The 65937-nt window shown below is 38.1% G+C and overlaps 5 protein-coding genes across 5 annotated transcripts; 4 read left to right on the top strand and 1 right to left on the bottom strand.

Annotated features, from left to right (window-relative positions):
- The first annotated feature begins 6447 nt into the window (after positions 1-6447).
- On the top strand, positions 6448-7731 carry LOC131842431 (lipase member K-like). The gene has a single exon (XM_059190962.1). It carries the CDS (start codon positions 6448-6450, stop codon positions 7729-7731), a length of 1284 nt encoding a protein of 427 aa, XP_059046945.1.
- A 2043-nt stretch (positions 7732-9774) lies between these two features.
- On the top strand, positions 9775-26276 carry LOC131842415 (sulfite oxidase). Its single transcript, XM_059190948.1, has 12 exons — positions 9775-9947; positions 10452-10621; positions 11139-11179; positions 12331-12419; positions 13431-13609; positions 14687-14840; positions 17282-17474; positions 18172-18303; positions 20797-20989; positions 21739-21939; positions 24016-24203; positions 24665-26276. The coding sequence occupies exons 1-12, from the start codon at positions 9913-9915 to the stop codon at positions 24791-24793; spliced, it is 1704 nt and encodes a 567-aa protein (XP_059046931.1). The 5' UTR covers positions 9775-9912; the 3' UTR covers positions 24794-26276.
- A 1186-nt stretch (positions 26277-27462) lies between these two features.
- On the top strand, positions 27463-28832 carry LOC131842423 (gamma-butyrobetaine dioxygenase-like). Its single transcript, XM_059190953.1, has one exon. It carries the CDS (start codon positions 27509-27511, stop codon positions 28748-28750), a length of 1242 nt encoding a protein of 413 aa, XP_059046936.1. The 5' UTR covers positions 27463-27508; the 3' UTR covers positions 28751-28832.
- An 11-nt stretch (positions 28833-28843) lies between these two features.
- Positions 28844-29661, bottom strand: LOC131842424 (mitotic spindle assembly checkpoint protein MAD2B). Its single transcript, XM_059190954.1, has one exon. The coding sequence runs from the start codon at positions 29570-29572 to the stop codon at positions 28979-28981; it is 594 nt and encodes a 197-aa protein (XP_059046937.1). The 5' UTR covers positions 29573-29661; the 3' UTR covers positions 28844-28978.
- A 3451-nt stretch (positions 29662-33112) lies between these two features.
- On the top strand, positions 33113-61480 carry LOC131842416 (tripeptidyl-peptidase 2). The gene is made up of 25 exons (XM_059190949.1): positions 33113-33289; positions 33372-33503; positions 34839-35025; positions 36417-36567; positions 37220-37383; positions 38453-38696; positions 39204-39334; positions 39708-39870; positions 40115-40185; positions 41048-41187; positions 41882-42059; positions 42554-42719; positions 43796-43950; positions 44397-44575; positions 48260-48477; positions 48828-48939; positions 49102-49224; positions 49525-49680; positions 52175-52263; positions 52740-52957; positions 54721-54832; positions 56338-56410; positions 57474-57559; positions 59064-60348; positions 60999-61480. Exons 1-25 carry the CDS (start codon positions 33125-33127, stop codon positions 61206-61208), a joined length of 4908 nt encoding a protein of 1635 aa, XP_059046932.1. The 5' UTR covers positions 33113-33124; the 3' UTR covers positions 61209-61480.
- The last annotated feature ends 4457 nt before the right edge of the window (positions 61481-65937 follow it).

Raw genomic sequence — 65937 nt, 5'->3', positions numbered from 1 at the left:
GCAATTCTTCGATGGTTAAACGATAAATCCCTTTTTCTCACACAATCATAAAACAAGTAGGATTACAGTGCGACTAAAGTTAGTTTAAGAAACAATTTTATTAGATAAAAATGTCTGTGATGTTGTTATTGTGAAGTAACTTTATTAAAAATACAGTTGTTTTTCCCTGTTGAGCTGTTATTAATTTTGTCTCTTGACAAATTGTTGTACCTTAAGACATTATTATTATATTATATATATTATTTATAGATGATACCTGATATTATAATATCAGAATGAATAAAAATGTAGATATGTTTATACTTAAAAAACCAAATTTATATTTAACATGTGTCGCAATATAGGTGTAGACTCAGTAACGGTCGGAATTTGCCATTCACCATTAGCGAAAGGCGTAACGGTAGTCAAGTTTTCGCACTGAATATTTAGTCTCACACATGCTAATTGTAGAGGAATTAAACAAAATAATATAAATGCATTAAGTAGTGAAATGGACTTACGCAAAATTGTTATTTTGCGTACGTAAGTAAGTAATAAATATTACAATAAACATAAAGCAAAATATAGATTTTTTTATCAAATTAGGAACACCTAAATTGATAAAAAAATCTATATTTTCGCTAATGGTGATCAAATTGCAATCGTTACTGAGTCTACCCATAATGCAACATATTGCTATTACAGATTTTTTTATCAAATTAGGAACAACTAAATTGATAAAAAAAATCTATATTTTGCCTTATGTTTATTGTAATATTTATGCAGTGAGATTAATTTAAATCACTTTCCTGTAGAATAATTATCATATCATTAATGATAATACTTTTTAAGGAATATGATTACAGACTAATGCAGTCGATGTGCACAAAATAAAATCTTAATCCTTTCTAATATAAATGCGAAAATAACTCTGTCTGTCTGTCGCGCTTTCACGCGAAAACTACTTAACCGATTTAAATAATATTTAGTACACAGACAATCTAGAACTCTCGACCCTAATGAAGGACATAGGCTAACTTTCAATGCGAAAAAGGGTTGTAAGGGAATTGAACTGGTAAATTAATGGTTGTATCGTAAGTATAAGACTGTTGATAAAATATAAATAAACATAACATTCAAAGGTTGTGTAAATTTTACCCTAAAGAGGGTAAAATACAATAAATAATTAGGGGAAGAAAGTTTGCATGAACATTCGTCATTTTTTTTTTGGACATTTCACACATCGCCATCTAGACCCAAGTTAAGCTAGCTAAAGCTTGTGTTATGCGTACTAGACAACTGATACAAATACAGATATTTTTTTTTCGTGAATACATACATATTATACATAGAAAATACCTAGACCGATACAAACAATCATACTCATGACTACAAATGTTTGTGCCGTGCGAGGAATCGAACCCAAAATTTTTGAAGCTAGAACGTTGAGACATTGACATCTTTGGTTAGATTATTAATTTTTTCTTTATTTAGTCTAGGTGAGATATTCCACGCGAACAAACTCGCGGGCACATGTAGTTCTCTTTATATTACAAAAATATGTTATTTATTCGAATTGTTATTGTAAAGAAAGTAATTGAAGGAATCATATTCAGACTGTGGCTTCCCAATAGGTATAAAGTAAACATACAGCACCTAAACAAATATTTTCAATACTCAAACATTAAGTAAAGACGTAATTTTATTTGTAATAAACAGTTCCATTGTAACAATCCTTTAGTGTCATAGAAACACAAACTGGCTACTCCTTTTCAACCTACTTCAAAAAATAGAGTAGTATCTAAATTTGATGGTATTTATTTTATGAGTATTAATTACTTCAATACTTTTTTCTGCATGAACTCTTTTAATAGTCCTTTTTCATTTGAAAGCTGGTACTTGTCATGTGGACACGTATTTTTTTATTCATGAGTATTGGTTTATATTAGTCTAAGTATTATCTATGTACTCGTATATTATATATTTAAAAAAATGTGTTTAAATATTTCTATGATTTGTCTAGTACCCACAGCACAAGCTCTGCTTAGTTTAGGACTATGTGGAACTATGTGAATTGTCCAGGTTTATTATTATTAATAAGTGATTACGTCCATCCATTTTTATTTAAATATACTAAAAGAAATGTGAGTATGTAAAGTATTACATATACCACGATATCGACAGTTGGCGACGTCTCTTATTACTTCATCTGCCATAAGAGTCGTGAAGGTAAATAAATATATAAGATATTTTATTTTCGGACTACTCAAACCTGTTGACCGCAGGTGCGTGCTGGCCAGCTGGCCTTTACAGATTCACCGGACGATAGGCGAATGCAGATGGCACTCCAAACCCGCGGAAGGCCTTATGATGCGGCATGTATTATACATATAAACCTTCTTCTAGAATCACTCTATCTATTAAGAAAACGCATCTAAATCTGTTGCGTAGTTTTATAGATTCAAGCCTACATAAGGACGGATACACAGCGACAGCGACTTTGTTTTATACTACGTAGATTACAAGACATAAATATATAACACATCAAAACATGTTACGTCTTTATCGAAATCGGTTGAAATTGGATCAGTATTAAAATAGCTTATCTACGTACGAAAGTAAATGACGTAAATGTATGTATGTGTATGTTGTAAAAATTTGGTATCCAATTCAATATGCCGTTGGAACATTGAGGTATTAGGTATTATAGCAAATAGAGAAATAGAGAAAAGGTAACAATATAAGCAGTTAGAATAACTTTTCATTTTTTCACGATATATAACGAGATTTATTGTAAAATCGACACTAGTTATTATGTCTGTCAATCTAAAAATATATAACTCAAAGGTGACTGACATAGTGATCTATCAACGCACAGCCAAAACCACTGGACGGATCGGGCTGAAATTTGGCATGCAGGTAGATGTTATGACGTAGGCATCCGCTAAGAAAGGATTTTGATCAATTCTACCCCCAAGGGGATGAAAGTTTGTATGAAACTTTGTCAATTTTAAACCGATCGGGCTAAGATTTTGCATGCATAAAGCACTACTATGACGTAGGCATCTCCTAAGAAAGGATTTTGCGAGCGAAGCCGCGGTCAAAAGCTAGTTATTATATGTACGGCCAAGACTACGGCCGCCCTCCGCAACATCTGCTGGTTGTAGTCGTATTGATGATTATTAAATTATTACGAATAATAATTCAAATCCAATAATCATTTATTCATGTAGGTCATTTTAGCCTCTTATGAACGTCAAATTTTTTACATTATAATTTTAATTTTTTCCCTACCGTCCAGTTCAGTAAATAGATCCAATTGAGAAGAACTGGCAAGAAACTCAATTGAATTACTTATTTTTTTAAAAAGACAAATTATTTTTATAATGTATATTTATGTAGGTGTCTATGTCTAACATTATCTAACATTAATAATAAAACTAATAGTATTGCAATGTAGAAAGAAGCGCCGCTCATCACGCGATAAAATTTTAAAGGAAAAAGGAAAGGTGGATACTCTACCTCTTTGAAGTTTTCAAACATAATATATAGTTGTTGTAATAAGTGCCTCATAATAATAGGTCATATTATTGTCTTTTGATTTTATACACTCTTCCTTCAGACAAAGAAAAATTTTAACAAGAACTATATTATATAAGTCAGGGGTGAGCAACCTTTTTCATTAACGGGCCGATTTAAATTGTAATTTTATTGGCGGGCCGCACATAATAAAAATAATAATAATAATAATTCTTTTATTGGAACTAAAAATATATAATATTTTACAAAGTAATGTAATTTTTATTAGTAATTTAGATAACTTTATTTATAATAAATAGTAGACTTTTTTATTTATTTCAAAAAAATAAAAAGAAGGTATAAAGTAAATCTTTTATATATATACAAATTTTAATGGTAAATAATAATAATAATCTCAGGACAATTCACACAGCGCCATCTAGACCCAAGTTAAGCTAACTAAAGCTTGTATTATAGATACTAGATAACTGATACAAATACATAGATATATATTTTTTCGTAAATACATACATATTATACATAGAACACACCCAGACCGATACAAACAATCATATTCATGAATACAAATGTTTGTACCGTGCGAGGAATCGAACCCGTGACCACTGGATAGTAAAGTAGACCACCGAGGCCGTCAAATAAAAACTCGCGCAGACACAGGGACGTGTTGCATGGTGTGAACAAATCGCCGAGAAGTGAGTGACTAGTAAAAAAAATGTTTCCATTTAGTATGTAGTACCATTTTAATAAAATAGTATTGAATTTACGAAAAAATAAACTCAATTTTAGAAATGCTTGGCGGCGAGCATGACCAGGATTCACGGGCTGCGTGTTGCTCATCCACTCATCTGCTTCTTCCTTATCCCATTTATTTGTGGTCGGCGTAATATGTTTTTCGTTTCCATTCATCCCTGTTCGCAGTCATCGCGTTATTTACTTCCTTTCTCACCATATCATCTCTCACACAGTCCATCCATCTCTTTTTCGGCCTTCCTCTGCCCTTATAACCATCCACATTCATTTGTAACATCTTTCTCAAAATATTATCCTCGTTCCTACGCATTACATGTCCATACCATGATAGACGATTACTCTTCAACCTCTCTGACACCGGTGCCACTTTCATACTTCCTCTAATGTATTCATTCTTTTTCTCATCCATTCTTGTCACACCACACATCCACCTCAACATTCTCATTTCAGTTGCATGCAGTCGTCTTTCATCCGTCGCCTTTACGGTTGTCATCCACTGATATAACTAAAACTGTCCTAGACAAGGAAAAACTTCTAAAAATTCCCATAGAAACGGTAAACGTATAACTACTGGATTCAGTATTAAGTTAGTTCAGTATAAAGACAGGATAATTGGTATAACTACAGGCTGTGGAAATGTGGCTAGTGCGCGGGATTGACCAATAGTCACGAAATTCGTGCTGGCGCGGCGACCTACACTTTTAGAAGTACGGATATAGATTGTAATATTGTTTGTATAAGATATAACAATGCTCTATATTGTTATATGAGTGTGTATATACATATGCGTCTACTAAACAAACAGGCCTCCAAATTATAGAGCCTTATATCTGTCATTTAGATTAATTAACAGTTGGAGATTGGACTAAAATTTAAATATTAATTACATTTTAAATATTGTACATATATTGGTAAGTCTATAGCACATCATCATCATTACATAGTATAAAACAAAGTCGCTGTCGCTCTGTCCCTATGTATGCTTAAATCTTTAAAACTACGCAACGGATTATGAAGCGGTTTTTTTAATAGATAGAGTGATTCTAGAGGAAGGTTTATATATATATAATACAGGTACACCCGTGCGAAGCCGGGGTATGTAGCTAGTCATTACATAGTATAAAATAAAGTCGCTGTCGCTGTCTGTCTCTATGTATGCTTAAATCTTTAAAACTACGCAACGGATTATGAAGCGGTTTTTTTAATAGATAGTGTGATTCAAGAGGTAGGTTTATATGTATATTATTATATATCTATGTGTACATACACCCGTGAGAAGCTGGGGTGAGAAGCTAGTTAATACATAAAGATGATAGTGTCTTAGTCTAGTGGTTTAGTACCCCAATTTATAGATGACATAAGATCAAATCTGAGAGCAAAAATATTTTGTATCAATTTAAATTTCGGACTAATTCGATTTCTAGATCGGCCACAACGATCTAAATAAATCAAAGACTCGATGCCGAGCTCACCCTCTACGAAGTCATTATCAGCCCGTCAGAGCTTGTGTTATGATTACTAGGTATATAAATACTTAGACACATTGTTTTGCTGATGAGCTATGCAACACAAAATATTTTTTTCAATTCAAACCAAGCATTTCCAGAGTTGAGCGCTTTCTTCCAAACTCATAACCTCAGACAACGACGTCCTCCTTACGAGTAGATATGTTAATTGTTTCTTGCTATACGTTGTATCAATTAGACAAGCCATTAAAAATTCATTCATTTTATCTGTATAGCCTTGAACGTTACAATATAAATTAATTTCCTGATTCTAATCCATCAGCTTTATTTAGAAAGTGGTTCGTAATAAACATTTCATATTTAGTGTTAGCTCCTTCATAGTTTATTGCCCATGTCTACAATATCTCTAATAATACAATAATAATAATAATCTCAGGACAATTCACACAGAGCCATCTAGACCCAAGTTAAGCTAGCTAGAGCTTGTGTTATGGGTACTAGATAACTGATACATATACATAGATATTTTTTTTTTGTAAATACATACATATTATACATAGAAAACACCCAGAACGATACAAACAATCATACTCATGTATACAAATGTTTGTGCCGTGCGAGGAATCGAACCCGCGACCATCGGTCGTAAAGCGGTGTGCTTGACCGCTAAACCACCGATCTCTATAATATTGAATTTCAGATAATAAACGAAATGTTCACTTACAGATTCAAGACTATAAAGATATTAATACCAATTTTATTAGCGTGCGCTTGCTTTAAATATGCACATTCGAGTGAACCGACTATTCTTGATGATGTAACTAATTTGGGAGATGAGACTATATCGGAAAGAAGAGATAGAAACTTCACCGAATTAGTGGATTACGATGGATATACTAGCGAGAGTTATACAGTTACTACTGTGGATGGCTACATACTCTCCATATTCCGCATACCAGTAAAGGAATCGTGCAAGGATAACACCGACCAGGAACCTATTATCTTCATGCACGGTCTATATTTAAGTGGAGATGACTGCATCATACCAGGTCCTGGTAAAGCGCACTGTTACATATATTCTGATGCTTGTTACGACGTATGGGTACCCAACAATAGAGGCAACAGGTACAGCAGACAACATACATCATTAGATCCCGATAAGGATTCTGAATACTGGAACTTTTCCATTGACGAAATGGCTGCCTATGATTTGCCAGCCATTATAGATTTTGTATTGCAAAAGACAAATAAGAAACAAGTATATTATGTGTCTCACAGCCAAGGTGCAGGTATACTGCTAATGCTGTGTGCTAGAAAGCCAGAATATAACAGCAAAATTAAAATAGGTTTCGGTATGTCACCCACAGCGTGGTTAGAACATTCTAGATTCATCGCTATCAAAGTGCAATCTGCAGCTAATACAATTCTTAAAACAGCAAATAATGAAACTAATATCGAAATTCTGCGTTATGGCGGCGTAATTCAAACGGCTGGCAAATTGCTATGTGGAAGTAAAGTATCGTACGCGGCCTGTTCAGCTCTCCTCTTTTCGGTTCTAGGCTTTAATAATTTCCAAATCACAATCGATGTCCTACCTGTTCTTACGGGGCATTTTCCAGCTGGAACTTCGTTGAAAGTCTTCACGCGGTGGGGCCAAATGGTGACAAATGGTTTTGCCGAATATGACTACGGTACTAAAGAGAATTTGAAATTGTATGGCCAAGAAAAACCTCCCTTGATTGATCTGAGTCCAGTGACGATGAGATGGGTATTCATTGTGAGTGAAAACGATTATGTATCAGATGTGAAAGATGTTGAGACGCTAGTTTCAGCTTTAACTCACTCTGACGCGAAGATGTGTATCCTAGCAGATAAGTCGTTTGGTCATTTAGACTACATCTATGCAGACAACCTCGCTAAATATGTCACACCGCAGATCTTGGCCACTATCAGGACTGGCAAATATGCATGCAATTCAAATATACCACTTTTGTAAATTGTAATCTTATAGTAAAAGATATATTAAACCCACTTCAACCAACCCCAAAAGTAGGAAGTCCACAATTCTGTAATTTTATTATTTGTTATTTTTCTAGCTAATAATCTACATCTTGACCTGGCAACCGCCGCTGAATACCAATACGACATGTATAAAGATTTCAATATTCTTAGTTTCCTTCGTATTAGGGTGATACTCAGAAAGCTAAGCTAGAGTATGTTTTTTATTGAGGGATTTGGACTACTCAGTGTTTTATTTTTTTTATTGATTTATGATAATGGTATGGTGCACCCGCCTGCGCTAACGGTTTACGCTGGCGGGGTACCAGTGGAGGATGATCAGATGAGGTCAGGTCAGTTTGTCCATCGTGACATATTTACCAGAAATTTATCACGATGGTTTCCAGGGGGAACCGCGTGGAGGTCAACCTGACATAGTACATTTAGTAATGGGGTCATGATTCCACATTACTAACAATCCCTTCCCCCCACTACTGGGTGTTTCAGACCTGTAGCACTGCAATCTACAAAGATCTATTGTGCTTGACCTTTTTTTCAGAGTTCGCTTCATAGGCAGGTCAGGGTCAAGAATTTAAGGATATTCTTAGAAGCGATGGTTTTTATCTCCTCAGGATGTAGTACGTTCCAAAGGAGATATTTCGTTTATATATGAGTGGGTTACAACCACACTGTTGTGGTGGGGTTCTTTTTTGTTGAGATGATATGTTTACTAATAAATAATATATATGTTTGAAGCAGAATAATTCTATTGTCTCCTTTTATAATATATTTACAATAATGTCAATCAGTATTTGACAACAACTATTATAAAATCGTAATCGATGAGGAGGCCGTATATACTTGTAACATACATAGCATATGTTGTGGCGTTACCTCAAAAACAAAATTTACAAATAGTAGAGAAAATAATGCATTCAAAGATAATATGCAACCCGAACAATGTACCTAATGCATGACGTCTTTAGAAACTCATTAGTTACAAAACGAGCAGGCACTTAACGATGTGCATAAGTGAGCAGTTCAGTTAAGTATAAAGCAAACTAACTACCCGTTGTTATTAGTAGGTATATGGTCTAAATTAATATTTAAAAAATTAAAGAATAAAGATTAGATAATTATAATCTCCATGGTAATTCACACATGGGTACTAGACAACTGATATAAATACATATACATTTTATAAATACATACATAATATACATAGAAAACACCCTTTTTCTATGTATATTATGTATGTATTTACGTATTTACATCTGTTAGTACCGATATGGTATTTGTGTAACACTTATGATTACAATAAAGCAGGTAAAGCAAAAATGACAAATTATTAAAATATTGTGTCCAATAATCTATATTTATACAATTTGAATCTACGGAATCCAACTGACTGACTGGTCATACGCATCACCCTAGGTACGTGAAGGTTGGGGCCTCGGGGCAAACTCCTTTACCCCGGCATCGACTGTGGAGGCAACAATCTCTGGGTGACTGGATTAAAGCCTTTTAGGGCGAGTATAAAATTAACAACTTACCTTACTGTCAATGTCAATATTTTCTTTTATGTCAAACTTATTGACAGCTGACAAATCGTGCTCGGGCACAGAATTTCAGTTCTGCTTCTGACAATTCTGTCACTTCTAATTTCACTACAACACTGATGGGAACAATTGTAAGTATGTAAAACAAATATTAGGGAGATATTTTAGGTTAAGATAATTTAAATTGAGATGAATTCGATTGTTTTAATATCCGTAGAGGATTAGGTTTACAGACTAAAAACACAAGAGCACAGACACTAGCATCCTAAAAGAAACTGGATCACTCGAAAGTAGCAAGCTTGCGAACTAAAAAATAACAAATAAAACATTAAAATTTTGGTAAAATGTGATCACCTTATACGAGACATGCTAATAGTACTTAGTGAATTTTAAACGAATTTAGAGCAATTAGAGGAAAGCATGACGGTCATCTGGCAACATTGGTTTTGACATTTATGTTATTAATCTGTGTTTTATTTTCATTTGAATTGTTTTCGTTGTATTGTTATTAGAATATTTAATAAAAGTTTATTACGGTCAAAAAGGTCATATAAAGAAATTGTAGTTGTATATTATATGAGCGATCTTATTTATACCAATGAGAAAATATTATAATAAACATGGCCAGTATCTATAGAGGGAATATAATAATAAAGTAAGTAAACAGTGACTTAGTTGACCAAATTTTTAACTTCTTGCACGTCAGCCTTTTAGTTTTTATTACATAGTGAATCAATCTTACCGTGAGAAATAATTTTATAAATTATATTTCAATAAGATGCCATATATATAATAAATAACTTTTATCTGTTTATTATTTACGGATTCAACATCAAGTTCTACATGCATTAAAATTACGACATGCAAAAATTGGCTACTTCTTGATAAATAATACTTGTTTATTATTGTGTGTATTCACTACTATGTACACAAAATATAGTGATCCAATAAAACTGCAATAAAGTATTTTTTTTTATTGGGTTGTTTGGGCTATTGTCAGAATCAGATGTTTGTAGCACCTGTAGCACTGCGACCTACATAGATCTATTGTGCTCGCCCTCTTAAAAGCAATAAAGTAGCTTAAATACTTTCTTTCTACAAATATCGACCATAATTATTTCATTTTTATTTCAATTTATTTTTCACTATTACTTTGCAGGTGTATAAAAAATACTAAATATGCGAACTTCACACCAATTGCCTTAAGAAATTTTAGCAAGCAACATGTTGATAAAAAACATATTACTGAAGAAAAAGGCAAAGGGACTTATGGCAAACATGCTACCATTGCATTAATCAGTTCGGTGCTAATAGGATCAGCTGTTAAAGGTTTGTTAATAAATAACATTTAATATATACAAAATTTTTGTTATCTGTGTAATGATCACACAGTTTACACTATGACTTAGACCTAAGCAAATACTGTGATATTGTAATGCATTACAGCACGTAGTATAATAGATTGTGCCAGTGTATGTTGGATAAGTAACTTTATCTGACGTTACAATCATGAACATGTGTGCCGAAACACATAAAATTAACTCCCCTTACAAGTTGACCAGTATCATTATGAAGCTGTAAACTCTGGCTTCTTATGATGCATTTGCTAAAACAATAGTGTTTTAGCAAATGCAAATTAAAAAACATAAAATATATTATATATAAAGATATAAAAATATAACATATACCTATGTATATATAAATATAAACTATTCCATATATAAATAATGTAAATATGTATGTGTGTCATCTATATAAATATATAATAAACACCTAGTGAAACACAACTAGCCCTATGAAAACTTCTGCTATATCAAATTGCAGCTGAAGTCAATATGTTAATAAGAAAGAATGTCAGTGAAACATATAAAATTAAAAAAATCTGACGTCACATAGTCATGTAATGTTCAATATAAATAATTTTAATAACTGGACTAGAATTAGAGTAAATAAAGATGTAACAGTTAAACACAAGTTCCACCCTATTCTGTGTATATTTACTCTCACCACTGATTCCTGTCATCACAATAAGAATAGTCTATTTCACAACACAAGAGACAATACACAAAATGCATGTGACTTATTCTATCAAGTTAAAAAAGGTATAATAGGCAAAATGTGTGAGCATTATACTTTTAAATTTTTTGTTTATGGATGATAATGTTATGTTGCATATGTGTGCACTAACGGTTTACATTGGCGGAGCACCAGTGAGGTCAGGTCAGTTGGTCTCTCAAGACAAATTCACTAGGAATTTCTCAGGACAGTTCCCAGAGCAATGTACTATACATTGCTATCAAGATCCTATTAGTCAACATCAAGGTTGTCTGTAAAACAAATAAATAAAAAAAAGATTGCTTTAAGGTCCCCTTTTGTTTAACATATTTGTGATGTTTGATGATGATGGTTTCCGGGGGGAAACCATGTAGAGGTCAACCTGACATGGTACATTGCTAGCAGTAGGGTCATCAGTCTACATTACTACCAATCTTCCCCCTCCCAGAGTGTATTCATCACATGGATTTCACCATGAATTCAACATTAGTATATTTAGTTGGCACTATAAAAAACTTGTGCTATCCTTACTCCTTACTAATATTATAAATGCAAAATGCTCTGTCTGTCTGTCTCGGTTTCACGCCAAAACTAGTGAACCGATTTAAATGAAATTTGTTACACAGATAGTGTAGACCCTGAGAAAGGACATAGGCTACTTTTTAATGCGAAAAAGGGTTGTAAGGGGTTGATAGATGCAAGGTTGTATGGAAGAATCGTCATTTTTACAATTAGAAGCTTTTAATTTATTTTTAGGCTATTGATTGAGTTTGATGGAATTATATATGGAAATTCATACTTTTGGATGCTAGAATGATGATTTTGTTATTTAGCTTTTATTGTGTTAGATTATTAATTCATTATTTAGTCACTATTTTATGTGGACGATGTCGCGGGTACAGCTAGTAATTTATATTTCTGACTGTGGTGATTTATTATTGTTCATATATAGTTTTTTTTCAGAACACATCAATAATAAAGAGAAAGACTCCACTATCAAATTCGTAGCAGGCGAAAAACGACCCGACTTGCCAGTGTACAGAGCTGAAGAAGTTAGTAAACATGACAGCAAGTTAGTTCTGTTTATTGTGTCAACTCATCTCTTATAGAAGGGAGGAGATTATTAATAATAGAGATAGGGGAGGGATCGGATTACATTTGACTTTTTTTTTTAAACTGCGTTTCTGCGCGTGCGAAAAGAATGTACATGTAAATATAGATAAAGAAAACGAGAAATATCTCGTGCGCCGCGAGCTGGCGCATTTCTACGTCCTTTAATCGTGCGTGCGAGAGAGTACACACAAAAAGCAATGAAACGCAAGCACTCACGTTTGTGTGAGCTGGTTGTTCTGTGCATACTTACCGTCTCTCGATTGCGCGTCAAAAAAAGCGTCCAGATATGTGGCGGCGTGGTGGGCCGAGTCAATGGGCTCCCTAAAATATGGTCGAGCGCAGTGATGGCTGGCTCATCCGTCATACTCGTGAACGAGTGCTGCTTGTAGGGACTAGTCTACTCTTATCACTACGACTGATTTAATCTCATTGTGTTTTTATATTTGAATCTAAATAAAGTGCTGGTTGGTAGTTTGTATTCACACGTTTCGACTTGAATGTGAACTTACAAGGATTGTTTAAAAGAGCAACACACAAGTTTCTTGCTTATTCTTCTTGTGATGAGACAGCTTTCCGAATAAGCGGTAGATTTAAAAAAAAATTGTTGACTATTCAAAAGTGCTTAAATTAAGTTTATTTGAATAAATTATTTTCTGTTCTATTCAATAGAATAGAACAGAAAATAATTTATTATATTATACGCAGAATACTGCGTCGCGTAAATGTAGCTTTTGAAATTGTCATAATCATAATTTTAATTCTTATAGACACTCATATATTATCTTTTATATAAAATTCTCGTGTCACAGTTTTCGTTCCCATACTCCTCCGAAACGGCTTGACCGATTCTCATGAAATTTTGTGAGCGTATTGAGTAGGTATGAGAATCGGCCAACAACTATTTTTCATCCCCCTAAATGTTAGGGGTAGTCCACCCCAAATTTTTTTTTTTATAATATTAATTTTACAGGAAAAGTTTCTGGGTAATATACAGAAATGGAGTGTATGACGTGACGAAATTCCTTGCATCGCATCCTGGTGGAGACCAAATATTAAACGCAGCCGGACTGAGTATAGAACCATTTTGGAATGTGTATGGCATGCATAAAACACAGGAGATTTATAAACTCCTGGAGCAATATAGGATAGGTAAGCGACAAATAATAATGATTGAAGTTTATTTCTTTCAAAAACAAATATCTTTATTATTTCAGGACAATTCACACAGTGCTATCTAGTCCCAAACTAAGCAGAGCTTGTGTTATGGGTACTAGATAACTGATACAAATACATAGACGATTTTTTTAAAGACACGGCCTCTGTCAGCTGGCTGTTTAGCACACCATATCTTTATTATTTCAGGACAATTCACACAGTGCCATCTAGTCCCATGCTAAGTACAGCTTGTGTTATGGGTACTAGATAACTGATACAAATACATAGACGATTTTTTTTAAAGACACGGCCTCTGTCAGCTGGCGGTTTAGCACACCGATATACTTCTGATAGTCGCGAGTTAGATTCCTCTATTCAATCAGGACAATTCATACAGCGCTATCTAGTTCCAAACTAAGCAGAACTTGTGTTATGAATACTAGACAACTGATACAAATATGTAGATAATTCTTTTTGTAAATATATATGGCTTCTGTGAGCTAGCGGTCTAGCACACCGCTTTACTTCCAATGGTCACGAGTTAGATTCCTCGCACAGTACAAACATTTGCATTCATTAGTATGATTGTTAGTTTCAATCTGAGTGTATCTATGTATATTATGTATGTATTTACAAAAAATGTATATATAAGTATTTATATCAGTTGTCTAGTACCTATAACACAATCTCTGCTTAGCTTAGGACTAGATGGCGTTGTTTGATTTGTCGAGGGATTGTGCTATCATTACTCCTTACTAATATTATAAATGAGAAAGTAGGAATGTTTGTTATGCTTTCACGCAGAAACTACTGAACTGATCGTCATGAAATTTTGTACACATGTTTTTGGAGGTATTAGAATGAACATAGGACATTTTATTAAAGAAAAAAAACAAATATTTTTATAAAAAATAAAAACATAAAATAGCAACATATTGCTACTTCAGCGCCATCTACTATAACAGCCAGTAATGAAGTTATAATAAATTATGAATCAGCGCCATCTAGTTGCGAATATCAGCGAAGCCGCGGGTAGAAGCTATTATATAATTTTATTTTATCTTTACAAAGGTAATCTACATGATGACGACATTGTTGATCACTCTGATGATGAGCTTTGGGTCAAAGAGCCGTACAGAGACAAGCGGCTGATAGTGAAGACTTCAAAGCCATTCAATGCGGAAATACCTCCAAAGCTCCAGATCGAACACTTTGACACTCCCAAGTATGTCACTCTTTTTATTATTGAGAAACTAGCTACTAGCCCCGGCTTCGCCCGGGTATACATGTATATATATATATATATATAAACCTTCCTTTAGAATAATTCTATTAAAAAAACCCAAAAATCGCTACATCAAAATTCGTTACATAGTTTTAAAGATTTAAGCTGAGATACAGTATAATTTTATACTAGTTCAGATGGCAGAATTACACTTGTATGTTAAAATTATTGACTCTTATGTACAACTTAATTATGTAACGCAACCTTTAACTGCAATAAATATTATTATTATTATTATAAAAAAAAAAAAAAGATTTAAGCATACATAGGGACGGACAGATAGCGACAGAGACTTTGTTTTATACTATGTAATGATTAACATTAGCTACATTTACACGTTCTTTCACGCGTGAATCGGCTTTCGGAGCTAAATCACGCAGCTCTATTAGTGGTGTTTAGGCAGTGGCGTATTTAGGTAACCAAGGGCCCTGGGGCAAATCAAAAAATGGGCCCCCACTACTCACCAGTGGGGCCCTACATTATAGTTTTATTAAAACGCACATATCGCTAACCGTCAAATTGATAACACTGCCAACCCACAGAAGGAATTTAGGGGAATAGGAGAAATCCGAAGGTATAACTTTCGAATTTCTCTCAACTGAGTTGCCATGTTATAAGTTGGGTTGCAACCTGTCATATTTGTTTTGTAAATGGGAGAAATTTTCAAAAGTTCAGCTCGATCGAGATTTTCTGGTAAGGTTTCGAGGGCCCCTGAACTTGAGGGCCCCGGGGCACTGGCCCGTCTAGCTCCTAGGTAGGTACGCCACTATGGTTAGGTTTTTTTATATGGTAATGACATGGTCCACCCGCCTGAGCTAATGGGCTAACTGACCTGACCTCATGCTCATCCTATCATCCTCCACTGGTGCCCCGCCAGCGTAAACCGTTAGCGCAGGCAGGTGCACCATTCCATTATCATCCATAAAAAACGGTCTACGCTGGCGGGGCACCAGTGGAGGATGATAAGATGTGCATGAAGTCAGGTCAGTCAGCCCATCCTGACAAATTCACCAGGAATTTAACACTATGGTTTCCAGGGGGAACCGCGCGGAGGTCGACCTGACATGGTACATTGCTAGCAATGGGGTTATCAATCCGCATTACTAACAATCCCCTTTCCCCCACTATGGTTAGGTTAGGTTACCACAAATATTCAGTGCGGAAACCCTATTAGGTTAGGTTTCCCCACTGAATATTTATTCATTTATTCATTTATTTATTGCTATTACATGTTGTAACAAAATTGGTCTTAATTTACTAAAAGTATAGAATCAAACATGAACCCTGAAAGGGCACAGCAATCACATTAATAAATCTTATATAAACTACATAATTACATAATTAGATTTTTACATTATATATATGTATCGTCGATTAGTATAAAAAATCATCACTAAATTAAAAACAAACAGGCACAAACACAACTAACCTTTTTCCTTGAAAAATTCCTGTAGCGCATAATAACTCTTTGCGATTAAATATTTTTTTAGAGCTATTTTAAACTTTTTAGAATCATCCTCACCTTTTAAGTTAATTGGTATTTTATTGTAAATTTTTATTGACATTGCGTAAGGGCCAGAATGGAATAACTGTAGCTTCGAGAATGGTCTTGCTAATCTTTGTGGTCTCACACACGTTAGTAGTAGCTAAATGTAGCTGGACTTCCGCAAAATAACATCTAAATAGTAAACATAAATATTAACATAGTAAAACAAACATTATCGGGGTACAATGTAAAGTCAACTGCGGCCAAAAACAGAGTAGTCCGAAAAAAAACATGGGATACTTGCTGGTATTTTTGATACCCTCAGGCACTGCCATTCCCTATAGAAAAGAATAGTGTTAATACTCATAGTATTAATATCGCGCATACTGCCATAATGCGCTCATCGTCCTACTGCGGCTGCGCGCCGTCCCTATATTTTGGATCTGTGGCGCGTTGCATTTTGCGCGGGAAACACAATCTACAATTTAACTTCTAGAGACATTCTTCAAATATTGTACTTCTGATCACTAATTTAAGTATACTGTTCTTCATTACTATATATAGCTGTAAATTACTATTATTAGAATAAACTGCTTATATACAACCAAAACTGGCATATAAATAAAGCCCTTAATCATACCGCTAACAATAGAAAATACTTAATTCTAAAATAAATTTAAGTACTTTTGAATAGTCATATCGACTTTTTTTTTAATCTACCGCTCATTCGGAAGGATCTCTCATTACAAGAAGAACGAGCAAGAAATTTGCGTGTTGCTAAAATGTCTATGACGCGAGAAGACTGATCGTTGAGAAATCTATATCGTCCCAAGAGGAACGAGCAAGAAACTTGGGTGTTGCTAGAACGATTATGACGCGGGAACTTTGTCCACAGTGAATTATTTTACGTGCGGCAACACATGCCGGTTCCGGAAACGGATGCGGCCACGCACCGTCTGCGGGTGGTGGTCCGGGACAGGAGTACGAGGAGCTTCGAGTTCTCTCTGGCAGACTTGAAGCAGTTCACGCCTGTTAAATTACGGGCTGCTCTCATGTGTGCAGGGAATAGACGCAGTGAGATGGACAAGGTTAGGTTAGGTTAGAACATCCGATGGTCGGTGATTGCCTATGGTCGCGGGTTCAATTCTTCGCACAGTGCAAACATTTCTATTAGTTTCTGTTTGTAATATTGAAATAACCGTTTTTTACTACATGCATATGAATATAAATACGCCACATTCACCAAAATAACATTTTTTACATTGTTTGTCTGTCTGTCTGTTGTTCCGGCTAATCCATGAAATGGCTGGACTGATTTTGACGGGACTTTTATTGGCAGGTAACTGATGTAATAAGGAGTAACTTACCCTAAGTTACTCCTTATTACTACTTACTTTTATTTTAGATAAATATAACTTTATTTTTCTAAATTAGCTACAGCTAGTATACAAATACAAATAGTTTATTTCACAACTCAATATACAATACACAAAGTACATGAGCCTTATCCTTTTAAGTTTAACAACTTAAGCATCTCAAACGAGAACCTCTGGCGCATCAAATGTGTCCCTTATTGCCCTATCGCGAGTACCTCTCGCTGTTTATAAATATTATGTTTATTTTTATCTGGGGCGATACCTTCTCGCCCATTTGTATTTCATAAAGCTTATTAAATATACACCTTATTTATTGTATGCGTGTTCGAATTTAGTCCGTGCGCTTAAGAAGATTTTTCCACACCTTTTGTTGTTAAAAACGAAACATGTATAATGTATATAAATGCAGGTGAAACCTGTGAAAGGCATCAGCTGGGCGGGCGGCGCCATCAGTAACGCGGTGTGGGGCGGTGTCGCCCTGAGAGACGTACTCATCCACTGCGGGGTCGACGAACGCAGCCTCCAGGGGAAACATGTTGTGGTGAGATATATTTTTTAAGATGATTATGGAATAGTACACCCCTCTGCACTAACGGTCTACACTAACACAACTAACTACAGTGGAAGATGACAAGATGAACATGAGGTCAGGTCAGTCAGCCCATCTTGCCCAATCACCAACCAAATTCAACTGGAATTTATCACGGATATTTCCAGGAGGCACACCCCCATCCCCCGATGCCATAAATAAATAAATTGATGCCATAAATTCCATTACCAAGTTAGGTTGACCTCTACGTAGATACGTAGAGGTCATTGGCACATTGGAACATTGCTGACAATGGGGTTAATAGTACACATTACTTAGAATTCTCTTCACCACGTGAGTTACGTCTTTTTTGTGGATGATAATGGAATGATACACCCGTCTGTGCTAACGGTCTACACTGGCGGGGCAGCAGTGAAAAATGATAAGACGAACATTAGGTCAGATCTGTGAACCCATCATGACAAATTCACCAAGAAGTTATCATTATGGTTTCTAGATGGAAGGGCCTGGAGGTCAACCTGAAACATTACTGGTAATGGAGTTATTAGTACGCTTAATTTGAATTTAAAAATGAATCTGTATTCTTGTAAATATGTACAACAATTATTTGACAAGATTTGACATATCATAAGTCTGTAACAGACCTGATTAAAGATATTCTGTTTTCTAATCACTTCTCCCCATGAGATACGTTTTTTATGGATGATAATGACATGATGCGCTGGTGCCCCGCCAGCGTATACCGTTAGCCCAGGCGGGGCACCAGTGGAAGATGATAAGACGAACATGAGGTCAAGTCAGTTAGCTCATCGTGGAAATTCACCAGTCATTTATCAGGATGGTTCAAATTTAAATTCAAAAATCATTTATTCATGTAGGACATTTTAGCCGCTTATGAACGCCAAATTCTTTATATCATAATTTTTGTCTATTTTGTCCCTATCGTCCAGTTCAATAAAGATCCAATTGAGAACTGGCAAGAAACTCAATTGAATTACTTTACCTTTTGGTTACTAGAGAGAAACGACCTGTAAGTGTAAAAATTACAGGATACTGAAATATCACATTATAATCTAACAATAATACCAACGTGTATGTCAAAATACATCTCCCATGCATATACGAAGGATTTGTATGTTGTTCAAAGAATGCTATCAATTAAAATTACAACAATTTTGACATTTTAAAAACATTAAATTTCATGTAAACTTAATTAAAATTATGCATATCATATTCAGAGCTGTCTATCTCGGGAATGATGGATGAGTGACAGCGTATTAGGGGATGCTACCCTAGCTGTCATTTACTTAGGTGATTATGTTGATTATTCATAGGAAATAATTGTGTTGCGTTAGAATAGAAATAATCTTTATTCAAATAAACTTAATATAAGCACTTTTGAATAGTTACATTTTTTTATTCTACCGCTCATTCGGAATGCAGACTCATCTCAAAAATAATGAGCAAAAAGCTTGAGTGTTGGTCTTTTCAATAAATATTGTATTAATTAGATTTACATTAACAAGGATTAGGCATGCGACAATCAACATAGAAACCGCTACGCACTTAATCTCTGTTCAATCAGATAACATTGAAATCAGTAGTACGTTTTAATAACTTAGGATAACCGATACAAACAATCATACTCATGAATACAAATGTTTGTACCCTGCAGAGTATCGAACTAGTCACCATCAAATTCAAAACCATAGGAACATAGCATGTAGGACATTTTATGAGTGCAGTGTATGTGTGTATGAGTTATTATTATTATTTTCAATATTTCTATGTATTCATATCAATTATATACTGTTTTAAACTTGACGCGGTCATTATTTATACGTATAATTAGTAAAAATCACGGGATCTTACCACGTTTTATATTTATTTGCTGAGTTCCCGATATTTCGGTAGTGTTTCAACCACCATGATCACGGGTAAACTGGAACACGGGTAGATGGAAAATGAAATCTTTTTATGGGCAGACATATGCGTCTACCTTCACACGTCTTCGTTTGTTGTTACTACTGGAACTCGCTCGATATTCATCTCGGCAAACTGTACTCACAGTATCTTTACGTACATTTAATACACTTTTTGATCGCGTTTTTTGTTTTTGTTTAATTCAACCAATCACTGGATTCCAGGCATTAGAGAGCCTATAGCCGTCTTCTCGATTGAAATTTTTATATTTCTGTATTTCAGTGGCCTCTCTAACCATTCTTGGGATATAATGCCGTTCTGATGTTAATACTTTTTGTTGGTGTAGTTCATATCAATTGTCTAGTACCTCTAATACTAACTTTGCTTAGCTTGGGACTTATTATTTATATTGAGATATTATTACAATTGAGAAGAACTGGCAAGAAACTTAACTGAATTTGTATTTTTTATAAGCCAGTTAGTTTACATCCGAAGTAAAACAGTGTGTTAAACTGCTACACCACTGATGCCCTCAAATCATTCACATACCACGAATCGTAGTTCACAGGTAGTGACGTGGACGCGACTGGCGTGAACTTCAGCACGTCCATACCGCTGCGTATGGCGATGGATCCGGCCAGCCGGATAGTACTGGCGACTCACATGAACGGACAGCCGCTGCCGCCCGACCACGGCCGCCCACTGCGGGTGGTGGTGCCCGGAGCACCCGCCGTCCGTAGCGTCAAGTGGCTCGGTAACTGCACATTTTGTTTAGCACACCACTTCATATCCTGAGGTTACAGGCTCGATTCCTCGCACACGCCATTCTATGCGCAGCCGTCAAGTGACTAGGTAATTGCACATTTTGTTCAGCACACCGCTTTACTTCCCAAGGTAGCAGGTTCGATTCCTCAAACACTCCACCCTTATCCGCAGCCCCAAGTGGCTCAGTAACTACATATTTTGTACTTTTTTTTATTAATGGGTGTTGGTTAGTCATGGGTGTAAGAGCAGAGGAAGGCCGAAAAAGAGATAGATGGACTGTGTGAAAGATGATATGGTAAGAAAGGAAGTAAATAAAATGAAATTACAAACAGATATTTCAATTTTATTTATATATAACTTAACCTACCGTGGAAACAGAAAGTAGACGCATATGCCCAACGGTTGGTCCATGGAGTAAGATATATACGCTAAAGAGGAAGATGGTATATCTTCAGCATACCTTACTCTTGAGTATTTAATTGAATTAGTGCTAATTAGTAGTTTGTATTCACACACTTCAACTTAAAATGTAAAGTAACAATAAAATTATTTAAAAGAGCAACACGCAAGTTTCTTGCTCGTTCTTCTTGTGACGAGACAGCTTTCCGAGTGAGCGGTAGATTAAAAAAATGTGATGACTATTCAAAAGTGCTTCAATGTAAGTTTATTTGTATAAATAATTTTCTATTCTATTCTATTCTACTCCATAGAGTAGTACTACGTTATACTTTATTCCAGAATCAATAACAATTTCGGATGAGGAGAGTACTTCGCATTGGCATCAGAAGGATTACCGATCGTTCAATCCGTCCAAGACTTGGGAGACGGCAGACTTCAGCACCGCCCCGCCTGTCTACAGCCTGCCCGTCACGTCCGTCATATGCGATCCTCAGGATGGGGACACCGTCGCAGTGAAGGACGGATATATCGTAGTCAGAGGTGAGTAAGTGAGAGGACACTACATTTTGCATTCAGCATACGCGACTCACAGGATGGAGACACCGTCGCAGTGAAGGACGGATATATCGTAGTCAGGGGTGAGTAAGTGAGAGGACACTACATTTTGCATTCAGCATACGCGACTCACAGGATGGAGACACCGTCGCAGTGAAGGACGGATATATCGTAGTCAGGGGTGAGTAAGCGAGACGACACTACATTTTGCATTCAGCATACGCGACTCACAGGATGGAGACACCGTCGCAGTGAAGGACGGATATATCGTAGTCAGGGGTGAGTAAGTGAGAGGACACTACATTTTGCATTCATACGCATACGCGAATATATCACGAGACGATGGAGACGCGACTCACAGGTGGAGACGCAGTGAAGGACGGATATATCGTAGTCAGGGGTGAGTAAGCGAGACGACACTACATTTTGCATTCAGCATACGCGACTCACAGGATGGAGACACCGTCGCAGTGAAGGATGGATATATCCTAGTCAGGGGTGAGTAAGTTAGAGGACACTACATTTTGCATTCAGCATACGCAACTCACAGGATGGAGACACCGTCACAGTGAAGGATGGATATATCCTAGTCAGGGGTGAGTAAGTGAGATGACACTACATTTTGCATTCAGCATACGCGACTCACAGGATGGAGACACCGTCGCAGTGAAGGACGGATATATCGTAGTCAGGGGTGAGTAAGTGAGAGGACACTACATTTTGCATTCAGCATACGCGACTCACAGGATGGAGACACCGTCGCAGTGAAGGACGGATATATCGTAGTCCGGGGTGAGTAAGCGAGACGACACTACATTTTGCATTCAGCATACGCGACTCACAGGATGGAGACACCGTCGCAGTGAAGGACGGATATATCGTAGTCAGGGGTGAGTAAGTGAGAGGACACTACATTTTGCATTCAGCATACGCGAATCACAAGATGGAGACACCGTCGCAGTGAAGGACGGATATATCGTAGTCAGGGGTGAGTAAGCGAGACGACACTACATTTTGCATTCAGCATACGCGACTCACAGGATGGAGACACCGTCGCAGTGAAGGACGGATATATCGTAGTCAGGGGTGAGTAAGTGAGAGGACACTACATTTTGCATTCAGCATACGCGAGTCACAGGATGGAGACACCGTTGCAGTGAAGAACGGATATATCGTAGTCAGGGGTGAGTAAGTGAGACGACACTACATATTTTTTTAGAAATAATAAAGGTATGATGCACCCGCCTGCGCTAACGGTTTATGCTGGAGTGGTGAATGAAAAGATGAACATGAGGTCAGGTCAGTTAAACAATCGTGGCTTATTCACCAGGAATATATCACATAGCACAACACAACAACTAAATACATGTACTACAAATAAAATTCTAATTTTGTATATTAACTAGCTGTTCCCGCAACTTCCTCCGCGTGGAATTTAACTTTATTTTTCTAAAATAAAAGTAGCCTAAGTTACTCCTTATTATATCAGCTACCTGCCAAAAAAAGTCTTGTCAAAATCGGTCCAGCCATTTCAGAGATTAACCGGAACAAACAGACAGTCAGACAAGTAGTAAAAAATGCTACTTTAGTATATGTACCGTATTTATATTCAGACTAGATACTCGCCCCGGCTTCGCACGGATACGAGTATTATATATATATAAACCTTCCTCTTGAATCACTCTATCTATTCTATCTATTAAAAAAAACCGATTCAAAATCCGTTGCGTAGTTTTAAAGATTTAAACATGCATAGGGACGGACAGACAGCGACAGCCACTTTATTTTATATTATGTAATGATGATGCATGTAGTAAAAAACGGTTATTTCAATATTACAAACAAACACTCCAATTTAATTTATATGTATAGGTAACTTATCAGATAAAATACTTCTATGTTAAATTGCAGGATGTTTAAATTGACTTCATTGATGTTTTTAGTATTAGCTATTCATACAAAATTCAATAAAAAAAAAAATTAAGGTAACATATTATATTAGTAAATGGTATTTAATGTGATTTCATCAATTTAACAATCCCCTCGTCCTCGTACGTACAGGGTATGCGTACTCGGGGGGCGGCGCTAAAATCCTGCGCGTAGACGTGACCGCGTGTCACGTGACCGCCGGCACTGGACCCCCGCACTGGGAGGAAGCCACGCTCGCCTCCGACCCCGCCCCGCCGCGACTACACTACGCCTGGACGCTGTGGACTGCGAGGCTGCCAGTACCGCCCGCCGTCAAACAGGTGCTTCGTTATTTCTATTTTTTATACTACGAAGGTGGCAATGAAGCATACGGCCCGTCTGATGGTAAATTATCACCGTAGCCTATGAACGCCTGAAATACCAGGGGTATTACGTACCTCTTAAGAAACCTTAATATACTCTTCTTGAAAAACCCCATGCTGTAGTCTCGTGGGAAAACCTCGGCAGGAAGTTCATTCCACAATCAAAGTGTACGCGGGAGGAAGCTCCTCAGAAACCGCATTGTTCGAGACCACTTAGGTTCCAACGTGTGGGGATGAATTCCCTGTCGATGGCGAGAAATCATCATCTGCTTCTTCCTTATCCCATTTATTTGTGATCGGCGTAATATATTTTTCTCTTCCATTCATCCCTGTTCGCAGTCATCTCGTTAATTACTTCTATACTACTTCTACTTGTTATAGAACAAGTCTTTATTTATTTGTAATTTTTTTATGTGCAGGTAGAAATACGTGTGAAGGCGACCGACAGTAACTTCAACACTCAGCCCGAGAGGTTCGAGGATATATGGAACATACGCGGTATACTCAGCAACGCATACCACAGGATCACAGTACAACTCAAACGTTAGTAACATAGGGTTGCGTGTACATGACGACCACGAGGATCTCGACAGATTTACAAATAGTCAAGATGTCTAATAATCCAGTACTCAAATAGTCGAGATGTCTAATAATGCAAAAGTCAAATAGTCGAGATGTCTAATAATCCAGAAGTGAAATAGTCGAGATGTCTAATAATCCAGAAGTCAAATAGTCGAGATGTCTAATAATCCAGAAGTCAAATAGTCGAGATGTCTAATAATCCAGAAGTCAAATAGTCGAGATGTCTAATAGTCCAGAAGTCAAATGTCAAATAATGTAGCACATAATAGATGATCATAAAACTCAAGGAAAAATTAATTCTAGATAATTTTTGTCTGTACTGAATAATCCTGGCAACACATTTGAGTGAATAGCGAGATTTAAAATTATTAAAATTTAATTATAAGACATATGCATGCGCTGATTGCTATTACAAGTTTTGACACGTTTTCCGTGGTGATCAAATTCAGAACAGGGTCAAATAGAAATGAACTGTATGCATTGACACTTAAGTTTAATTTCGCATGTAGAACCAGAGCCTTATGATACCGTTACAGAAAATCGACGCTTAAGAAAATGAACTCTATGGCGTTGATATTTGAGTTTAAAACCAACAAAGAAAATTATTTCTTTTTTTTTACTAATGTAGGATCTCATAGCTTTTGTATTGTACTGTGTCAAGACTATACACAGAGTAATGCTATGAGGATCTACGTAGAGTCAAGTGAAGTGTCTATGTCCACAACTTTATAAATACTTTTCTACTCTAAGTAAATTAGTAAGAATGAGTACAAGTTTTTTTTTTAAGAATTTATGCATTTACTCTTATGAAGTTGTTGAATTTATAATGAATTCTTTATTGTTTGAATGTTTTTTCTATTCATTCATGACTATTGTATAATTGAATATTTTCTTTATTGTAACGGGATAAAATCCTGAACATTATTTTATTTACATATCTAGTCTAAAAGTACAGAAATATTATTTGGCATTCCAGTGATAATCATAATAAACTTGTTAGCAATATTACATAAGTACATTGTTTGTTTTTCAATAAAGTTTTTATTTTTTCTAACATGTGTATGTTATTATAATTTCGATATATGTTCTATAAAAAAAAATGTGTAAACAGTAATTTAATATAGCAATAATGTCCATGGGAGGTAATGAAATGAACACCCGCCTGCGTAAACTGTAAGCGTGTATAAATAGGGGCATCAGTGGAAGAAGATAGGATGAGCATAGTCAGGTCAGTTAGCGCGTCATAGAAGATTTATTAGGAATTTACCACAATGAGTTCAAAGATGGACCGCCTGAGGGATGTCATCTTCCGATTCCATTGCAATGAGGCCCCTCCAATCTCATAGCCGCGCCAACTACATACAGTAGTGTTTTTTTTATTTATATAACTGCACACAATATACAAAATATATTAAAGTACATTTGGCAGACTTAACACCATGCGGCATTTTCTACCAGTCAACCAAAATGCAACAAAATATAAATAGAACAATAAATACAATATATATCTAAGGAATAGAATCATAAATTACATAAATATATACAAATATTAAATTATACAAATATACAAATAAATATATACATACATATAATAAAATCAATATACACTAGATACTCAATAGTCTGACAGTCACTGAACTAAAGAGAGTAGAATAGAAGAAATAATGAAAGACAGAGAAATGGAAGTTATTATCTATTTTTTATATTTAGATTTTAATTTTTTTTTTTATATCTAAAGCTTTATTCATGGCCATTATCTAGATTTTAAGTGACATAGTGCTACAAGTCAAGGTCTGAGAATAGGTTATTTAATTTTTTATACCCTAAGTGATAGAGAGTGGCCCACCTCAAAAATTTTTTATATAGTTTTTGAATATTTTTTGTTGCATTAAAAATACACCTAAATTTTCACCCTTCTAACACCAACCCCTATTTTTTAATAGCGATATTAATTTATATGACAAAACAATGTTTGGCGGGTCAGCTTATTACATATATAAATGTTATTACCAGTTATAATAATATTATCATAGAAATAGATAACATAATACCATCCATATGTTACGTTAGAGTTCAATGTTACAACGTCTTTGACCGCCAATCTATCTTAAAAACGTAGGTACTGGAATATAAAGCAATAGAATTCACAATTGCAATTTTTTTTTAAAACATAGCCCATTACTCTCTAATAATGTATTTTTGTTTTTGGCGTGTGCACCATTTCATTATCGGCGCTAACGGTTTACGCTGGCGGGGCAATAGTGGAGGATGATGTGATGGAATTCACTAGGAATTTATCAGGATGGTTGCCAGGGGGAACCGCATAGAAGTCAACCTCACAGTACATTGCTAGCAATTGGGTCAACAGAGCAATCCCCTTGCAACAATGGAAAATCTTGGCGACACCTTAGAACACAGAAATTACCTAATGAAACCTAAAGTTAGTTTCTCAAATAACGTCCTCCATTGTGCAATGAAAAATATTTTTTTAAAGAATCTTCTAATTAAGCATTTTTAGAGATACACAACAATAGCGAACAAATTTAAACAATAAATAATACGGAACCCTCAGTATCGAGGTTGTTAATCACGTCTGACCTATTTAATAAGTAAGACTTATCTAAATACCTACAAGAATACTATCATCTCATTACTAGTCATTACGGATACAAAGAGTGACCATGTTTGTTCTAAATCGAGTACAAAGTATAAATAATATTTTTAGACAAGTTAACTTAATAAAGAATGCTTTAGAGAACAATTATCCATTAAAAAGATGGCTGCACGATCACCTAACATTAGCGATATTAGGAGAAAATCTAAGTTTCCCATACGTGTGGTTACGCGATAACTGTCAGTGCGAAATGTGTTTTCATCAATCGGCACGAAGTAGAATATTAGATTGGAGCAATTTCGACCTTGATGTGAAGCCACGAGATGTAGTTAGAGACGAAAATTCCTTGCAAGTGACCTGGACTGATGGACACAAATCCAAGTTTGATCTCAACTGGTTGAAGTTTAGAAGTTTCACTGCAGATAATCAACAGAGGTACAATGAAGCTATTTACAAGCCTAAGAAGATCACTTGGAGCGGAGAACAATTCCAGAAGATTTGTACTAAACATGAATACGATGAAATATTGAATTCTGATAAAGGTCTTTACAATTGGCTTTTAAAGTTATCAACGTATGGTGTAGCTCTTATACAAAATACACCTAATTCTGAGACAGCCATCGATTCTATTGTGGAAAGGATAGGTTTTACAAAAAGAACCCATTACGGAGTCAAATTCATAGTTCAGCATGTCGCTAATACAAGCAACGTCGCGTATTTGTCCAGCAATTTACAGATGCACACTGATCTGCCTTACTATGAATATTGCCCGGGAGCCAACTTGTTACATTGTTTGGTGCAAACCAAGAGTTTAGGCGGTGAAAACTTACTATCTGATGGTCATTTTATAGCTGAACATATAAAGGAAAACTATCCTGATCAATATAAATTACTAACTGAGGTAGAAGTTGAATGGAGCGATATAGGAACAGAGGATAAAAATGATTTTTTTAAACTCTATAGAGCTCCAGTAATATGTTTAGACAAACATGGTGCTGTAACTAGAATTAACTTTTCTATACCCCAAAGAGGTAGCCATTTTCCTGGCACCATAGATATGGTAAAGCCTTGGTATGAAGCTCATAGACTTTTCTTAGCATTAAACCATAGATTTTCAGCTAAATTTAAGACAAAAGAAGGCGACATCCTTGCATTTGATAACATCAGACTGTTGCATGGAAGGAATGCTTATGAAGATAATAATGATAATGTGAGGAAACTCATTGGAGCCTATGTTGATTGGGACGAGATATATTCAAGGTTGCGATGTTTGAAAATTAAATTAAAGAGTGAAGATACAGTGTATTAAATTAACTGAGTTTAATTAAAATTGCGGCAACACGGTTTTATATAATAAACATGGAAGGCACCAAATTATTAGAAATATATCGGAAATGCATTTATAAATCTTAAAATAAGTTACATAAAGTTATATATTTTTTTTTAATATAGTATGGGAGAAATTCTTTTAGTGCTACCAGGTTTTATCTAATAATTACATTGTACATAAATCCCTCAATACAATAAAATATATTTGCTATAAATTTATTATTTCCATATAAACATCCATGTTACAACTCCTTGCAGAAAAACTTCTAAGTGGCAGAATCTCAGTTGACTCTATAGGTTTCTGTTCAATCTCAACTAGAGGAAAATCATCGAAACTAGGATTTGTTGTGATTGCAATTGCTGTAGATTCATTTGTGTGTAGATGTACAGTGAAACTAGTTTCTTCGGGCAAATTAGTAAACTTATCACTTATTGAAGACAGTTTCAGTAAAAAGGCGCGTAGATTCTGCTCGGCTTGTACCAAGTATGCGTCCGTTGTATCATCAAACGACATATTTTTTTGAAAATCGAACACGAATTTTAGTATTGGGCGATAACCACTGTCGGTAATAGCAAATACCACACGGGTTAGGTTCCCGCTCTTGAAACACTCGGAGACACTTCGCAAGCACATATCTATGTAATTATTAATTTCAGGATGAATAGAATGGTATACTATGATACTGTATTTCTTTCTTGTTTCAAATATACTCTTCGGATATACATTGGCGTAATATAAAATAGAATGGAAAGCCACAGACAGGAATTCTACTGTTATGTCTATGAAACAAATATCCATCATCGAGTTCCCAATTATGTGATGAGATGTATGAGACTAATGTTAACAATTTTTTACTGTACAAATAAATTGTGTCCAGATTTCCAGAGTATTTGAAGCAAAGAATATACTACTCATTTGAAGTTAGAATACAATCAAAACATAAACAAATCATGACTGACTGTTTTCGTTCCGAATTCCCGGCGTTTTGACATTGACGTTTTAGTTTGTCTACAGAATAGAGTAGTAGTTGTACAGCTTTTTTGTTCTGTGGTTTTTTGAATTATTTTATATTAATTAAGGTTGTACACCGATTACCCGAGTTTTAAGCATTTTTTCGTTGTACACTTTTAATGTGTAATTATTATAGGGGATTAAAGTATCTAAGCAATTTTAGTATGCTTATTTTTATAGAATATTCATGACTACTAATAAACAATAGAGCCTAGCTACATGGATGGAGGGATTAAAATTATATAATTATAATAATAAAACACTGACAGTCAATTTATGTACATTTTATATTATATTATATTAACAAAAAATCTAATTAAATAATTGATACTGCTACTAATAAATGGTCTTCATTTATCTGGAATAGCTTCCAAACCCTGAAAATTGAGAACATTTTACTTATAATTAATTCTATTAAAGAGCATGTTTGACCAAATTTACGTTTTTATATATTGCAGTTGCTAGTTCTACTCCTGAATTTATATCACAGTATTGCATTTAGAATCAAAAATTTATAGAGATTAATTTAAAAAAGATAAATTTTAGATATATATACCATATCTAAAAATTAATCTCTATAAATTGTGCTACAGAATAGTAACCGCAGTAAGATTAAAATAAAAAAAAATTAACTTTAAAAAATATTTAATCACTTCATAAGTTAATATGAAAATTTTACTTGCACAATATGCATACTGTGCCAATATAATAATAAAATGTTATACATGTTCATTCATTAGAAAATTAATATGAAGTGAAGTTTTTATATTAATTTTCTACATGAACAAATGATTTTTTAATTTGAATAATCCTCATGCAGTCTGCCTTGTATTTATACACATATGTTTAGTTTTCTTACTTTATTGCAAATAAAGCATATTTCTATCTATCTTATTTGACTTTGTGTCAATCAATGGATGAGTTATTTAACAGATACAGTTACTGATCAAATTCTAGTTCACAATTACTAAAGAAAGCAAAACACAAAAACAAAAACCTGATATGGTTCATATTGTTATCAAATTCAAAATATATTACTTTAACCATTATGATTAAGTAACTTGTTAACACAAATCATGAATCCCATAGATTGTGAGTTCCATGATGGGGCGTAGAATAAGTTTACCTCATTCTAAAATTCTACCACCACTTTTAACATGTTTATCTACTCTCACACTTTGTATATTTATATTTTATTAATCGGGCCTTAACATGAATCATTTTATGGCAAATTAAGGTTTACGTCTCAACATTTTGATTAGGTCAGCACATGACCATGGCTAGTGCCACCTAGAGGGGGGAAGGGGATTGTTAATAATGTGGATTGATAACCCCATTGCTAGCAATGTACCATGCCAGGTCGACCTCCATGCGGTTCCCCCTGGAAACCTTAGTGTCAAATTCCTGGTGAATTTGTCACGATGGGCTAACTGACCTGACCTCATGTACATCTTATCATCCTCCACTGGTGTCCCGCCAGCGTAAACCGTTAGCGCAGGCGGGTGCATCATTCCATTATCATCCACAAAAAAAAAGTGCCACCTAGTGGGGGGAAGGGGTTCCCCCTGGAAACCATTGTGTCAAATTCCTGGTGAATTTGTCACAATGGGCTAACTGACCTGACCTCATGCACATCTTATCGTCCTCCACTAGTGCACTGCCAGCGTAGACCGTTGGTGCAGGCGGGTGGACCATATCATTATCATATACAAAAAAAAGTGCCACCTAGTCGAAAATTTCAGAGAAGTAAATACCTTCATTTGCCATACAATTATTCTTGTTAAGACACGGTTCATAATACAAATATTAAACACGTAAGATTAAAACTATGTTTCAACACAATCAAAGTTTGTTTAGGCTGCTTTTTGGTTATAAAAATGATTACTTACATTTGGTTTATAGACATCTCCTGTAAGCAATCGGTCACGCTGGTACATCCTACGATCCCACGTATCAAGCATTGTTCGTCTAAAGTGCTGAAATGTAAATATTTTTTATATCCTGTTTCAAATTAAATATAAAGAATCACGCGAATGCAATTAATAAAAACTATAATAATTTAGTAAATAAATAATATTTTTTAAAAAACAAATATTTATATATATTAATCTCTCGTCGGTTGATCTTAAGATAGTGTTACCTAACAAGTTGCTCATGTGCACTTACATTTCCCAAAACTAAATTGTGAATATGATATAGGCCCCATCCAGGCAAGCCTATTGCAGCAGTTATAATGAAGAAGCTGGGTAGAATTTCGTACCACATTATATATTTTTACTATATATAATTCACTGATAATTCTCTAATTAAAATTCAAGAAAATAAATATAATTATTTATAAAATCTAAGTATGACAGAATGACATAGATTGACTGCACAGAGCAATGACAGCTTTAGCCTCGATTTTCAATAACGCTGTCACTTGATATTTTTTTACATAATATGTTTTACGGTTCTGGATGTCTCTTGACAATATTTTGTGTTACCAGATGAATAAAAATAATAAAAAAATGTAAAACAATACTAATGATGTAGATCTTATTTTAATAAATAGTACCAATTATGTAATTACAATAATGTAGGTATTGTTATTATATATCCACTTAATAAACTTTGTACGATGACCTAATTAGGCTTACAGGACTAGTGTGTATTAGAACAACTAACTAATTTTAATTAGAATATGCAATAAATGTTGTTAAAAGAATAGCGCCATAGGTAGGTGTTTATAGGGTGTATGTATCTTTGTTAAAACTTTTGTTAAAGGTTTTAACAAAGATAGAAAAAACAGTACTGTGTTTTATCAATTTAGTAGAAAAATAATGTGTGTGTATGTAAGTTTACGATTCCAAGAACGTAGCCCACCAAAACCCAAGCCCTGGTAATCTTACTGCAGCGGTTATAATCATAAAGGACGGTAAAATATTGAACCACACATAGCACACTTGATAAGCAAATTATTTTTTCGTAAATATATATTGTAGCAATGTCGCAATCACAAATTAAACAATTTTAGTTATAATTTACTATATTAGAAATCTTTATTTAGCCAAAAGAAAAGAAAAAATCTTTATTTGCTGTAATGACATTGTGTCGTTATAAAATTCTCTTTACTTATTTGCGACCAGTGTTACGATTATGACTTCCAATTCCGCTTCCAAGGAACACAACTGGACAAAGCACAGTTGTCTTAATATAATAAATTATATAATATAATATAATAAGATAAATGTCTGAATAATATTTTGTTGCTACATTAATTTTTAGTCATAGTTATTTTTTTATTCATTGTTTTTAATGTTGTGTTGATAGATAGCAACACTAAGTATCCAATCATCGAAAATGGTAGACGAACCTATCGACTGTGATTTTCCTGTTTGGGGATTATTACCGAAAAAAGAGACGGGGGTTGTGTCCTTTTTAAATAAATATCCTAAATACGATGGCAGAGATACAATTATCGCTATTTTTGACTCCGGCGTTGATCCAGCAGCCGCTGGTTTGCAGGTAAAGAAATGTGTCTCGTCATGGTTTAGTCTAACAATAGTTATTTTTCTTCACTTAATTAATGGTTTTGCTGTGATTTTAGGTGACCAGTACTGGAGAAACGAAGGTTATAGAGAGATACGACTGCAGCGGGTGTGGCGACGTTGATACCAGCACGGTTATAAAAAAAGTTACCGACGGACACATTACCGGCCTGACGGGCCGAAAGTTGAAAGTAAATTATATATTTCTGACTATTTTACGTTGTAAATATTTAAATTTAATATTTTAATTGAATCGGCGAATATCTTTTTGGTTTCAATTTAAGTCTGGTACGTATCTTATCAGCTGTTGGTAGAAAAGTTCATTGACATTTGCTAAACGTCAAACGTACAGCTGTATTTGACAAATTAAAATAGATGTACATGTGTGCTGTTCCTATGGCAATAAAACATTGTAGAATACAGTATATGGTAGAAATAACATATGGTCCAGCTATATTATATTTAAAATAAATATTACAAATTTAACAGCCCATGACAGTATATAGGAATTAGTTTGTTTTATTGTAGATGTTATGGAAAGCATATTTTTTTATTTTTATGGATGATATTGCAATGGTGCACCTGCTCTAACGGTTTACGCTGGCGGGGCACCAGTGGAGGATGATAAGATGAGCATGAAGTCAGCTCAGTTAGTCCATTTTGACAAATTCACCAGGAATTTATCATTTTGGTTTCCAGGGGGAACCGCGTGGAGTTCAACCTGAAATAGTACATTGCTGTAATGGTGTCATGAGTCCACATTACTAAATATCCAATATTCCCCTGTGGAACATATTATATTAAAAGACTTGAGTTTGTACTTCCAGATGAAAGTTATAATCATTTACAACTCCTTCAATGTCAAGCTATATTAATATTAACACAATTACAATCATTTGTAGTAAATATTTGTTTCTGTCTTTTGTTTTATATATAGATATGTTAATATCAGCAATTTCATACTACTTGTGGCATACAATGAAGATTAAAGGCTGTAGCAATGTCATGATATTAGAGATAACATGTTACATTACTGTTTCCTAAAGTGTAATTGTTATATATATTATCTTTAAATTAGAACACAACTGGTAATGTCAGCAGTTTGTTGACAGCAGAAATTAAACACAAACAAATCCATACAGAAACTTTTGTATAAAATTTACCTCTATATATTTAGAAAGATATATATATGAGATATAGATATGACCATATAAATGATGATAATTATCCCACCGTAATAAAAACAAGTAATAAAAGTATATGATATACTATAGACATATAATATTCACACAAAATTCTTGCAAATATAATTCTTAACAATATTTATTTAAGAAAGCAACATACAATTATCTAGCTCATTCTGTATATGACGAGTCTGCATTCCGATAATGACTATGAAAATATGGCTAAACAAAACTGCTTATATTAAGTTTATATATATAAAGATTTTTTTATATTAGAAATAGAAATATAATTTAAGAAAAATAATATATATATAATATATTACATGCTCCATTTTGATGCAGGTCCCAGAAACATGGAAAAACCCCACTGGTACTTATCGTGTCGGTATACTACATCCATTCTCATTGTACCCTTCGAAATTGAGGGAGCGGATACAGGAACACCGCAAAGAGCACCTTTGGGATGTAGGACATAAGCCAGCTTTTGCAGCAGCTAATAAACAATTGCAGGACTTTGAATCAGAAGTTGGTAAGTATAGCTGTAGCTTAGAAATATATGATGATCATATGGATAATGACACATACAATATGGAATGTCAGGCCACTCCCCTCAATTACCTACATTGGTTATCAGATAAGACCATATGGAGGTCATACTGACATGGTACATTATTAGTAGAGAAACTCTCTATTATTGTTATTGTTAGTAATGAAAGAAAGAAAGAAAGAAAAATATATTTATTTGGCGCATACAAAACAATCATACAATATTTTACAAAAATTATAACAAATTATTTTAAAAATACAGCTGCGACCAAATTGGTTCCCACTCAGCTTTGTGTCTGGGCTGTAATGCCCAAACGCTGATTTTCAGTGGAACCTTGTAGAAAATAATTTGAAATATAAAATTTGTGTACCTACTGTTGCCTGCGTGAACGTGCGCTGTTGGTGCTTTTGATAAGGTGTAAGTCTATGCTATGATAATGTATGTAAATGAAAATACACATATAAAACGGTAAAAAATACATATACAGTACGGACAGTCATACAGTGGAAATTTGATTTTCTAATAGAAATTTCTTAAGTTTTTGTTTAAATGTAGATACAGATTTTGAATTTTTAATGGAGCCTAATAAGGCCTCATTTTTTTTTTTATATGGTTGAAAGTGATATAGGTATGCCTACCTGTGCTCGTGTTTAAGCTGGCGGGGTACCAGTGGAGAATGATAAGATGTGCATGAGGTCAGGTCTGTTTAGTTAGCCCATCATGACAAATTCACCAAGAAATTATCACGATGGGGGGATTCCAGGGGGAACTGGGTGGAGGTCAACCTGACATGGTACATTGCTCGTAATAAGATCATCAATCCACATTACTAACAATCCTCTTTCCCCCCTAAGGTCCCATTATTACAATATTTTTTTGTTATTTTCTTTTATTGGGTTGTTTGGGCTATTGCCAGATGTTTGTAGCACCTGTAGCACTGCGACCTATATAGATTTATTGTGTTCACCCTTACTAACAATAACAATAATAATAATAATAAGGCTGGATGATTCACATAGTGTCATCTAGTCAAATTAATCAGAGCTTGTGTTATGGGCTAGATATAGGGCCCATAACACAAGCTCTGATTAATTTGGGTAACTGATATAAATACTTGTTTAGTAGTATTTTGTTTGTGTAAATACATACATAATATAAAAAAATACTCAACTAATACAAACCATCATACTCATGCATAGAAATGTTCAAAGTATCAAACCCATTATCATTGGAAAGTGGTGTGTTAAATCACTAAGTCACTGAGACTGCTACAATCCCCTCCTTACAACCAATCTCTTGTAGTTAACATAGTAAATACAAGTCAATTATGTTGTTTTTTGTTGTATTAATATAAACTTAATATTTGTTCTAAGTTTCGAAGAATCCAACCTTAAGCCTTGAAGACAAGTTTATGAAAGAGGAGCTAGAGGCCAGAGTGGAAGTTTTGCAAAATGCAGAGAAAAAGTACACAGATCTTGGCCCTACATATGACTGTGTTTTGTTTCACGATGGGGAAGTGTGGAGGTAAGTGATATTTGTATTATACTAGCTACTCGCTCCGGCTTTAAATCACTCTATCTATTAAAAAACTGCTTCAACATTTGTTGCGTTTTTTTAAAGATTTAAGTATATATAGGGATAGACAGCGACAGCAACTTCTATACTATGTAATGATGACAAATTATATCTAGCAGTGTACTAATCCGTTATACCACAGAGCCCGTCAGTTATAATAAAAATAATAATCTCAGGACAATTTACATAGCGCCATCTAGTCCCAAGTTAAGCTAGCTAACAAGCATGTGTTATTAGTACTAGATAACTGATACATACAGAGTTTATATAGAGAACATCCAGACGGATACATATAAATATCCTTGAGCTGGATGAAAGATTTCTAGCTAGCTGAAACATGGGGACCTTGTCAAAGGATAGAGATCTTCCCATGCCTACTACCAACAACTCATCTGCTATAGTACCAGTACTGATTGCATACACCCAACGGCCAAAAAAAAAAATTCAGAAGTTACAAAAAATCATACTTATGAATACAAATGTTTGCGCTGTGCGAGGAATCGAACTCGCGAACATCGGAAGTAACGCGCTAATGTAATAATATAAATGTGTTAAACGGCTAAACCACAGAGACTGTTATAATTTCACTTGGTTGCTTCAGGGCATGTATTGATACGTCAGAGAGTGGAGATCTTGCATCTGGACCTTTACTGGGCGAGTACAGTGCAACACATGAGCATACTCACTTAACAGATCTGGATGAGATGACAATCAGCATCAATGTTCATGATGAGGGTCAAACATTGGAAGTTGTTGGAATGTGCTGTAAGTATATTGAAACTATATGTGTGCTGTAGCATGGTGCAGGTGACAGTTTCATTAATATTCGTTTCACTCCTAAAAGTTGCCGAAGATTTATAAATTGTGTCTTAGTATTTCAACTGTACCACATTCGTAATATATTAAATCACAAGCTTAAGCTCGCGGCTTCGCTCGCGTTAAGAATATTATTATTAATTAGGTGTAGTTTTTGCCGGTTTACTTTTGTTTAGCGTGTCTAAAAAAATAGGGCCTACAAAATCTAAGAAGATTTATACAAACTTTCATCCCCTATTTTATCCCTTTGGAGGTAGAATCAATCAATATCCTTTCTTAGCGGATGCCTACGTCATAACATCTACCTGCATGCCAAATTTCAGCCCGATCCATCCAGTGGTTTGGGTTGTGCTTTGATAGATCACTCAAAGGTGACTTGTCAGTCACCTTTGTGTTATATATATTTAGATTAATAATTGTATTAACTTAAATGTAGCAATTGTTAAATGTAAAATTAGTAATTGTCACCCGCACCATGCTATAGCATACACAGTATAATATTTAATATTTTGTAGCAGCATACACATACTACCGGTGTGCTTGCAACTGATCTTTGCAGAACTGCTAATATTTCGCACTATGCTGAGGTTGGTCCTACAATGTAAGCTGCAGGTATGGATGACGCTAGACATATACCAATATATTCGTTCGCGGTTCACATATGCCTCCCCGCACTATTCCGAACTGTACATTTATAAATGACCTGTCGGGACCTCAAGGTCCCAACGGTGGAGCAGTATGCTGGGGCAAGGAGCTTTTGCTCGAGATCCGTACCCAGTGGCCCATATGACCCTGTGAATGATCAGAATCGGAATGGAAAACTGTTATCTCACAGGGCACCTGTAACTCGTTAAAAAAAACAATTAAAATTGCGGAAAATGACTAGTTTTGTGTTGATTATTAATTTAACCTTTTAAAACTGTATATAAATGAGTTTCTAAAAAGCCTGCAAAATTACCATCCGTGGAAAGTGTATTTTAAAAAAAAAACCTTCTAACACTTAATCATCATTACACAGCAACTCATGGAACCCACGTAGCGGCTATTGCATCTGGCTACTTCCCCGACGAGCCTGACAAGAACGGTGTGGCGCCTGGTTCCAAGATCATCTCGCTCACAATCGGCGACAGCAGGCTCGGTTCAATGGAGACTGGTACAGCCTTAATCAGAGCTTGTATCAAGGTCATGGAGCTGTCCAAGAAGATGAAGATTGATGTCATCAATATGAGTTATGGTGAACATGCACATTGGTCCAATGCTGGGTGAGTGCAGTTTTGTTTTATTTGTATAATGTGATTCTGGTTCAATTGCATCATATGAAGAGAATCACAGAGGTCACATTGTCAAGTAAATATTATATGTGTAAATTTTATTTGTAGGACTGGAGTTTAAATTTAATCTAACAATTTCCTTCCTCCTCATGAATTATCTTAGTTTATTTATAGTGAGTATATTGTGAAATAGATAGTAGCCGATTCTCAGACCTAAATATGCCTATAAAATTTCATAAACATTGGTCAAACCGTATCAGAGGAGTATGGCAACTAACATTGTGACTCGAGAATTTTATATATAAGACTATCCACGCGCCCCGGTTTCGCACGGGTGTACATGTATTATATATATAAACCTTCCTCTACAGAATAAAAACCGCTTCAAAATCCGTTGCGTAGTTTTAAAGATTTAACCATACATAGGGACGTACAGCGACGGTAACTTTATTTTATAGTATGTAATGATTGAGGGAGGCGTGTGGTTGGTGGTTGCAGGCGGGTGGGGGAGACGATCTGCGCGGTGGTGAACCGGTACGACGTGGCCTGGGTGGTGTCGGCCGGGAACCACGGGCCGGCACTCGCCACACTCGGCGCGCCGCCCGACCTCGCACAGCCCGTGCTCATCGGTAACACATGCACAATACTCACACCCCATCATTGAAACACAAACATACTCAAAGCCTATCATTGAAATACAAATACAAATAATCTACTCTAATAAACTCAATACAAAAACGTTTGAATAATCATATTTTTTTATTCTACCACTCATTCGGAACGCAGATTCATCACATCTTATTAAAACTTTAATGTACAAATACAAAAATAAAGTGCAACATATATGAACTTAACACAAACCAGAGATTAATGGGAGGTGCATTTGAAGTATGAAATAAAAAGAAAAATAGAAGTAATGTGAAGTAAAAAGAAAGCTAGTGATAATGTAGACAATTAGCAATAAATTTCTATGATGATGATGATGAGTAAGGTGGTGTGCAGGTGTGGGCGCGTACGTGTCGCCGGAGATGATGGCGGCCGCGTACTCCATGCGGGAGAGACTCGGCGGCGGAGCCTTCAGCTGGAGCTCACGAGGACCCGCGCCCGACGGAGGCATCGGGCTCGCCGTGTGCGCCCCCGGCGGCGCCGTCGCATCCGTCGCCAGGTACGCCCCGCACACTACACACTATGACCGGTCCTGCTGCTCGCATCCAATGCCTTCCAGCGATCTTGACCAGAACGTCGGTCCACCTTGATGGAGGCCTTCCCACGCTGCGTTTTCCGCGGTCGCCACTCGAGGACTTTACTGATAGATTCAATACCATAGAGTTTTAACTACCTTTATTACTATGATCTTCCTTATCCTTAATGAATTATAAATAAAATTATAATGACCATTTTGTCCTCAGGTTTACATTACGAAATTCTCAACTAATGAACGGTACTTCAATGGCCGCCCCGCACGTCGCCGGTGTTGTCGGTGAGTTGGTACTCTATCAGGACCCATTTACATTCACTTTAAAACTTTTATCGTACGATCTATTTAGGATCATTGACTTCAAACATTGATGTTAATATGGATCAACGTGCGACGTTCCTGCTTTGTTGATAATCGTCGTGATACTCGACTGCATAATGCGCTCTTGCTCGTACAGGTGGTGTCACGGGTACACGTACAGGTGAATAGAGTGACACATCTGTTTTTGTCTCTTTCTGCACTACTAGAATTATCCATATTATCTTATCATATTATGGAAAGTACATAAAACTCTACCTACTCCTATCACTGGTGATGACTGACGGTTTCTACTTATTATTAGACGCGTACCTATCTGTTTGTGTGCCATTCCAATTAATAAACAAATATAGATCTAAATGAACAACAAAATTCTGATTTGATTATCCGGCTCGAAGGACTAATTTGGGTGGTTTAAGTCTCCAGTTCCGTGATGTGGGCCTGTTCAAGTATTATGTAAGCAGATTTATTATAATTATTTACCGCCCAATTCCACTTGTCAGTAAAAGTAAGCTAAGCTCTTACCCACTCCCCCATGCTTACGTAAAATTTTTTCAATTAATGTATTGATTATTTAGCAAAGACAATGTGAGTGTTGCCATTCGTGTAAAAAAGTAAATACCTACCTATGACGTAATCATCATCTAGATCTACCCCCCATGTCATCCAAAATAAGCAAAGCAAAAAAATAGTGCTTACGTAATACCTGAACGGCCCCTGTTGATTGATTGACATTCCGTTAGTATCTTATGGCTACCCATAGACTTAGTTCTTGTACTCTTATTCTACAGATTGTTGATGTAATATTGTCTTATTTTCTCCTTAGCGGCTTTAATTTCCGGTCTGAAGGACAAGAATCTTCCGTATTCACCGTACTCAATTAAAAGGATGCTGGAAAATTCTGCTACATACCTCAGTCACGTGGAACCCTGGGCGCAAGGTGCAGGATTGGTTAACATCGAGAAGGTACGTTTTTTATATTACTAATATTGCTATTTAAATAATCTGGTTGATTGTAGAAGGATGAGATAAGACCAAGAGCAAACCCATTAATAGTAAAAAAAAAGATAAAAATTTATGGTTGTATGTATTTTTAATGCCGTCATTAAAAATAAGATCTAAGAAAAAATTTTTTTGGAGTGGATGACCTACTATTTTGCTACGAGTACGCCATTTTGTAATGCCAATTCTTAAAAAAATTAAAATTGACACGTAAAAAATAAATTTTTGGGGTGGTCCACTAGTACGAAGTGTATAGAATCTATACGAAGATGGTATTACAATTATAGCTATAGTTTAGTTAGAGACTAGCTGGCGCTGTGTGAAATCTTCAGTCTGTTTTTAATTTTATATTAACAGCTTTTTACTAAATGCAATTGTTGAAGTTGGTTAAAAAACAAAATATATTATAAACTAAAAATGTAATTAGTCTGTGGTCTGTATTCTGTATTATATAGTCTGTAAAGTGTGACTTGTTAAATTGGTGGAATAAAATATTTGTCGAGAATAAAAACTCTGTGTTTGAGTTTTGAAGGTTGTTTTTTAGTGAAAGAATCCTTCACATATAAAAGGCACGGCACTTACGTCCAAAAGTATAAAAAAGCATAAATATCCGCGGACGAAGTGGTGCGTAACAGCTGTTTATAATATTTCCGGGTAGGCGTTCGATTACCTGACGAGCTACCACTCCGTGCCCGAGCGTGACGTCACGTTCAGCATCCAGTGCGGCGCCGCCAACGGCAAGGGCGTGCTGCTGCGGCCGCGCCCCGCAGACCCGCCCCTCGACATCGCGCTCACCGTCGAGCCGCACTTCCTGCACCACCACGACGACGTCGACAGTCAGTATCTATGTTTCATTCCTGCGTACGAATATTTAATTTTTCGAAATATGAAATGGTAATTTTTCGTTTGGTTTAAGTATAGATTTGGGTATACTATATATCTATACTATATAATATTTAAAGTTGAAGAATTTGTTTGTTTGTTTGAACGCGCTAATCTCTGATGGTTCGAATTGAAAATTACTTTTTGTTTTTGTCGAGGAAAGCTTTAAGCTATATAACATTACGCTCCGATCAATAGAAGCAAAGCATCAGTGAAAAGTGTTGCAAAAAAGAAAATATTTGAGGGCTTCCGTTGCGTAAACGGTTTAGTTCGCCAAAAAAATATATATGAGAGAAGTGATCTAAAAAAATGTCCGCGACAGTATACACATGTACACCCGTGCCAAATCGGGGCGGGTCGCTAGTATTATGACAAAAGCTTCTAAATAGTGCAGTGGGGTGGGTCGGAACAGATGCAATAAAATGTATGTAGCGGGCGCGCGTTGCAGACAAGGCGGTGATCCAGAAGCAAATCTCGTTCGGGATGCGGCTGGCGCTGGCGTGCGCGGCCGAGTGGGTCGCCGCGCCCGCGCACCTCGACCTCGCGCACGCCGCGCGGCCCATAGCGCTGCGCGTGCGCACCGCCCGCCTGCCGCCCGGCGCGCACTTCGCCAGGTGAGGACGCGGAGTGGGGGGGGCGCCCGCGCACCTCGACCTCGCGCACGCCGCGCGGCCCATAGCGCTGCGCGTGCGCACCGCCCGCCTGCCGCCCGGCGCGCACTTCGCCAGGTGAGGACGCGGAGTGGGGGGGGCGCCCGCGCACCTCGACCTCGCGCACGCCGCGCGGCCCATAGCGCTGCGCGTGCGCACCGCCCGCCTGCCGCCCGGCGCGCACTTCGCCAGGTGAGGACGCGGAGTGGGGGGGGCGCCCGCGCACCTCGACCTCGCGCACGCCGCGCGGCCCAGAGCGCTGCGCGTGCGCACCGCCCGCCTGCCGCCCGGCGCGCACTTCGCCAGGTGAGGACGCGGAGTGGGGGGGGCGCCCGCGCACCTCGACCTCGCGCACGCCGCGCGGCCCATAGCGCTGCGCGTGCGCACCGCCCGCCTGCCGCCCGGCGCGCACTTCGCCAGGTGAGGACGCGGAGTGGGGGGGGGCGCCCGCGCACCTCGACCTCGCGCACGACGCTGCGCGTGCGCATCGCCAAGCACCTCGAAGCTGCGCTCTATTTTAAACTCCACAGCATTGACTCGATACCAAGATACCACAAATGACGAATACGTAGCGGCATCTCACATAGACAACGCAACAGTGGTAAGATTACCAAGAGACCCATTACACTACGCATCCATATACCCATAGTAATTTGAGTATGGGTACATATTACATACATTCATATGTTCTTACAAATTATCATAAACCTATACACGCACACTCGCATCCACATTAATTCCCAAGCGTGAATATTTATACGTACATATTTGTAATAACATACCTTTTCATACACTGGCATATGCATCTACTTGTACACGCACTTATCACCTACAAACACGGATACTATCCGCATCCATACATAATCACAAGCATCCCTCTCTGTATTTTCGTACATCCATCCTCATCCATATGCACGTGCAGCCACACATCCCTTAGAGGTTCTGTGACAGCATATGTCTGCCTACAAGCCTCACGGTCGGCCATGACCGTAAGAATCCCCAAGGAGAAGCCCCCTCTGAATGTGTGTATGTGTACGCAGTGTGAACGCGTACGACGTGAACTGTCCGGAGCGCGGCGCGGTGTTCCGCGTGCCCATCACCGTGCTGCAGCCCGTCTCCCCCGCACCCCACGCGCCCTTCACTGCCACCGACGTGCTGTTCCGCCCCGCACACATCGCTCGTCACTTCCTCATACGTGAGTATCCGCTCCTTATATATGCTGCTGATAAAAAAACATTACATATCTCTAAAAGTGGGGTGGTTATATGTAGTCGACATCGATTGGAGACCATTTAACGGTATTCGAGCAAACTGACGACTATATATAGACTATAGAACAGATGGCGCTGTATTGAAAGTAGGCGGCAATATGATTTCGTTTTGTTACTGCACATGTAGGTGTAAGGCATTTTTATAAGAGTAAAAACTTTTTTAGTTCAACAATCAAAAATCACTGATTGTTTTATTTATTTAACGCAATAACACGCTGTGGTAGTCCAAAGTTTGGTATGGAGTTGTAAATTTTTTGGTCCTTCGAGCCGGATAATTTTGATACAGTGCCATCTGTTACGCATACTATTGCTACTTTTAAAGTTATATTGCATAAAGCAACAAGATTATGTAATGACATTTAATTACCAGCTCCTAACGGAGCGACATGGGGCGTGCTGAAGATGTGGACATCGGATCAGGAAAAGACGGGCAGGTTCCTAGTGCACACGATGCAGTTGCTGCCGCGGCGCAGTTGCCGCTGTCACGAGACGCAGAAGATGGTTAACGTCACTGGGGAAGCACCGACCCTGCTCCCATTCCAAGTTGTGGTGAGTAACATTGCGTATGTAGTATCACTAGGGCTTAGTAAACTGTGACCAAAATTACGTCGGCCTGAGCTTAGCTCAGGCCGACGTAATTTTAAGTTGAATACGGGAGAAAATTAAGTTGAATATGGGATCGAAGCGGTGTTCGGGGCTGCCGGTGAGGAGTGTCTAGACGTGCGTAGGCTCTCGGTTGATTGCGCTGAATGATGCGTTTGAGATCGTCGTCTTCGCCGGCGAGGACTGTGTTGTGTATTAGTGTTGTAACGTGAGTTAGGACGGAATCGGTAGAAGTGTAACGCGTGCTCTGCCGGTTATATTTATAATCTCACCGAGCGTGTATTTCCGTCTCACTCACTGCAGTCGACATGCTCGTTATGTAGTACATGAACTATATCATTTTGTACATATTATTGTAAACTGAGCGTGTGGTGTCGCTGTAAGAATAGCACCACCCCCTCTCTTCCCGTGGGTGTCGTAAAAGGCGACTAAGGGATTCATCGACCAGTGGACGGGCAGCAGCGTCCTACTGAGTACCTACCATCATACTGCGATCGCCAACCCGCATGCCAAGCGTGGCGATTATGGCAATATCCCCCCAAATGAATTTACACCCAAGGCCCCGGCCCCCAGTCCCCGGCGGCCCCGCTAGTCTTGATCATGGTAGCGGTCATGGAAACGGCGGGGCAGGGGGTGCGAAGAATCTCCGGGTAAGACCAGGCTACCACAAACGACGACCACTGGCCCTGGCAACATACAACGTTCAAACACTGCGGACCGACGAAAAGTTAACTGAACTGGAGGAAGAGTTGAGCAGATTGCACTGGCATGTCGTGGGATTATCTGAAGTCCGAAGAAAGGAGGAGGACTCGATAGTCCTGAAATCGGGCAATCTGCTTTACTTCCGGGAGGGCGATCAACTGTCCCAAGGCGGTGTCGGGTTCCTCGTCCACAAGTCCCTTGTGAATAATGTTATCAAGGTCGAGAGCGTGTCGACTAGGGTAGCGTACCTGATACTCAGAATTACCAAACGGTATTCATTGAAGGTCATCCAAGTGTACGCTCCAACTTCGACGCACTCCGACGATGAGGTTGAGGCTATGTATGAGGATATCTCCAGAGCCATACATAGTACAAAGACTCATTATAGCGTTATCATGGGGGACTTTAACGCAAAAATTGGGCAAACGAAGCGGTGATGAGCTGAGAGTGGGGCAATTTGGTATCGGTGATTGGAACTTCCGAGGTCAAATGCTGGCCGACTTCATGGAGAAGGAGAACCTCTTTATGATGAACTCCTTCTTCAGGAAGCCGGAACACCGGAAATGGACGTGGATTAGTCCCGATGGTGCCACAAAAAACGAGATAGATTTCATCTTGTCAACGAGAAGACAGATTTTCAATGATGTCTCTGTGATCAATGCCGTCAAAATTGGAAGTGATCACCGGATTGTAAGAGGCACATTGAATCTGAATCTGAAACTCGAACGATCCAGACTGATGAAATCTACGCTCCGCCCTACACCTATACAGATCCAAAACCCCGAAAGCTTTCAGCTAGAATTGCAAAACCGTTTCGAAAGCCTTGGTGACTGCGTTGACGTGGACGATTACAACAACAGGTTCGTGGAAACTGTCCGTGCGGCTGGGTCTAAGCACTTCAAAACCCGCCGCGCAGAAAGAACCGGAAAAATATCTATCTCTACCCTCAAATTGATGGATGAAAGGCGAAGTGTGGTCCTGCAGTCTCCGACTGACGCTTCTCAGTATCGGCAACTTAGCAGGCAGATCTCTAAGTCCTTGACTCGTGACTTACGCCACTTTAACACAAATTGTGTAAAGGAGGCTATTGAGAGAAACAAGGGCTCAAAAGTCTTTAACAGGGATCTGGCTGCCGGACAGAGCCAGCTGACGCGACTTAAGACGGATGACGGCAGGATCGTTTCGTCTAAACCCGAACTTTTGAGGGAAATTGAGAAGTTCTATGGACAGTTATACACGACAACACGGGCACCTGTTAACAACACGGCGAAAGACCCTAGAGCCAAATTAACCCGACACTATACCGAAGATATCCCGGACGTCAGCCTGTACGAGATTGGTATGGCTCTTAAACAACTTAAAAACAACAAGGCGCCGGGCGATGATGGAGTTACTGCTGAGCTTCTGAGGGCTGGAGGTAGACCTGTTCTACGAATCCTCCAGAAGCTATTCAACTCCGTCATCCTCGAGGGCAAAACGCCTCAAGCATGGCAAAGGGGTGTGGTGGTTCTGTTCTTCAAGAAGGGAGACAAATCGCTTCTGAAGAATTTCAGACCCATAACACTGCTGAGCCATGTTTATAAGTTGTTTTCGAGAGTCATCACGAATCGTCTCGCGCGCAGGTTTGACGACTTCCAGCCTCCCGAACAAGCCGGGTTCCGAAAAGGCTTCAGTACCATAGACCACATTCATACGCTGCGGCAGGTAATTCAGAAGACCGAAGAATACAACCTGCCACTTTGCTTGGCGTTTGTGGACTATGAAAAAGCCTTTGATTCGATCGAGACGTGGGCTGTGCTACAGTCTCTCCAGCGGTGCCAAATTGACTATCGATATATCGAAGCGTTGAAATGTTTGTATGAAAACGCCACTATGTCAGTTCGCCTCCACGACCGGAATTCGAAGCCTATCCAACTGCAGCGAGGTGTCAGACAAGGCGATGTCATATCGCCAAAGCTGTTTACCGCTGCGTTGGAAGATGTCTTCAAGCTTCTGGACTGGAGCGGGCTGGGCATCAACATTAACGGCGAGTACATCAATCACCTTCGATTTGCCGACGATATCGTGGTCATGGCTGAGACCCTGGAAGACCTTAGCAAAATGCTCGAAGACCTCAGTAGAGTCTCACAGTAGTAGGTCTTAAAATGAAGGAGTAGGTCTTAAAATGAACATGGACAAGACGAAAATTATGTCAAACGTCCATGTCGTACCTGCTCCCGTAAAAATCGGAGATTCTACATTCGAAACTGTCGATCACTACGTATACTTAGGGCAAACTATCCAGCTAGGTAGATCCAATTTCGAGAAAGAGGTCAATCGTCGAATCCAACTCGGATGGGCAGCGTTCGGGAAGCTCCGATATATCTTTTCGTCCAAATTTCCGCAGTGTCTCAAGACGAAGGTTTACGACCAATGTGTGTTGCCAGTGATGACTTACGGAACAGAGACGTGGTCGCTAACTATGGGCCCCATCAACAAGCTCAGAGTCACTCAGAGGGCAATGGAGAGGGCTATGCTCGGAGTTTCTCTGCGTGATCGAATCAGAAATGAGGAGATCCGCAGAAGAACCAGAGTGACCGACATAGTCCGAAGAATTGCGACTTTGAAGTGGCAATGGGCAGGGCACATAGCTCATAGGACAGATGGCCGTTGGGGCAGTAAAGTCCTCGAGTGGCGACCACGGACCGGAAGACGCAGCGTGGGAAGGCCTCCAGCAAGGTGGACCGACGATCTGGTCAAGATCGCGGGAAGGCATTGGATGCGAGCAGCGCAGGACCGATCGTCGTGGAGATCTTTGGGGGAGGCCTATGTCCAGCAGTGGACGTCTTCCGGGCTGCGATGATGATGATGATGATTTGTAAATTTTCATTTAAGGAGTGCACAAATACGACTAAGACAGTGGTTTTCGATTATATTCGATTGTTATAGGATGGAGTGACAATAGAGGTGGTGATTGCGAAGTACTGGGCGAACATCGGGGAGCTGAGTGTGAGCTACACGATCGAGTTCCACGGACTGAAGCCGGACTTCGGGTCGCGGCTGGTGGTGGCGGCCGGGGAGGGGGTCCGCGCCATCACTGTCGGGGCACTGAGACTGCAGGAGGTGCAGCCCGTCGCGCAGCTCAAGTACTCCGAGCCAGTCGTCAGGTGAGGAGGGAGGACACGCTGCGGCTGCAGGAGGTACTGCCCGTCGCACAGCCCAAGTACTCCGACTCTGTTTCCTTCCCTTCCTCTTGGGCAGGGTGCACTTGTTGCCCCACCCAGTGACCCAACGTCCGGCCCGTCGACGCACAAACGGCGGTTCTTGGAGCCACCACACACCCGGCGACTTTATCCGGCTTTCTCTTATCGGTAACAAAGTCTTACTCCTGCGTACACAGGCTGGAATTGCGCCATATACCTAGCAGTTCCAGAGCGAGTAAACTTCGAAATTCTAATCAAATTTTAACTCTAATCAAACTTTACAGAAATAATGATATAAACAATTTTGTTTGCAGGCCATCAGAATCCAAAATTATACCGCTAACTGCACGCGACATCATCCCACCAACCAGACAGATATACCAACTCCTAAATACATACAACTTCCACATCGCGAAGGCCACTGAGGTAATTTATTATAATTATATTTGGCTACATTTGTCTCTTTTAATATTGTAAACTGTGTTCTAGTTTTTGGATGATATTGTTGTGAAATTACAGACATGACATGTTAGTCCTCAGGAATGATACAGGGTGTTACAATATATTATATTGGTCGTGTTGCCACAGGTGTCACCGATTATCACCATGTTGAGCGAGATGCTGTATGAGTCTGAGTTTGAGTCCCAGATGTGGATGTTGTACAACAGTTGCAAACAGCTGATGGGCGTCGGAGATGCATACCCCTCGAAGGTGAGTCATTTTGTGCAGTTTAATTTATATTTGCTACTATATAGCTTTGATTAATGCATATGTCGCTGCTTTATATCCGGCTCAAAGGACCATTTGTGTGGAATTCTGTTGATAATGTTGACTACAAACTAGTATAATTTAACGGTTACAATATTTAAATGAAGTTAGGCCAGTTAGCTCATTGTGACGAATTCACCAGGAATTTACCACGACGATTTCCTCGACAAAGACATGCAGTCTGTGGAAAGAAGGAAATAAATTCAAAAAGAGGGATTAATGATTAACATAACAGTGTGTCAGTATTCAGTGAAACTGGAGAAGGGCGACTACGTGCTGCGCGTGAACGTGAGGCACGAGAACCGGTCGCTGCTGGAGCGGCTGCAGGAGCTGCCCGTGCTGGTGCAGCAGCGCCTCCCGCAGCCCATCACCCTCGACGTGTACTGCTCACACCTCCAGGTACTAGCGCATTTCACTACAGCAGTAGTGTTCGTCCAATATCAATTAAAGTTCTCAATATTTATACTAGATGGCGCTAGGTGAAATGTACAACAATATCAATTAAACAAGTGTAACAGTTTAGACCACATCATCACTTAACATCAGGTGAGATTGCGGTCAAACGCGCTCAAATTATGATCTAAAAAAAAAAAAATTAAAGTTCTCAATATTTGTACTAGATGGCGCTAGGTGAAATGTACAACAATATCAATTAAAGTTCTCAATATTTATACTAGATGGCGCTAGTTGAAATGTACAACAATATCAATTAAACAAGTGTAACAGCTTAGACCACATCATCACTTAACATCAGGTGAGATTGCGGTCAAAAGCGCTCAAATTATGATCTAAAAAAAAATTAAAGTTCTCAATATTTGTACTAGATGGCGCTAGGTGAAATGTACAACAATATCAATTAAAGTTCTCAATATTTATACTAGATGGCGCTAGTTGAAATGTACAACAATATCAAAGTTCTCAATATTTATACTAGATGGCACTAGTTGAAATGTACAACAATATCAAAGTTCTCAATATTTATACTAGATGGCGCTAGGTGAAATGTACAACAATATCAATTAAAGTTCTCGATATTTATACTAGATGGCGCTAGGTGAAATGTACAACAATATCAATTAAAGTTCTCGATATTTATACTAGATGGCGCTAGGTGAAATGTACAACAATATCAATTAAAGTTCTCAATATTTATACTAGATGGCGCTAGGTGAAATGTACAACAATATCAATTAAAGTTCTCAATATTTATACTAGATGGCGCTAGGTGAAATGTACAACAATATCAATTAATGTTCTCAATATGTATACTAGATGGCGCTAGGTGAAATGTACAACAATATCAATTAAAGTTCTCAATATTTATACTAGATGGCGCTAGGTGAAATGTACAACAATATCAATTAAAGTTCTCAATATTTATACTAGATGGCGCTAGGTGAAATGTACAACAATATCAATTAATGTTCTCAATATGTATACTAGATGGCGCTAGGTGAAATGTACAACAATATCAATTAAAGTTCTCAATATGTATACTAGATGGCGCTAGGTGAAATGTACAACAATATCAATTAAAGTTCTCAATATGTATACTAGATGGCGCTAGGTGAAATGTACAAGAATATCAATTAAAGTTCTCAATATTTATACTAGATGGCGCTAGGGTAAAAGTACAAGAATATCAATTAAAGATCTCAATATTTATACTAGATGGCGCTAGGGGAAAAGTACAAGAATATCAATTAAAGTTCTCAATATTTATACTAGATGGCGCTAGGTGAAATGTACAACAATATCAATTGAAGTTCTCAATATTTATACTAGATAGCGCTAGGTGAAATATACAACGCGCTATAGTTTCGTTTTCTTTGAATTTTGTAATTATTGAGTTCGTTTTGCACCCGAATATATCTTTGTTTACTATCCAATTCGGTGTTGTTTGATTTTGGCCTCGAGTAAAACAAGTAGTTAACAAAAAAGCGTATTTTTTATACCAACATTGTATGCTGTTGACTTGCAACGGTGTATTGCTATACTCTGATATCAACTGCTTGATACAACTTGTACAACTGTCAACACGATCATTGTTCATTGTATTTATTTATTTATTTATTAGCATACAAAACAGATTACAGTCAATATAATAATATAACTAGGAGCGTGTAGTTCGGTACAAAACTGGATTGTAATCCAACACTATGTATGCCTAAGAGCTAAATTATATAGACGCATTCAATATAGCCAGATAAGGTTATATAATGAAAAGTAAAATAAATAGAAAATGATATATAACTACGTAATGCAATGAATTATCATGTTAACAGAATTTTATTTATATATAATTTGTCTCTTTATGGTGGAAATTTAATTGTCTCCGGAACTGGACCAGCGTGTATTGCTATATTATTGACTTGTTGGTCTAGCGGTTTAGCACACCATCTTACATCCGATGGTCAATGGTTCGATTCCTCGTACACTACATTCATGTATATGACTGTTTGATAATAACTAGAAGTTTTTTTATGGGGGGTTGGGTCATAGTCAGGTGCTAGTACTGTAACACTGCGGCCTGTATAGATCTATTGCGCTCGCTCTTTTTCAAAGTTCGCTACCTAGACCCGTGGGGGACAAGAATTAAGGTATATTTTAGGGGCTTTTTGTCTCCTCAGGATAGAGTGTATACTTTCCAGAGGAGATATTTCTAACTAGATGTTAATAATAACATAGCGCTATCGAGTCTTGTAACATGGATACTAGAAAACTGAAATAAGTACATAAATCGGCAAGCGAATATACTTCAAAGGAGAGACAGCATCCTGCCCTCCCTCTCAATGTCCATATCATCATAAGTCCTCTGTGATTCAGTAACCCAAATATGTAAATTAATAGTCAGTTATCAAGATTCTATAATCGTCTTATAATGTATTTGCAGGCATTAACTGGAGGCAAGAAATTCGTGTCGGCGTCCCTTTCTAACGGGAATGTGCTACCGTTATATATTGCTGCTTTACCTGCCGATAAGTAAGTGCAATTTTGTGTTGTTGAATATCATATGGTTATGTCATTTAATTGAATGAATGGAGAATTTAAATATATATAACTCAAAGGTGACTGACATAGTGATTTATCAATGCACAGCGCAAATCACTGGACAGATCGGGCTGAAATTTGGCATGCAGGTAGATGTTATGACGTAGGCTTTCGCTAAGAAAGGATTTTGATTAATTCTACCCTCAAGGGGATGAAATAGGGGATGAAAGTTTGTATGAAACTGTCAATTTTAAACCGATCGGGCTGAGAAAGCACTATGACGTAGGCATCCCCTAAGAAAGGAATTTGATAAATTCCATCCCTAAGGGGATTATTTAACGCGAAGCCGCGGGTAAAAGCTAGTAGTCAATATACGAGGTCCATCTTACATCATCACCGTCGGTCTGGATATCTGGATACCTGAGATGTGTAGAGGAGGTGAGGTGAAGATGCGGCGGTGTCCCCAGACTGGCGCGGTCGACGCTGAGCGTGGGCCAGAACCTGACGGGCACCCTCACGCTGGCGCGCGACGAGCTCGGCCGCCGCGTGGACGCGCGCGCGCTGCACTACGCCGCGTGCGAGGCGCCGCGCCGCCCGCCGCCCCGCGACAGGGACCGCGCCAGGCCCGCCGACGACTACTCCGACGCCTGCAAGGACTTCGCCACCGGCTGGCTGCCCAAGCTCGGTACGTCTACTACACCTTCATATCACACTCACTACGCCGCGTGCGAGGCGCCGCGCCGCCCGCCGCCCCGCGACAGGGACCGCGCCAGGCCCGCCGACGACTACTCCGACGCCTGCAAGGACTTCGCCACCGGCTGGCTGCCCAAGCTCGGTACGTCTACTACACCTTCATATCACACTCACTACGCCGCGTGCGAGGCGCCGCGCCGCCCGCCGCCCCGCGACAGGGACCGCGCCAGGCCCGCCGACGACTACTCCGACGCCTGCAAGGACTTCGCCACCGGCTGGCTGCCCAAGCTCGGTACGTCTACTACACCTTCATATCACACTCACTACGCCGCGTGCGAGGCGCCGCGCCGCCCGCCGCCCCGCGACAGGGACCGCGCCAGGCCCGCCGACGACTACTCCGACGCCTGCAAGGACTTCGCCACCGGCTGGCTGCCCAAGCTCGGTACGTCTACTACACCTTCATATCACACTCACTACGCCGCGTGCGAGGCGCCGCGCCGCCCGCCGCCCCGCGACAGGGACCGCGCCAGGCCCGCCGACGACTACTCCGACGCCTGCAAGGACTTCGCCACCGGCTGGCTGCCCAAGCTCGGTACGTCTACTACACCTTCATATCACACTCACTACGCATCGATTGCCTTAAACGTGTCTACTACACCCGGTCCACATCTCGACACTATCATAACAATTGTTATTTTATGTCATCAGTTGTCTTTACACGTATGCTCGTTAACCCGCGAATCGCCTTTCACGCAAAAAAGGTTGTACATTTATAATCACAAAAAAGATTGTGCATTTATAACCGTTTTAGAGCAACGCAATTATTAAATTTTAAATAAAATAAAAAATAATAAAAAAAAATGTATGTATTTTTATGATAGCATAATATAATACAGTAGACAACCTATTAAAATATTAAAAGCAAACTTTTGCTACTTAGCACAAAAGCACTGTGTATGAGATATAGTTGAATTTTGCTTAACGTATTTTGTGTAATGTCTAGAGCAAGGAAACACACGTCTGTTCTGTAGTAATTTGTATTTGCAACTAAATGAAATAACACACTGCTTGGCACTGAAACAGTTAGAAAAAGTGTTAATTAAATAAATAAATAAAATCAAATTATATTTGCATCCATATCACTATTATTTTTATAGTATTTCTTTTAACATAACCAAACGTATATTTACAGCTAATTTTGACAACATAATTATAGTGTTCACTTATTTATTATTTAAGTCTACTTACATCTCCTAATATATTAGTTATTATCGCCATAACATGAGGTCGTTACCCACAGCTCCTTTTGTTTACTCCGCGACTTCTATGCGGAGAATATCTCCTCTCATATATAACGTATGCGCCAGGCGCAAGACGTCAGTTAAATTAACTATCTATTAATAAAGTTACGCATATACTACAAGTACAATCATCACCATCATCATCATCGCAGCCCGGAAGACGTCCACTGCTGGACATAGGCCTCCCCCAAAGATCTCCACGACGATCGGTCCTGCGCTGCTCGCATCCAATGCCTTCCAGCGATCTTGACCAGATCGTCGGTCCACCTTGCTGGAGGCCTTCCCACGCTGCGTCTTCCGGTCCGTGGTCGCCACTCGAGGACTTTACTGCCCCAACGGCCATCTGTCCTATGAGCTATGTGCCCTGCCCATTGCCACTTCAAAGTCGCAATTCTTCGGGCTATGTCGGTCACAAGTACAATATTAATTAATAATTCAAAATGTACGATTACAGAAGGCGAAAAGCTAGAGCAGCTGTATGAAGAGATGCAGCAGAAGTTCCCAGGATACCTGGGGACTCACATAGCATATTTGCAAGCCGTTGACCCGCCTACGGATCCTAAGAAGTGAGTATTTTTTGTTTTATATGAGTACGTGAATGTGTGCATATATACGTATCTAAATGCGGGCATTACATATATATATGTATATGCATCCTTGTAATATAATAATTTTACAGATCCTAAGAAGTGAGTATTTTTTGTTTTATATGAGTACGTGAATGTGTGCCTATATACGTATCTAAATGCATGCATTACATATATATATGTATATGCAAATGCATCCTTGTAATATAATAATTTTCCTGGGTTATTATTCTCTTATATATTAAATTCTCGTGTCACAATGTTATTTACCATACTCCTCCGCAACAACAGAAATTTTATATGCATATTCAACTGTGTAGACAACCCTTAACATTGTTTTTTTTTAATGTCATTAATAAATACATACAACCCTAAGTTTCAACCTTTTACTATCAACCCTTATTTTTTAATAGCGATTATAATTTATATGCCAAAACAAAGTTTGCGGGGTCATCTAAATGGTAGTAAGTATCTAAATGTGTGTGTATGTGCATTACATATGCAGATATTATATATATTGCAATATAAGAATTGTCTATTATTATTTAATAATAACCTAGGATAATTACCACAGCGCCACCTAGTCCCACGGTAAGTAGAGCTTGTGTTATGGATACTGTAAGCGACGCACTACTTATATATATAATTGATTGTATATCTTTATGTCATGTTCCTCTTAAGATGTTCTTGTTTTGCCCTATTGTTTAGAATTGTATGTATACCTGTATTACGCACCTACGTATGATTTTTATTAAAAGTTTAAAAAAAATTCAAAATTCAAAAATCATTTATTCATGTAGGACATTTTAGCCGCTTATGAACGTCAAATTTTTACATTAAAATTTTTTTTTGTCCAGTTCGGTATATAGATCCAATTGAGAAGAACTGGCAAGAAACTCATTTGAATTACTTTTTTTTTTTAAAGCCAGTTTATTTACAATGTATTTTTATATAGGTGTCTATGTCTAACATTAAATGAAAATTCAGTACATGAACAACTATTGCCATGCACACTCGTCAATCAAGTAATCGTTTAGTGAGTAATAGGCTTCCCAAGCCTAATTGCTTAGTAGCTTCCCACCAACCAATGCGAATGCGGCTTGTTGCACGTCCTAGTTTTAAACTACGCAATATCTTTTATTTTCATCCCTTATAGATACTAGACAACTGATATCAATACTTAGATATTTTCTAAATACATACATAATATACATAGAAAACACCCAGATCGATACAAACAATCATATTCATTAGGTAATAATACACTTAGATTGTGGAATGAACTTCCTGCCGAGGTTTTCTCACGAGACTACAGCATGGGGTTTTTCAAGAAGGGTATATTAAGGTTTCTTAAGGGTCGGCAACGCGCACGTGATACCCCTGGTGCTTCATTTACCATCAGATGGGCCGTATGCTTGTTTGCCACCATAGTAGTATAAAAAATATATATATATGTATATATATATATAACGTGTTTGTTTCAGATTACCACACGCCAATCAAGAACCAGATGTGACGAAAGCGTGGTGTGAACAACTCATCGCTATATCAGATAAGGTATATATTAATTCACTTTATATTAACCGGGTCTTAACACGAATAATTTTATGGCACATAAAGGTATTTACCTCTCTCGAAGTTTCGACTAGGTTGCACTAGCCGTGGTCACGAGCTTACTGACTGACTGTCAGGTAAATACCTTTATTTGCCATAAAATTAATTCGTGTTAAGACCCGGTTAATAATATAAATAATGTATATTAAACAAAGTTTAAAAATAACTAATTCACTTTCTATCTATTAATATTATATATCCGAAAGTGTATCTCTATATTTCACAGATAAATAAAATGAAGTTTTTGTTGAAATTTGGCAAAAATTTTTCTAGAAATAAAATAGAAATAATCTTTATTCAAATAAACTTAAGCACTTTTGAATAGTTTTTTTATTCCACCGCTTATTTGGAATGCAGATTCATCACGAGAATAAGCAAGAAACTTGTGTGTTGCTCTTTTAAATAAATATTGATTTACTTATATTTAATTGACAACAAGGATTAGGCATGCGACAATCAACATAGAAGCCGCTACGCACTTAATCTCTGTTCAATCAGATAACATTGTCAGCGCTATGAATTTTAAGTTAGATATTTTCTACAAAAACATACTGTATCCCAAGTCACGGTTCTATCACAAAAGTAATCTGGAAGGAGGTGAATGTTTGTGAAGACGAAGTCACGATATATATTATGTATTCTATTGAACTGATTGAGGAATTGAAGGAGAAGTCAGAGATCTCCGAAATCGACCTCCGTACATGATCTTTCATTTAGATACATAACTCCCCGTGAATAAAAGAAGAGAAGCTTAATATACACTTAGATTGTGGAATGAACTACCTGCCGAGGTTTTCTCGAGAGACTACAGCATGGGGTTTTTCAAGAAGGGTATATTAAGGTTTCTTAAGGGTCCGCAACGCGCACGTGACACCCCTGGTGTTTCAGGCGTCCATAGGCTACGGTAGCCATTTACCATCAGATGGGCCGTATGCTTGTTTGCCACCTAAGTGGTATAAAAAAAATAATAATATGCATATATGTCAATTGGTAAATTTAATTGTAGGTGATCAAAGCAATAGATCAAGATAAGCTGCTGGCCTATCTGGGCACGAAGAACGATATACGAAGCGATGCGAACAAAATAAAACAGTGAGTATATCATTGTGTTGCTTTCTTATTTATTTTATTTCTTATTTGGTTCTATATTAAATATAGTCCATACATTTCATTCCTCAACCTTATTTCTTATGAATATAAAAACATAAACATATAGTTTTAAGTCTTAAAAAGTACTTAATATTATCGGATATCTATTTTTTGTATTCACGATATTATACGTAATCGCTTTAAAAAAAAATTTGAAAATTTATCAAAAGAGTAAAAATTGAGTGTACTTGAAAATTCAGGTAGAGAACGCCCTTAGGTGTTAAGTTGGCCATATGTACATTTATATATTGTATTTGTGGATTAAAGTTTAAATAAATAAATAAAATTTAATACCTCGTGTATTGCACAGTAAGCAGGCATGTACGGGTCCGTACAATACATTATCACTATCTATATATCGAAGACACATATATATAGATAGACGATAGACGACCTCGATAGTATAGCGGTCTAGCACACCGCTTTACGTTCGATGGTCGCGGGTTCGATTCCTCGCACGGCACAAACATTTGTATTCATGAGTATGATTGTTTGTATCGGTCTGGGTGTTTTCCATGTTTAATATGTATGTATTTACGAAAAAAAAATATCTATGTACTTGTATCAGTTATCTAGTACCCATAACACAAGCTTTAGGTAGCTTAACGTGGGTCTAGATGGCGCTGTGTGAATTGTACTGAAATAATTAAGATTTACAAATTACCAAATACTATACAAATATGTCTTTGTTTTGTAGTCAGTTCTCGGTCATTTTATAATGATAATTCATTATTCTCTCTACAATCTCCACTACTTCCACACCACAATACTCCCTAATAACTAATCTTGCACGTACGTTTTTCCACACCCAAAACAAAAAGCATGTATTATTGGTTGTTGTGTGAAGTGACTAGTGGAGATTGTTGCGCTGCATATGCAGGTAGTAGGAGTGCGGGTAGTGAAGACGTGGTTACTGCGTCCTCTTACATTTATATGCGTATTGTTTCCTGCGTGGCAAATATGCACGTGTAAGTGCAGTATTAGGACAGTGTTGGAGTGAGGAGTGATGAAGACTGGGAGACGGTGTGGTGTCTGCTGCTCTCTTTGTGTACTTTTATATGCTGTTTCGTGCGTGTAAGAGCATATGTGTAAGTACAGCTAATAGGAGAGTATTGTGGTGAGGAGTGAGGACTAAGGAGTGGAGAGTGTAGCCGTGCATGTGCAGGAGTATCTGTGCAGGGATGTCAGCGGTAGAGATGTTATATACTTATCGCTATGCGCGTAAAAGAGTGTACTAGTAAGTACAGCTATTAGGAGAATATTGTGGTGAGGATTGTGTGAGAGTGTTTACAGGGAATAGGAACGACTACGTCTAGATGTGTTTCTGTGTTCTCTTTGTTTAATCGCGTATGCTGTTGGTTATTCGCGTGAAAGCGTACATGTAGAGGCAGTTATTAGGAGAGTAGTATGTTGAGGAGTGGGAGTGAATGTATCGGTGTGCGTGCAGGGAGCAGGAGCGACTGCGCGGGTGGGCCGTGGAGGCGTGGTGCCGGCGCGGCGCGGCGCTGTGTCGTCTGCACCAGCTCGCACCAGACAACCCCACGCTGGCCGCCGCCGCCGCCGGCAACTACGCGGACCTGCTGCGGTTCACTGACCTCACCGACCCCAAGGTACGTCTGCACCAGCTCGCACCAGACAACCCCACGCTGGCCGCCGCCGCCGCCGGCAACTACGCGGACCTGCTGCGGTTCACTGACCTCACCGACCCCAAGGTACGTCTGCACCAGCTCGCACCAGACAACCCCACGCTGGCCGCCGCCGCCGCCGGCAACTACGCGGACCTGCTGCGGTTCACTGACCTCACCGACCCCAAGGTACGTCTGCACCAGCTCGCACCAGACAACCCCACGCTGGCCGCCGCCGCCGCCGGCAACTACGCGGACCTGCTGCGGTTCACTGACCTCACCGACCCCAAGGTACGTCTGCACCAGCTCGCACCAGACAACCCCACGCTGGCCGCCGCCGCCGCCGGCAACTACGCGGACCTGCTGCGGTTCACTGACCTCACCGACCCCAAGGTACGTCTGCACCAGCTCGCACCAGACAACCCCACGCTGGCCGCCGCCGCCGCCGGCAACTACGCGGACCTGCTGCGGTTCACTGACCTCACCGACCCCAAGGTACGTCTGCACCAGCTCGCACCAGACAACCCCACGCTGGCCGCCGCCGCCGCCGGCAACTACGCGGACCTGCTGCGGTTCACTGACCTCACCGACCCCAAGGTACGTCTGCACCAGCTCGCACCAGACAACCCCACGCTGGCCGCCGCCGCCGCCGGCAACTACGCGGACCTGCTGCGGTTCACTGACCTCACCGACCCCAAGGTACGTCTGCACCAGCTCGCACCAGACAACCCCACGCTGGCCGCCGCCGCCGCCGGCAACTACGCGGACCTGCTGCGGTTCACTGACCTCACCGACCCCAAGGTACGTCTGCACCAGCTCGCACCAGACAACCCCACGCTGGCCGCCGCCGCCGCCGGCAACTACGCGGACCTGCTGCGGTTCACTGACCTCACCGACCCCAAGGTACGTCTGCACCAGCTCGCACCAGACAACCCCACGCTGGCCGCCGCCGCCGCCGGCAACTACGCGGACCTGCTGCGGTTCACTGACCTCACCGACCCCAAGGTACGTCTGCACCAGCTCGCACCAGACAACCCCACGCTGGCCGCCGCCGCCGCCGGCAACTACGCGGACCTGCTGCGGTTCACTGACCTCACCGACCCCAAGGTACGACGCGACCCATATTACTTCTGGCTGAGGAGATTACGAGTCTTAGCCAACGCATCCAGTGACTTATAACGCGTCAACCCTACTCGTGGCTGAAAGGTTTTCCAAGTCTTAGTCGCATGACACCCCATTTGTGACTAAGAGGCTTCTAGCCACCGAAGTTAACACGTTAACGGACACTTGCGTTCAGCATGTGGCACGACAGCAATAGCTGTCCAAAATTAAACTGTAATTTTCAATACTACAGCTATAGCGACACGAATGTGCATTTAGCATTAAAAGAGATTGTTAGTAATGTGGACTGATGACCCCTATTGCTAGGAATGTCCAATAGATCTCCATGCCAATCCCCCATATAAACCATTTTAGTAAATTTCTAGCAAAATCACCACAATAGTCAAACTGACATGACCTCATATTCATCTTGTTCATCCTTCACTAGTACCGTATACCATACTCCAACGTATACCTTTATAACAGCCAGACGTATCATTCCATTGTCAACTATTAAAAAAACACCACTCATAGCTAAGAGATTTCCAAGTTTCAGCTACCAACACAACCTCCAGTCACTTATAATCTCTATTTAATCAAATCAAAATTTGTTTTATCAAATCCATTATTTCCAATAATACCTAAATCGTTTTCAGGTGTTGCATTATGGCGTTTGGCACTGCTTCACCAACAAGCATTGGGGGCGAGCCATCAAACTCCTCAACAAGATCCAAGAGGAGCGCCCCTCCAAGGAGGTGGAGGAGCGGCTCCTCGAGGCGTACGAGCAGCTTGGGTGGAAGTACCTCGCCACGGCCACCCAGCTCTCCTTACCAATTAAGTACCCTTCAGTCTACCGGCCCTTCTGAGGGTGGATATCGGATGAATAATAATATAATAAGCTTCGAATATCGACTTATATCTTTATAGTAACCGGGTTATGACAATAGGTATTATTCTATTTTAAATCAACTGCCTCAGAGATGAGAGTTTTATTTCGACTGCGTCAGGATCTCTGGATTGATTTTTTAATAAAGGTAATATGACAGATTTAAAGAAACATGACTGATATGATGTAGTGGTAAATATTTTTATATGTGGGTGTGTTTTTTTAACTGGTAGTAGCAAAAAAGGCCCCAAAAGAAGATTATGAAGAATGAACAAAATGTCAACTCAAAATTTTTTTCTTACATAGAACCTTTGGGCATCTTGTCCCGTCTATTTGTCCCTACCGTCCAGTTCGGCTAGCTACTTCAGTTGAGAGGATCTGACAAGAAACTCAACTGGTACAGTTTTTTTATGTTATTTTATTTTACCCACTAAAAAACATGGTGTAACTACGAGCGTCTTTGCCGGAGTCGTGTGATTGCGTTAGCATTCTACTGCAATTTAGGCGTTGGCCCGCCCTGTAGATGGTGTCCCTACACCATCTACAGCAACGAGATGGGCGTTGTTAGGGCGACCTATTTCGCCATATTCAGTTGCCCTAACAACGAGATGGGCATTGTTAGGGCGACCTATTTATCCCTATTCAGTTATGGAAGCGTATGGCACGTTCACACCTCCGGGGCTATTTGATTGGGGCGCTGCATCCCTTAAGGAAACTACCCCGTGGGGGTAGAGGTGGGCCGGGGTTGAGTACTACGCGCAGTATTAATATTAATAAAAATGATAAAAGAATATGAACAATGGCCCCTTAGAATAAGGGAATGATTCATTGCCTTTGTCGACAGGGTTACTATGAAGGCACAGTCGATTCTCACGTGTACAGCTTTTCTCGATTATTCATACAGATTTTATAATAAATAAGTCTCAATGCCCTAGATTAATTTACGCTTAAGAATTGAAATGTTAATATGACAAATGACACCAATATATATGTGAATGATGAATTTCTAAAGCATTTTCTATTTGGTTGTACGTAACATATACATAAAAATCAATAAGTACATCTGCACAAATGAACAAGCTCATTCTTCAATAGTTAATTCAAGATTAATAAAAATAATGTGGATATTTTATTGTTATAGTTGAATCACTAAGTAAATTATAATTGCATGTATTTTATACCATATATTTTACACTGATATGTTACTTCCATATATTTATATGTAATAGTTGAATCACTTGAAAGTCACTTAATAATTATGTTAGCATCAGTGGTGAGACTGTACCGTTCGATTCCCGTGGCAAGTTCTCGCCGGGATCATAATATGAACTAATATATTATTTGTGAGGAATATACATATATACACATACATACGTATGTAGGTATATGCATATACTGTTAATTGACCACGCATATCTCCGAAATTATTACGCATATTTTGACAATTCTTTTAAAAGTGGTTTACAACATTATTTTTGCATTGAAATTTTGAATTTTTTACTTGTCAGTGGCACAAGTAAAGAAATATTAAATTTCAATAACTTAAATATAGGTAGCTCAAAGAAATTGAAGACAAAATATTTTTTTTTATGTATTTTATTGTGTCATAAGAAATATTGTGGGTTAGGATCTCCTCTAACCGGAGGTCCTTTCCGGCTGGGCCCCTTATTTTGCCGACTTATCACCCTCTAGTTACGCCACTGGTTAGCGTGCTGAATAATATTTATACATATTATATATATTTATAATCAAAATACATTAATTCAAATTAATATTATTATACAAACAATCAGCTCATATATAGTTTAGATACATTAACAACGCTTCTGCCTTACGAATGTTAATAATGAAATATTATAAAGCAGAAATATATAGTACACGCGGTTTTATTCGCGAGAAATGCCCATATGTTATTCTCATGTAGAATGTATGTTATTGTAAAATTTCATTAAAATCCATGTAGTAGTTTTTGTGTGAAAGAATAACATATATCTATCCATCCACATAAACTACCGCGTTTTTAATATTATTATATTAATCGCTTATCTTATATATAAAATTCTCGTGTCACAGTTTTCGTTCCCATACTCCTCCGAAACGGCTGACCGATTCTCATGAAATTTTGTGAGCGTATTGAGTAGGTCTGAGAATCGGCCAATATCTATTTCTCATCCCCCTAAATGTTAGGGGTAGTCCACCCCTAAATTTTTATTTTTAGACAAAATTTTTAGTTTACATTTTTTTATGTATGTATCATAAAAAAATAGAAACTAAAAATTTTGAAACATACAAAAATACATACAATCCTAAATTTTCACCCTTCCAGCAGCAACACCTATTTTTTAATAGCGATTTTAATTTATATGGCATAACAACGTTTGCCGGGACAGCTAGTATTAATATATAGTAAGACTGCGCGACTTCATCTGCATGACATTTCACATCTATTGATCGTAGCATATAGCATATACCCTTCGCATAAACATCAGCAGATTTTGCCAAGCTGAAGAGGAAACGCCACTACACATCCTATGTGGTTGTAGCCCACTTCTACTTTAACGAAATATGTCCTTTGGAAAGTGCACAGTATATTCTGAGAAGATAACTATCGCTCCTACGAATATCCTTCAATTATTGTCCCTGATAAGTTTAGGTGGAAAACCTTGAAAAAGGGCGAGGACGATAGATATTTAATAAGACACAATGCTACACCTGACAACGCTCATGCGTTAATAAGAATATATATCTTTATATGTTTCTGCTTTATAATAAAACATATATATACATAAATAATAACAATAGTTTGTCTACGGGATGTTTTATTCTTGTAAATAACTCTGCACAATCGATTATTTACCTTTAGTTATTATTAATAGAGTTAAGTTAACCGTAGCAAAAGTGATTTGATTTGCTCGTACGTAAATCATGCCTTGATTAAATAAGTCCACTTTACGTGCCAGTTTTATATCTAACAAGATTATATATACATATATATATATATAAGGGGCATTCATAAGTTATTATTTACTCCCCACCTGTCTTAGGTGGTATATTTTCATAGTTAAAATTTAGTGTTTTAATACTAAAATTGAAATGTTACGTCACAAAATGTAAGACTCACTCCCAGAGGTGTTAAAGGATTAGAGATTTCATGAATTTTTTACATGAAGTTTGGTATAAACTTCGTGTAAAAAACAATGTCACACTTTGTCGATCGATAACTTGTGACATCGATGTGACGAATTTATGGATGCCCCCTAACAAACTACACACTATTTTTGTTCAATCACACAGTGACAGAGATTATATAAGGGGATGTTATTAGAATATTTAGTCTGTCAAGTATTGAGCATGGTAGAATAGGATTTGAATTTTCTTTCTGACGGAGACCTGACTCCGGTAGTTTCCTATAAAATATTACATGATTTGACCAAACAATTAATTACTGACTTTATCTTAACGACATTAAGGTAAAAATTGTTTATTTTATAGCATAAGTTTTTAAATTTCTTGGAACGTCCAATTCTCTGGATACATTACATTTTCAATGAGGTCTTATACTCTAGCTGATGTTTAATTATTTAAAACATTGACAAAATTATTATACCCCGCAAGATATTATTTTTACCTCTTGCTTGCAGCCCATCCCTCCTGCAAAATGTCGGACAATTTCTGTAGAACATAAATACAGATTTAGTACTTCTTTTGTACTTTTACTCCTGAACTTTCGACCATGTTCATCTATGAGAAGGATTATAGCAGTCTTGTTGATGCATCTATATTACTTTAACAAAGTACTGAAATTTTTAGTGTTCTAGCGGCAGGGTGCTGTTTTGTTGTGTGCTCAAACATAATAATTAATGTTAACTGCGGAGGAATTGTCTTATTGTCTTATCATTTTATTTAGGATCACTTGTACAAAAATAAGTACATCTTATACTTAAAATAATTTGTTATGTTTTATTATAATACAATAGTTTGTCTCGGTAGGTATGTTATTTTACTCCTACGAAATGGTGATTAATGAATGCATGATAAAAAAAAATATTTCGGTTAGAGAATATTTACTCTCATAAAATCTTTTACTATTAACTGAACTACGCGGTATATGTTGATTGTGAATGAAACGACAGCTTTATGTCTTTATATTTATGATTGTAATTCAATTACTCATATAATTAAGTAGTGATCATGCCATTTCTAAACCAGTTATCAATCAACCAATTAAAAAAACAAGTTGATCAAGGGACGTTTACGTCGTTTTATTCTCAGACCTACTGAATATACACACAAGATTTCATGAGAATCGTTCAAGCCGTTTCGGAGGAGTCTCGGTACAAGCACTGTGACACGAGAATTGTGTTATATATAATGTAGACATATTTTAAAAAGGTATGAGATAGTTCGTCCGCAGGTAAATCATTGTATTTAAGTTAACATATTACAGAATATTGCAATACATAATTCTGTGATACTTGCTATTAATATTTGTCTTACTAGCGTAGTTCTTGAAAGGACGGCGAGTTTGAATCTGAGCGACAAAAGATTGTTTTTCAGTTCAAATTTCGGTAGTCACCGATTATGGAAACACCGATAATAAACCAACATATTCCTAATGATTGCGGTTGATTTCTGCTTTGATTGAATTATACTCTGTGGATATGTCAAGTTGACAGTTGCTTCTGATGGATTATCTGTAGGTTTTGTTT

The sequence above is a fragment of the Achroia grisella genome, unplaced genomic scaffold (assembly GCF_030625045.1).
Source record: "Achroia grisella isolate CSIRO2021 unplaced genomic scaffold, CSIRO_AGI_Agris_v1 utg2183, whole genome shotgun sequence".
Taxonomy (NCBI): domain Eukaryota; kingdom Metazoa; phylum Arthropoda; class Insecta; order Lepidoptera; family Pyralidae; genus Achroia; species Achroia grisella.
Note: the sequence above shows the minus strand (reverse complement) of the source record. Positions and strands in the feature narration are given on the sequence as shown.

What these genes read in the sequence shown, in the direction of transcription:
- LOC131842416 (XM_059190949.1), top strand. Translation starts at nt 33,125, where the DNA reads ATGGTAGACGAACCTATCGACTGTGATTTTCCTGTTTGGGGATTATTA. An exon ending in CGCACAGCCCGTGCTCATCG is followed by an intron (nt 39,335 to 39,707) that starts GTAACACATGCA and finishes GGTGGTGTGCAG; the next exon opens with GTGTGGGCGCGTACGTGTCG. An exon ending in CCGCCTACGGATCCTAAGAA is followed by an intron (nt 54,833 to 56,337) that starts GTGAGTATTTTT and finishes TGTTTGTTTCAG; the next exon opens with ATTACCACACGCCAATCAAG.
- LOC131842423 (XM_059190953.1), top strand. Translation starts at nt 27,509, where the DNA reads ATGTTTGTTCTAAATCGAGTACAAAGTATAAATAATATTTTTAGACAA.
- LOC131842431 (XM_059190962.1), top strand. Translation starts at nt 6,448, where the DNA reads ATGTTCACTTACAGATTCAAGACTATAAAGATATTAATACCAATTTTA.
- LOC131842415 (XM_059190948.1), top strand. Translation starts at nt 9,913, where the DNA reads ATGGCCAGTATCTATAGAGGGAATATAATAATAAA. An exon ending in GAACACTTTGACACTCCCAA is followed by an intron (nt 14,841 to 17,281) that starts GTATGTCACTCT and finishes CTTTGTCCACAG; the next exon opens with TGAATTATTTTACGTGCGGC. An exon ending in CCGTAGCGTCAAGTGGCTCG is followed by an intron (nt 20,990 to 21,738) that starts GTAACTGCACAT and finishes ACTTTATTCCAG; the next exon opens with AATCAATAACAATTTCGGAT.
- LOC131842424 (XM_059190954.1), bottom strand. Translation starts at nt 29,572, where the DNA reads ATGATGGATATTTGTTTCATAGACATAACAGTAGAATTCCTGTCTGTG.